Here is a 60,948-nt window from a genome sequence, read left to right as displayed (position 1 = left end):
CATAATATTTCAACATTATCAATTACAACGTTATTCATCAAAGTTTATTCTAATGTTTTCCCCTTATAGATTTTGTTTGTAATGTGATTTCTTTTCCCACAAAAAAGAGATGTTTTTGGGTTGTATTGTACGTATTTGGATTATTTTTTTTTTTTTGCAAACTGATGTTACAGCAAAAATTGTAATGTTACAAAACAGAATGATACAAGTGTTACAAGAAAAAAATATTTGTGCAAAAAAAAGTAACTATGAAATTAGATTTTGTTTCTTGGAAAAGTTATTCAAATATGTTTTTCTTTGCAAAAAAAGACTTTTTTTTTGCTCTAATAATTGTACTTTTTTCTCTGGGGAAAAAAGGCAACATTTTTCTTGTAAAATTACTTTTTTTCCTGTTAAAGTACAACTTTTTCAGACTACATCTTTTTGGGCACTAAATAATTTTATTCTAGTAACATTTCGACCCTTTTTCTGGTCAATTACCAATTTATTGTCATAACAGAGCTTTTTTGCTTGTTTTAGCGAGTGTAGCTGCTCGGAGGTCGGATGGTGGCACTTGTAGGACAGCGCTGATGCACTCGGGTCAGGTGGCCTTGACGATGTCACCAGACCACAGAGGAAAAGCCCCAGTAAATCTCACAAGATGGCAGCTCATTGCACGTCTGAAGCAGTGATTCTCAAAGCGTGTTACATTGTGAAAAAAAATGCGGATACCCCTACTGTTTTAGCGTGTTTCTTACAGTATTGCTATTTTTCTTTTTAAGTAGTGAAAAGTGTCATACGTCACATCCGGAGCGTGCCGGGCCTCCAGAACAATGAGGCGTTCCCATCCCGTTCGGAATAAAAACAAGGAGCGGCACACGGAGGTTCTGGAAGGCTGAGGAATGTCGCTCTCATTTTGGGAAAAGTGTGGCTTGAGGAGCAGGAAGCGCGGCGGCTCTTAAAGAAAACACGACCGCGCTGGTGATGCCGTTCCATGGAGACCAAACAAGATGGCAGATTATCAAGGGTGATCAAATAACCTTTAAAAAAAAAATAAAAAAATATGGAATTTTTCAACTTTTTTTGATTATTAAAATAGTCGTTAGATGCAGCGCTACATCAAATGATTTAACTTATTCGATTAATCGTTGCAGCCGTGTAAATCATCACGCGTTATTTGTTTTTGAAAACGTTTTTTATCTAAAACTATGACTGTTTCATTGTTTTCACTATTATTAACAGAAGTTAACTGAGACTTGTATTCCACCTGATGTTTCAAAAAACGAGATGTAGAAGAACTCGTCACTTTTGAGACATGTTTAATGTGCAAAGTGATTTAAAAAAAAAAAAAAAAAAAAAAAAGTAGATTGGATTTTTTTTTATTTTATTTTTTTCCCCCCTCCCCTCCACCTTCACAAGGACTTGGCGTTGAGGCGTTTGGCTATGCTGGCGGCGATGCTGTCGCCCATGCCGAGGATGTGCGTGTCCAGCTTGTGCAGAAGCTCCTTGGAGTGAAACCTCTCCTCATCCAGGAAGCTGGATTTTTTTTTATTTTATTTTTTTCCCCCCTCCCCTCCACCTTCACAAGGACTTGGCGTTGAGGCGTTTGGCTATGCTGGCGGCGATGCTGTCGCCCATGCCGAGGATGTGCGTGTCCAGCTTGTGCAGAAGCTCCTTGGAGTGAAACCTCTCCTCATCCAGGAAGCGAGACACCGTGGCGTCCACCGGAGGAGACGCCGGGCGAACATCCTGTGCAAATGCCAAAATTAAGTTAGATCCCGTCACCCGGGGAGGACATCGAAGGAGCCTCACTGCCAGTGGTGTGTAGTAACCAAGTATAAATGTATTTGATTTGAGTGTTTATTAGTGCCTACATTTGGAAACAGATATAGTGGATGCAAAACGTCTAAACACCCCTGTTCAAAAAACAAGTTTTGAGATGTTAAAAATTTTAAAATGAATAAATAAAAGAAACCAAGATAAATCATTTCCCAACGTTTTGGGGGGGTGGGAGTAAAAATGACCAATGACATGGTGGCACAAGTGTGCACACCCTCTTCTGAGGATTTGGCTGTGTTCAGAAGTAACCAATCACATTCAAACTCATGTTAAATGGGAGTCAGCACACACCTGCCACCATTTAAAAATCTCAGATTAACCCCAAATATAGTTAATCTCTTCTAGTAGGCTTTTCCTTACATGTTTTGCTTTTCTAGCAGAAGCCTGAAGGTTTCGCGCTAATACTGATCGCTATTTTGAACTGTTCATAATTTCTTCCACCTCGATTAACACGTTCACTGCCATTGACGGCTTTAGAGGTCAAATAGCCATGTTAACTAGGAAGGGTTGGCAATGAATGAGTTAATTCCCTTGCTGTTGTAGTAGGCTTTTCCTGAGATTTGTTTGTTGTTCTAGCAAAAACCTGAATTATTTTTTTTTTGCTAACACTGACTGCTATTTGGAACAGTTCATAATTCACTCCACCTGAACTAAGGCCTCAGCTGTTCTGGTAGGCTTTTCCTGACATGTTTTTTCTTTCTAACAGAAGCTTGAAGGTTATGTACAAACACTGACTGATATTTGGAACTGTTCATAATTCCCTCCACCTTGACTATGGTTCCAGCTGTTCGAGTAGACGTTTTTGCTGACATTTTTGGGGCTTTCCAGCAGAAGCTTGAAAGTTTTTAGCTAATACTGATTGGAACTGTTCATAATTCACTCCACTGTGATTAAGGCCCGAGTTCCAGCCAAAGAAAAACAGCCACAACACAAGATGCTGCCACCACCATGCTTCACTGTAGTCATGGTGTTTGCGCCAAACCTACCTTTTGGAAGTCAGGCCAAAAAGTTCAAACGTGGTTTCATCGCACTACATGAAAACTGAGGGCTGTGTGTTTGTTACGTATATTCTATTTTCTTGAGAGGGTGAATTGTGTTTACGTTTGCTGTAGGCTATAACCATCAAAATTATGCATATACAGTGGGTACGGAAAGTTTTCAGACCCCCTTCAATTTTTCACTATTTTGCAGCCATTTGTTAAAATCATTTAAGTTAATTTTTATCCTCATTAATCTACACACAGCACCCCATATTGACAGAAAAAAACAGAGTTGTTGAAATTTTTGCCGATTTATTAAAAAAGAAAAACTGACATATCACACAGCCAGAAGTATTCAGACCCTTTGCTGTGACACTCATATTTAACTCGGGCGCTGTCCATTTCTTCTGATCATCCTTGAGATGGTTCTACACCTTCATTGGAGTCCAGCTGTTTTTGATTATGCTAATTGGACTTGACTAGGAAAGCCACACCCCTGTCTATATAAGATTTTACAGATCACAGTGCATGTCAGAGCAAATGAGAATCATGAGGTCAAAGGAACTCCCTGAAGAGCTCAGAGACAGAACTGTTGCAAGGCACAGATCTGGCCAAGGTTACAAAAACATATCTGCTGCACCTAAGGTTCCTAAGAGCACAGTGGCCTCCATAATCCTGAAATGGAAGACGTTTGGGACCATCAGAACCCTTCCTCGAGCTGGCCGTCCGGCCAAACTGACCATTTGGCGGAGAAGAGCCTTGGTGAGAGAGGTGAAGAAGAACCCAAAGATCACTGTGGCTGAGCTCCAAAGATGCAGTCGGGAGATAAGAGGAAGTTCTAGAAAGTCAACCATCACTGCAGCCCTCCACCAACTTTTAATGGGGTCTGAATACTTTCTGTACCCACTGTATATTAAAAGAATCATGACATATTTCACTCTGTGTAAAGTGCATCTCTATGATCTGAGTTCCACTTTTGAATTGAACAAGCCAACTCAATTAAGTATTTGACACTATTCTAATTTGTCGAGATGTACCTGTAAGTGGGGGTTCGCTGTACTTTTGCAACTGCTCACCGGCGGCGAAGGCGAGGCGGAGCTGCATCCCTCTGGAGTGTGGTCGGCCGGCGTAGAGTTCTCGCCAGAGATTCTCCTGTTGCTGGGTGGCCTCCGAGAGCCCGACGAGCGAAGCTGAGTGAACACATTCTGGATGTCGCCCTCGTAGGAAGTCCCCTCGCCGACATCGCCGCTGAAATAGAAAGTGGCGTTAATAACCATTTACAAGTCCTTTAAAGCAGCGGTTCGCAAACTTTTTGGGTCCAGGGACCCCTTACACAGAAGACATTCTTCCAAGCCCACCCTCATTATCCGAACAATCCGACAATTAAACGTAATCATCATGCGTACTCCTCAATGCCATTGGAATTAAATAGTGCCTATTTTTAAAGAAAAAAAGTCATATTACAATAATAAAGTAATTTTTCATTAATCATTTTTAGAGCAGTGATTTTCATAGTGTGGCAGGCGGGAAAAAATAAAAAATAAATAAATACACAAAAAACAAAATCACTACACAAGTACAAATCAGTTGTTTTTTTAACTTTCACGTTCAATACATTTAATCTTTGAGAACTGTTTGTTTTTCAACAATTACTCGGGTTAAAAAAAAATAAACAAATACTTTTACATGCAATATATTTCAATTGATTCATGCATCCTATGTATTTTGTTTTCCTATATTCAAGTACAGCATTAATGCATATTTTGTCGAGATAAAAAGTTGTACTCTTACGAGCACAAGGTTGTATTTTTCAAAGACAAAGTCGTTGTAGATTGAAAGTCATATTTTAACAACTCAATAAAAATGAAGATACATATCATTGCACCTTTTATCGTGGCAAACACCCTCATGCTCTATAAGAAATTTCGTTCTTCAAAAATAGGACTTTATTCCTGCAAGAATACGCCTTTATCCATACAAGGATGTCAGATTTTACCAATCATGTCTGAGCTTTTTAGTAATTGCAGGTTTGTTTTATTGGCGCACTGATCCCAGCGATGCCAAGGTTTCAAAGTAGATGTTCTCTTAGGGAACGGCTGCTGAGCTGTCATCAGCAGGTTGCAACAGCCGAGATACAGAGAGACGAGAAGAGTCTCAGAAGGGCACAGAAGTCGACATCCTGGGAAATGTATTGGTCCATATGTGGATCAAAGACCTGTTGTGAATATTCTCTTATGTATTTATTATATATACAGTAAACTCTTGCATATTCGCAGTTCGACATTCGGGTTTTTTGGGAACCCTTCCTCTGTTATTCTGTTTTTGTGCTGAGGCCCAAGCAGTACAATGATTACTTTAGCACCATCTGGTGGAATCTTGGTGGTGGTGTTGTTAGGTTCAATTCATTGATTTTCTTTCTTTGCCTGCATTTCAGATGTCATTGTTTTGTAGGCGGTCCTTACATGCACCTTGTGCATTCAAAGTATGTTTCGGGTTCTCTCTGTCAATTATTCACATTCAGTATTGTTGTGAATTATTTTCGTTATTCACGTCAGGGCTGTGTATATACCAAATGATAATTTCTGAAGTTTATCTGTAAAAATTACAGCGCGTTGTAGGTTAATCCGGACATTTCACCTGAAAGCCCAATATCCCAAAGTTTTGGGATTGGAATACCTTTCCACAGGGGTCTTGGAATTGTCACCGCTGGCGTGTCCGTGTGGCGCCGGCCTGTCACCGCCCGCGGCCCACTGGGGAGGGCGAGGCGTCTGCGCGAGCTCTGGCCTCAGCTGCGGGTGGTCCTGCTCCGTCACGCAGCTTTCCCTGAGGGAGGCCAGCGACGCTGCAGGCGACGCATCGGCCTGCAAGAACACAGGACTTCGCGAGACTTGAGCACAGCGAGCATCTCCAGGACTAACTCCGCAAGCCTGATTTGCTTTCTCTTTGTCTTTTTGTGTGTGTGAGACGTCACCACAGAGAAGACATGTGTGATGATCACCATAGGACAGTAAATTAGACTGCCAGTGGCTACAGTTAGCGCAGACAACAACCAACCTGCCTCCTCATGACGTCCACTTCTTCACCGTGCCGCTGCTCCGCCCTCGACAGCTCCTCTCGCAGCTGAGAATGCACAGGAAATATAAACACGATCAATGTACATTAAACTCTCATTTATCGTTGGGGTTACTACCGCTGTAAATGAAATCTGTGATATCTATTTTTTAAATGATATCATGACATATATTTATAGGTTTCATATATGCATTCCGTTGTCGAAAAATCAAGCTAAACTTAGCTCCTTATTTGCGTTTCTTCCTGTTGATGATGAGTGTGTGAATTCGACGAATACACGCTAAGGTTGATATTTGTGAATTTATTTCCGAAGTTGCTCTGCCTTAATTGAAGTGTGGCATTCCTTGCGCCTGCACAATACTAGCTGCGCTACGTTCATGTCAAGCACGTGATATCCACCCGCTCGGTCTTGGGAACATTTCTGACTTCCTGCTAACGGCAAAGGAAGTCTTAAAGGACTAAATGATGAGGAACGTTAAGCATAATGTTTATGTTCTGCCTGATGTCACTTTCGGTAGGGTGTCTCACTAGTGCGTGCGCGGGGGAATGTCTCACCTTTTTGACTTCTGCTACTGAAGAATCAACGGCATCTTTTAGCACCTTGGCTTCTTGTCCCGACTTCATGTGCTGGACGCTCATCTCCTCCAGTCTGAGAAAAAAAACACGCCTTAGTGAAGAGACTTTAAAAGAACAACAACATGCAAACCAGACGGAGGTGGTTGGTCAGTTACCTCTGTTTGAGTCGCATCACTTGGCTGTTGAGGTGAGCCTCACACGTGCGAGCGCGGTCGAGCTCTGCGGACGTCCTCTCGAGATCCTCGCAAAGCTTCTCCGCGCCGGCAAAGTCGCGACACGCCACACGCTCCTCTAATGACCTGAAACACATTAATAAGGAATGAATGAATTCATTCATTAACACAAACATTAATACTCAGTGGAACACACACACATTTATGAATACACGCTGCTATACACACACTACTACATACATTAATAGACACACAGTAATACACTTTACTGCACACACACGCGCATTACTACACGCATTAATACACTCGCCCAATCACTCACACACAATAATACATGCACACACAAGTCACTCATTCGCTCACACACCAACACACGTACACTTGAATATACGCGCGCACACACACATTAAGTCACACAAGCGCTCGCACTCGCGCACACACACGTGCATAGTAAATTACCCACCGTATGACTTGCTCTTTGTCGTGCAGCACGTGTTTGAGTGTGCCAACATCATTGTGAAGCCTTGCAATCTCCTCCGCTTTGTCCTGTCAGTCACACACGTTGGCGAGGCGTCCCAAAACCTTTGTCACCAAGGTGTCGTCCTTTACCTGTTGCTCCCTGCGGTCGTTTGCCAAGCGCGGGTTCTCCAGGGCTCGCAAGCGTTCCCGTTCGAGTTCCTGCGTGTGCAGCTCATGGTGAACTTTTTCCAGCTGAGCGCGCATATGCTGAACGTCGGAGCAGCATGTGGCGTGTTGGCGCTCGGATGCACCCTGCGCCTGGACATGACAAATAGTTATATTACAAATCTCAATAATTACATATATTTTGAATCTATGAAACTTATATTGATTTCCTTTGATCTGAATGGGGTCATTACAAAAAATGAATCATTCAGAATGACTAATGAATGTGTAAAATATACAAACCACAATAGACAAATTTTGTTAAAATTATTGATAGTCCATAAAACATAAAATAGAAATATAGAATCAAATCTGAAAAAGATAAGTACTTGTATAAAAATTTCAATTGTGAGATGATTATACATGCATTGAAACTAAGTAATTATATATATTTATTATGTAAATTTAATTCCAGAGATCATCTTAACTACTACAACTTTATACATGTTATTAGTTAAAATACGTTATAATTCATGATAAATTTAAAACAATGAATTAAAACATTAAAATGACGTGAATTAATTTTAAAACATGAAAAAAGTCAAATTGAAATCAACAAATCCATGATACAGTATAAACCAATGACAAATAAGCAAATACATATTACACAATTTCTAAATATTAAAATCATTCAACTAAAAGTCTCTTTAGTTTATTATAATAATAATAATAATAATATTTACAGTGTTTACAACAAAAATATATTTTTTAAGATACAAAACAAAAACGTAAAATATGAGAAAAAATATCAAAATCATCATTTAATTACATAACTAAAGTGCTAAGGTGTGTTTACTTTGACGTGTGCGAGCTCATCATTCAGACTCTTCTTATGGGCCTCCAACTCTGCCAGCTGCTTCTGGTAGATGACCAAACTCTGACTGTACTCCTGCAGCACGACAGCACCAGGGCGGGAGTCAGTCACATCACCAGTAGGTGGCAGCAAAGGCACATACACAGAAAGTAAGTATTATATTAATAGTGCATTTCAGATACTAATAGTGCATTTCAAAATGTTGGTAAACAATGACTGGGCATACATCTGGATGGCAAAAAAGTGACTGTCTACCGCTGACCTGCTTCAAGTTCACGATGATATTAAGACGCCACATCGAATAATCCAACCGCGAGGTCGCTATGAACGCCAAGATACCGCCAACGGCCAATCAGAGCAAAGCTTTTTTCCGTATTTAAACTGAAGAGAAGGGCGATACAATCACAGCAAAGCTTATTTCCATGTCACATATTAAAGAGAAATCCGGGCCATCCAAATGCCAGGTGAAAAAGAACAACTTGAATTGCTTGACTAAAGGACATTCTGGGCATTTTCAACCAATATCTTGTGAACCTAATAAAAAGACAAAAGATTGTTTTTTGTTTTTTTTAATTGATAGAAGGGGACCTTTAAAAGCTATATCCAATTGAACTGCAAAGGTCATGTTAAATGTCTTAAGTTTGCAGCACATCTATTTTGGAATTATCTAACCTGTTGAAATGTAAATTACATTATTTGGTCAAATGACATTGAAGGGTTGCTTACTCATGGTGCCATCGGAGAACGCTTCGGCTTTTGCGGCCCTGAAGTACGTGTGACGGCGTGTTGAAAAGGTCTATAGAGTACCTCAAGCTTGTCATTGAGCATCCTGACTTCAGACTCGTCCTCCTCTTTGGATTTTGATTCCTCACTGTTGGACTTCCTCACACGTCTGCGTTCAAGCTTCTGATAACTCCGCTTTAACTTGTCCAACTGAGGGGGAAAAAATAATATACATACATAAATCATTTCAAAGTATTTTTTTTTTTTTTTTTTTTTTAAATGAAATCTTTTAGAGAGGAGAAGTAGAAATAAAAACTGAGATAATGCGGTTGCACAAGTGTATACAACCCTCTCATAATTGTGTGTGGGTTCAGAATGAACCAATCACATTAAAACTCATGTTAAACAGGAGTCAGCACACACCTGGCACCAATTAATGTGCCTCTGATTAATCCCAAATAAAGTTCAGATGTTCTATTAGGCTTTTCATGACATTTTCCTTCCTCATTGTTCAAAAGGCTCAAGTCAGGAGAAGTGTAAAATATAATTTCCAAGGCATTAAAGAGAAAATACTTTAGCTAAGAAGCAAAAAAAAAAAAACACATTTCAGGAAAAGCCTCAAAGTTATGAAATGATTAATCATGGTATCATTTTACTTAAATCACAAAAATCAGGCATTTGAACAGGGATGTATAGATTTTTTTTATATCCACTGTAATTACTGTATGTGCATGTATGCTTGCTTTCTTTTGTGTTGTTCATAAAACGATGCCGGCTCGCTGGGCGAAAGCGTGACACACAAGCGCCTTACCTCGTCGCTGACTTTCCCCAGCTGCTTCTCGTACTTGGTTGCCAGGTCCTGTCGTCCGGTCTGGGACTCCTGCAGCTGCTTGCGGAGAACCCCGATCTACAACGGGAACGCCAACAACAAAGTCAAAGTGTCAGCATCAAACTGGTACACACACTCCTACACATCAACACACATTAATACACACAGGCATATTCATACACACAGAGACATACCGATACACTCAAATGCATGAATACACAAACACACACATTAATAGATATTACTATAAACACATGCCTCAAAACACATTACTACACACAATCACTCAATCACATACGCATGCACACACATTTACAGAAAACTTGTTACAAGACGGTGTCACACGTCCCTCGAACATGTCCCCGCCCTCCTCCAAGTGTGCGCTACCTCCAGGTCCTTGCGATGGAGGAGCACCCTGGAAGCGGACATCTCCTCCTGGCTACCCTTCAGCCGCAGCTGGACGTCCCGCATCTGCGCCTCCCACTCGCTCCTCTGCTGGCTCATCATGATGTCGATCTGCCGCATCAGCTCCTGGAGCTCCGGCTCGCACACCGACAGAACAGAGCTGAAGAATACGCGGAGAACACAGAAAACAAGCAAACAAACAAGTGAAATAGCCACCATCACAAGGGTGGACGGACAACAGGTCCTCAAAAGTGCATACCTAGGACAACTGCACTTTGCAATAAATTTACAATAAATTTATCCACTTTACTTTTTTTTTTAAATAAACTTTTTTTGACAAATGTAAAAACTAGCTTTTTTTTCAAACTAAAAAACAGACCATAATAAATCTTGAAGCTTGAAATTGGTGTGATAAGCACTTTGTGAGCACATCTGACATGTGAACCTACTGGCGAAGTAGTTTTTGAGACGAGTCAGTGCACATTTACTGTTTTCACACAATTTCCTTACATTTTCCTTATTATATGCAAATTACTTGAAAATAAAACTTAACTTAAAAATGCAAGCTTTCAAATTAAAATATATGTCTTAATGATGTAAATTACAGCTTCTTTGAATCCTACCCGAATACCAGTTGACCACCCAGGGTCAGTCCAAGAGGACCAATTGTCATGCAACCCATCACAAGTCAGTAAACAAGTAGCATCACGCAAACCTGAGGTCCGAATTCAGCAACGAGCCCAAACACGCCTCCATTTGAGCTTACAAATGTCTTCCAAGGATTTAATATTCACTATATAGCCTGACTAGACCATACAGTTTGGTAAATAAAGTCCACAAGTTGCACGCATTTGGCGAAACGGTGGGTTAGCAAGCACCAAGCTAACCAACCTCTGTGGCGCCACGAAAACGTTCAAAGCGACGTGACGCCACGCTTAATAGTTTAGGTCTCCAAAAGGATAACTGCTAGCAGCTAGCTCGTGAAACGTATGTAAATGAACATATTTAAGCGATTCAACTTTTAAAATAGGTGAACAAAAACAACAACACAAAACAAAAACAAATCAAAATGTAAACGACTTCCTATTTTAACGCTAAGCCCGCCCCTTTGTAAACGTCATCGCGTGCTCCGGAAGCAGCGAGAGTGGATGCCAACTTTCATTTTATTTCTTTACTTTTGTTATTTTCTAGTGCCTGAAGCTGGATTTCTATTGTTTTATGCAGTAACATGAAATTACGCTATACGCAGGCGGCTATGCTAAAAAAAAGTAGCAGCCACAGTCCTTCGACGTTCACGTCATACGTAAAGAAGTGGATGGAAACCATGGAAACAACGAAAAGTGTCTAGTCAACATTTACACAGGGTTTATAGCTCTAAAGTCTAACTGTCGACAGCTATCAGCCAGCTCGTTGAACCTTAGTAAAATATTTACCCTGATCAACCTGATAGTACTGTAAAAAAAAAAAAAATACGACTTCTAGACTGGTCATAGATAGCCACCAGCTGATGGTCCATGTCGGCGACGTCATCACGTCGTATAGAAGCAGCAAGGACTGTTTTTTTTTTAACATTTAACACACATTAAACTTAACAATCTTTATTGAAAAATAATCAATTGACAAAAGAACAGACAAATTGACAATATAGTAATTCATACATAAATTATATATTTTAAAAAAGGAGCCCGGGGATATTCAATAAAAACAAATGACCACAATTATAATTTTGTTGTTGTTGTTTTCATATTGTACTCATGCTGTCTGTTTTCATTCTCAAAAATTAAGAGGTTTTGAATACGCCTGTAAAGAAACAGCTTGAAGCAAGCACTGTTGGCCTCTTAGTTGGAGAATTGTATGAGTGAGAGTCAAATCAATCAAACCTTTATTTATATAGCACCTTTCATACTTAAAATGGAAAAAGAAATGTCAGTAATTATGTCAAATTGTAAGTTACAGTGTCAAACTACTATTGTTGTAATCTTAAGCGTCAAACTTTGCTCTTGTGACAGTGCGTCAGCGCGTCCCTCAGAGCTGCCAGCACCATGTCCGCACCCGAAACGCTGCTGTTGCAACCCATCAGACCAACGCGTAGCACCTGCAGAGGCCAACACACGTTAAGTTGCTAGGTGACATGCTAGCTAGATAGGCAGGTGGGTACCTAGCTAGTAGCTAGATAGATGGATGGGTGATATTCTAGCTAAAGTAGTTGGTTAGTTTTCTAGATAAAAGTGGGTACCTAAGTTGGTTTCTAACCCTACATAGATCACATGCTAGTTAGATAGTTGGGTGGGTAGCATGGTTGGTTGCTAGGTACATTAGATCGATGAGTAGCTGAAATGTTAGCTAGATAGGTAAGTGACATGCTAGCTAAATAGTTAGTGTAGGTGTTTAGCTAGGTTTCTAGACAGGTAGGTGGGTAGCGGGTAGTTTGCTGGTTGTAGTTTGGTGCCACGATAGTTTGCTCGATTGATAGGTAGGTGACATGCGAGCTAGACAGGTAACTGATGTGGTAGGTAGGTGGGTACCTAGTAAGGTTGCTAGATAGATAGGTAAGTGACATGCTGGCTAGATGGGTAAATCGGTAGCAGGCCAAGTTGTTTGACAACTCAGTTAGGGACCAGTTAGCCACGTTTCTAGCTAGATAGGTAGGAAACTAGCTAGGAACTAGCCAGGTAGATGGGTAAGTTGCACTACCATGCCGGCGGAGGGTCCAAGCCCTCCGGAGATCTCCAGGTTGTGCGTCTTCATGACGTAGGCTGTGATATCCTTCCAGTCATATCCATGTGGCGCCATGATTGTCGTCACTGTCGGCAACCTCAACGCCTTGGAGAAACCAAACAAACATCATTAGAAACTATTACAAACGTTATTATTATGAGATGATTTGTCCACTCAGCAGTTTTTTTTATTTAAAACAACTGTTAATGTTTCACCTTATCCTCCACGAAGAGTTTGAGTCCCATACGTTCCAGACAGGTGTGGAAATACTCAGCCACTTTCCTGTGTCTCTCCCAGGAATGTTCTAGACCCTACCAAGCAGCAGATAGATTGTTTCCCTCACTATTAAATATTTACTGCGTACAATACAGTTCAGTCTTTTCAGCCACTAAAATGCTGACCGGTCACCTCACCTCCTCCACCAGGATGGCCAGGCTCTCCCTGAGGGAGTAGAAAGCGGAGACAGGGCCCGTGTGGTGGTACCTGTGCATTGGAGAAGAAGGATGAGTTGATTCATTCATGAAAATATTTCAGTTTTGTTATATTTTTAATGGCATTCTTACACTCGGGTGGCTTCTCCGTTGCATCCCCAGTAGTTTGACAGCCAGCTCAGGTCCAAGAGGAATGACACCGGCTTTGTGCTGCGGTTGAATATTTTACGACTGTGGGCGAAATCGGTCATAAAACAGCATTGAAAGTGACAAATGACATGTTGATCCCCAACGTTATGCACATCAAAGTTTTTGTGCACGCTCATGTTTCTTGCTGTTTTCCTGCATTTCTACATTAAAAATCCCCCCCCCCCCCCCTCCCCGAGTTGACTGACGTGGGGATCTACACGTCTAATACTCTTCATTTTCTACAATTATACTGTAAGATGCTTGAAAATGGAGGCTTGTTTTTGGGGTCTCACCATGCTCGCTCACTGAAGGAGATGGGTGCTGTTCCTGGTGGGGCGTTCAGAACCTTCTGAGAACCCGTGTACAGGATGTCGATCTCTAAACGTGGCCGATAGAGAGAAACACATTTTTACACCGACACAACAATGAACAATATATCAATATGTGTCGTATCTCTTTACAATGCAGTATCGATACGCAAGCGTCAAAAGTAGTGTTACAGTACAATGACTGTCCATTTAACCAGTGAAAAGAACAAAAATTTACAAATCTGATACTACATCTAAAGCTATCAGTTTCTTGTGCCTGAAAAATGAAGGTAACCGGACATACAGTATTAACTTTAACTAAAGTATTTTTTCATAGTCATAACGTTTTGTATGCTTGACTGTATCAGGACGATATCCTTATGTATCGTAGATTTTTTTTTTCCCGCTATATAAAAGCAATTGCTGTATAGTTGGAACAATATCGTATCAGGGTTGTTATCTAAACCATTATTGTATCATTTTACTGTGCAGTATCGATTCACAAGCATGAAACATTGCAATTTTTTTGTCTGATGTCAAAGTACCCATGAAAACTACCAACAAAAATGTGAAAAAACAAAAACCCACACACAAACAGTGATCACTGCGAACAAAAATGCTCATAGAACGTATTAGCTTTATATCAGATTAAAGCGTGTTATCATTATGTATCATAGTTACATTTGATGATTCACACAATCACTCTATCATAATATTAGTAGTATGTAAAAATATTGTATTGGGAGTTGTTACCGAGAAAAATATGTTAAGAGTATTTAAAAGCTTGACGACAACGAAGTGAAAATAAATTCTTGTTTCGGATTTAATGCCACACCTTGTTGGTCCATGTACACTGGAGCTCCACCCATGGATGCCACAGAGTCCACCAGAAACAAACAGTCGTACCTGTCAAGGCGCAAATTTAATTGTCATAATCGTATTATGCTGCTGCTTTAAATTCTTATTGTTCTTACTTGTGACAGAGTTGTCCGATGCCGTCCAGCGGGTGCAGGACGCCGGTGGATGACTCTCCGTGGGCCAGGAAAAACAGCGCAGGCCTGTGTTTGGATAACGCCTACCGCAACATGTCAGTCATTTGACCTCATTGACTTGTTAGCGTTTGTGTCGTTTTACCTGCTCGATTTCTGTGTTGGTGAAGAATCCCCCAGGGGGCGCAACAATGGTGTTTACCCGAGCGCCTGTTGAGTGGAAAACAGTAGCATTGAGTTGCTAATAGGGATGCAAAATTCTGGGACTTTGCAATGTTGTAAACTTTCTGAGAATTTATGTGAATAAACCAGGAATTTTCAAAATTGAAGGCTGGTCCTTAAAAGGGACCTACAATATGGTTGGGAGGAAATATGTATTTTTCCCAATAATTCTGACCCAAACAACTAGATGTCATGCAAGTACAGTGCAACCTTGATTTATGAGTACCCCAAATTAGGTTTTTGAGTAATGAGCTGTTGCTTGGTTGATTGATTGATTGATTGATTTATTTATTTTTGTGTGTGCTTTGTCTTGAGTGCCACCCCTTTGAAACCCTAGTTGCTAATATGCTTGTACTAGTTCTGAAATGACAGAAAATGTCCATGGTATTCCAAAGATGGGGTTGTTCTGACGAACTTGTTCCCTATTTGCCAAACGGCCGCTTATAGTTAAGTGTGTTGGCTTGACTGCCACCACACAGCGGTCGTCTCTCAAGTCTGTGCTCTCAAGTCAAAGCATAAAAATTCGGTCGAACGACGGCTCATATCTCAAAGAGATATGTTGGGTCACTCGTATCAAAAAGCACCATTGTATTTGGTATCCTTTGGAGTGGATTGCAGCATTTCCAATTTGTTTTCATGCGGACTAGCTAACATGAACAGGCGTATGTCATCATTTTGCAACGGTATCATGAGAAAAAAAATGATTAAAACATCTTGCCGAACACCAGCAGACGGGAAAAATTCACAGTCAAATTCTCAGACGGAACTGCCCTATTTGGTCTCTGTTAGACGAGGTCGTAGAAATTGTTTTAATGCTAACTAGCGAACATTAGTTTATTTCATCATTGCGCCATTAGATAATGGGTAAAACGATTAAAACGGGAGAAAAAAAAATCAAATTATAACAAACAAAACATTATTTCACCAGACACTTTTACCAATTTCACATCTTCTATATTTTGGGTGATACTCATCAAGAAAGTCTCTTACAAGCTAATGCTGTTACCTATCCTCTCTGCCATGTCCGCTACCCGCTCCCCCCAGATGCCATTGACTGCCGCCAGCACGCCATCGCCGGCCTCCACAGCGTTAAAGATTGCACACTCCATGGCGGCATGGCCCGTGCCGCTCACCGCCAAAGTCACCGGGTTCCGAGTCTGGAACATGTACTGGATTCCGCTCCGGATGTCGGCCATTATCTGCAAAACGACAACACAGGCATTCTGGCGAACAAAGTCCCAGGACTTTGGCATCTCATTTTTTAAGATGGCACCAGGACCTAGCCCTCCCATTCACCTGGAATAAGCAAGACTAACCGAGTATCTTGGCCTTGTCATCCAAGTCACACTAAAATGGCTACATGTGTATCATTGAACCTAATACCAGGACTAAGGCATTGCAGTCACCCTGTAACTTCTATCAAGGCAGCCCAATCAACCTTAAACCAGGAATTACCTATCACAATCAGCCTAGAACCTCAAGCTAGGCTAGTCATTCAACCTAATACCAAGACTTGTACACGTTATCAACCTATAGCCTGCCCCAAGGCTTCCAAATCAGGCTATACCCAAAAGTTTCAGACCAAGCTAGAACTCAGGAACTCAGGAGAAATTACTAGGCTTCCAAAAATGTTGTAAGCTCTTTCAGATCCAAGCTAGGCTTCAAAAACCTTCTAAAACCTTTCAGATGCAATTTAGTCAGACCAAGTACTAGTCTTTCCAGTCACCCTTCTACCAAACGCAGAACCAAGTACTGTACAAGACTTCAAAATCTTTTTAAAACCCGAACCTGGACCGAGGCATCCCAATCACCGTTTAACTTCAACCCAACCTAGGACTGAGTCCTATGCTTCGAAAACCGCAACCTAGGCTTTCAGACCGACTCAGAACTAGTCATTCCAGTCTATCTAGAACATGGACTTAATCATCCCATTTACCCTATACCTACTACGCAACCTAGCACCCAGTTCCAGGGTTTCCAAATCCTTCTAAGGTCTGAACCTAGAACCCAAAGTAGTCTTTCCAGTCAACCTAAATCCTGGATCTAGACCCATCACGCTAAAAGCTGAAAGTATGCATTGCATTTAATCGAGAACCCAGGACACAAGATGACATAGTCAGTGTTTAACGTAGACTAGTTTGGGATTACACAAAACAAAGTACCATGGGGTCAAAAGTCCTGATTATTTCTTTAACATATCCATGTGTTTCATTGACAATAAAAACACAATTGGGTGTTTTTCCCCCAGTTCAGTTTACCTCAAAAGTCTCTGGATGCATGTGTCCAATAACGGGATTGGCGCCGGCCTGCAAGATGCGCAGCGGAACATTGGAGGGTCCGGGTCCAAACATGTGACGGTGAGGAACCGTCAGGTGGGTCCGCAGACGTTGCGGCGGTGGAACCGTCCGGGAAGACATGTTGTTAGACGTGAGGATAGCAGTGTGAACACCATCCAGCCCGCGAAGTGCTCAGTTTCCCAATTTTTTGTTTGTCTTTGTGCTTGTCTCGACGTTAACCTTAGCTCGTCCGTCTGTGTTAATCATTCATGGATGACTGCAATTCTTTAAAAACATTTTTTTTTTTTAGCTTTAATGTATAATCCAATCAAGTTGTAACTACTAAGGTTTAGTCATACATGATGATAAATTTAGCCTTAATCTATTCTTAGTTTATGTATCACTATATTTGTTCTTTTAAGAATCTAGAAGACCAAATATATAAAAATTAATATATATGAATATAAAAATATACAAAATGTCTAATCTAAAATTTTGACTATATATTTGTGTATTGTTATGATAAATGACAAAATATGTACAATATTAATATTATTAAACTAAATACACAAAAAACTTCTTGAGGATAAGCGGTGCAGAAAATGGATGGATGGATGGAGATATAGTATACATTTGTTTTACTATAAAATTTGTATCATTTAAAAATCTTTAAAACATTCTAAGTTTAAAAGCAAAATATTTGTAATTTTAATATATATTTTTTTTATTTTAAAGTTTGAATATTGAAACATTTAAAAAAAATGTAAATAATGAAAATAATATCCATATTATAAAAAGTAGATGCAAAATATATTTGTACAATAAATATTTAAACATTCCAATTTGTATATTTAGACATTTCATTATACATTAGTTGTATAATAAATGTATAATGTAGTTTGAATATGCTACAATATTTACAATCTAATACAAGTTAAGATATATTGCACAAATGTGTTTTCATTATATAATATAAAACCTATGGTATAATTTTAAATACACTTTTACATACCTTTTAATATTTATTAAACAAATACAAGGAAGTTTGAACTTTTTCAAAGAAAAAAGATACAAAAATGTATACCATACAAAGAAGGAGCATCTTTATAGTATAGTTTTTTTTTTGGGGGGGGGGGATTTCTTTTATTATAGTTTGGATGGTAGTTTTTGATACATTTTGAAATAGTCTAGCGTTTATATATTATACAAATATACATATTTATTTACTCCATGTATGCATATAATATATACAAATATACATATGTTAGCAGCCAAAAGAGCTTCAAATATACATATTTGTATAATATGTGAAATTATTATTATAAATATATTTGTATTTAAAATTGTATTATATTAACTTCAGGCGGCACGGTGGACGACTGGTTAGAGCGTCAGCCTCACAGTTCTGAGGACCCGGGTTCAATCCCCGGCCCCGCCTGTGTGGAGTTTGCATGTTCTCCCCGTGCCTGCGAGGGTTTTCTCCGGGCACTCCGGTTTCCTCCCACATCCCAAAAACATGCATGAATTGGAGACTCTAACTTGCCCGTAGGCATGACTGTGAGTGCGAATGGTTGTTTGTTTGTATGGGCCCTGCGATTGGCTGGCAACCAGTTCAGGGTGTACCCCGCCTCCTGCCCGATGACAGCTGGGATAGGCTCCAGCACGCCCGCGACCCTAGTGAGGAGAAGCGGCTCAGAAAATGGATGGATTATATTAACTTCAGCATAGACAAATCAGAATACACTCCCCAGCCACTTTATTAGGAACACCTTAAGACCATTTTGTTACATCCATTACAAGAATGCATTTAAAAATAAAAAATAGTTCTGCGGACCGGGTTTCAAATCCCAGCCCCGCCTGTGTGGAGTTTGTATGTTCTCCCCGTGCCTGTGTGGGTTTTCTCCGGGCACTCCAGTTTCCTCCCGTGTCCCAAAAACACGCATGGTAAGTTGATTGGAGACTCTAAATTGCCCGTAGGTGTGAATGTGAGTGCGAATGGTTGTTTGTTTCTATGTGCCCTGCAATTGGCTGGCGACCGGTTCAGGGTGTACCCCTCCTCCCGCCCGATGATAGCTGGGATAGCCTCCAGCACTCCCGTGACCCTTGTGAGGATAAGCGGCTCAGAAAATGCATGGATGGATGGATTGGATAGTTTTTAATTCACTGCCAGCCTTTCCAGTTAAATGAATATTTGACATATATATCTGTCAATGACAGTGAATGAGTTAATAGTTTATTTTTATTAGTTTATTACTTTGTTTAGCCTTTTTAGAATTAAAATGTTTGTCTTTTAGAGGCTATAAGAGATTAGAAGAAGACATTAGAAACACTTAAAACGACATAAATATTTGTACTGCCTCTTTTTTGTAGCATGACTTTGACCCCTTGTCCTCGTTCTTCAGGCGTCAGCATGAGGGGTGGTCCTCGGGGGTACGAGGAGGGTCTTCCCCAGGGGTTCGGCGCTGAAGGAGCCGTCGCGGTACACCAGACGTCCCCTCACGATGGTGGACCTCACCACGCCTCGGAGCGACACTCCCATGTACGGAGTTATCTGCGCACACACACAACTCATAGTCAAAACTCATAAGAAGTTTGTAATATTGGGTGGCTATCGAGTAAAATTTCATGATGACCTTTAGGCTTGCCGCAAACCGCGCGGCTCAGGCTTACTGTTTTAGGCCTGGTACGCACATAAGAATTTGTTTTATCTGTGACAGACCCCACACATAATGAAAAGTCAGGCATTAAACAGTTTTGGTCATATTGTGTGTGGTGTGTTCCGATAATATCAACACTGAACACCAAATACATAATGATTCTGTTCCGCCGCCGATTTTCGCGGTATCACACGTGATCTCACAAAACCAATGAAGAAACACTTCCAGATCTGCGGCAAGCTTTGCTGAGTGTTTCCAAAGTTTGCCAGAGCCATGTAAAATGGCGATCCCCTAAAAAAACAAAACAACTTGCATTGGACCTAAGGATAATTTTATAGGATAATCTTATAAGGCATAAAATGATAATAAGAGACGATAGATGTCTGGGGTTTGACGTCTTTGGTCTGGAAGGGGTAGAATCGGGACAAAAATAGCCCGACTGAGAGTTGCATCTGGCCCTTTGAAGGAAACCGTTATGCTGGTGTGGCCATCGGTGAAAATAAGTTTGATACCCCCGTAGGGCTATATACAGTAGATACAGTAGTAGTAGTATGTGGATGTTATATAAATGAACAGTTACCTTGTTCTTATGATGTATGCCTTCTTCTTTAATCTGCGCCACAAGACGAAACAAAGGTGTTAGCAACCAAAAGAGCTTCATTATCTCCGTATGGCTGCTTGTAGTACAGCTCACAATTCCTTAAAAAAAATAAAAAATACTGTACAAGCAGAAGTCCTGTCTTACTAGAAAGTTGTATTGTGTGTGTGTGTGTGCGTGTCCAACCAGAATAAAGTCCTTTCTTACCATCTTTCACATAATAATAATAATAATAATAATCTGATTGATTCATATTATAATGTTTCATTGCAGTATGACTATTTACAAAGAAATCTGTTTGTTTTGTAAGAGCACAATTTTTTTTTTAAATCAACAAGCAACTTTTTCTCTTGGGAAATTACTAATGTCTTGTAATAGCGCAACTTTTTGTCTTGAAACAATATGACTTTTTATCTTGTGAATTCCTTTTTTTTTTTGGTCGCAAATGAAAATGTGCTGTTTTTCTTGAGAATCCAGACTTGTATTCGTTTAACTTTTTTTGTCTAAAAAATGAGGCTGTCTCGTAATAAATAGTACTTTTTTTTTTTCCTTTGAATGATTACATTCCTCGATGATAGTTGTTCACATACAGTGAACCGCTACTATTCCCGAGGGATAAGGACTGACACTTTTGCTAAAAGCAAAAATCAGCAAATTAACGCACTCCAAAAAGGGGGTTTGTAATTGCCTATGGAAGCTACAAGATGGTGGGAGAGCACTTATGGACGGAAGAGGGACGGCGAAAACAGAGAGGATAAGACATAAAGCACCAATGACATGCATCTAGCAAGTACGCAATCCATGTTATGTAAACAATTGTATTCAGTAGTTAAATTATTCGACACTAACAAACCACTTTCACATAAGGCGCATCAATCGTATTAGCTTGCATATTAGCCTAAATGAACTTGCTAGCACAAAACTGACGTGACATCCCACATGGACAAACAAAAATGTGCACTAACACTTTACACACAGTATTAAACGCACTCACCTTTTGGCATTCACGCACAATAATAAATGTTAGGGAATACAGGGAACTAACAAAAACACCAAGATGACCTGGGCACAAAAATAGAGAATAGACGAGATTTTCAGCAAATAATGGAGTATGTTACCCCCAAAAATGCCGAACATGCAACTTTGCGAATACCAATGACCAATATCTGAGTATTGGTCGAATTGTTCGTTAATTGAGAAAATAGACAATGTGAACGTTTGCATTTTGTTGTTGTTATTCTTTATCTTTTTCAGCCGCTCTTAATGCAAACCTCAAATTCTCTCTCAGGGTCCCAGATGACGAGGTCGGCGTCGTAACCCGGTGCCAGGCTGCCTTTCTGCTGTCCCAGGCCGCACAGCTGGGCCGTGTTCTGGCACAGGAGGCGCACGGCATCCCCCAGTTGAAAGCCCTTCCGACTGGCCGAGCTCCAGAACAGAGGCAAGCCTAACCAATAATAGAAAAAGTCAGTTTATACAGTTGTATCTTTTAACAAGCCCTTATGTGTGTGGCTCTTTTACAGTGTTGTTTTGTTTTTTACTTTATTGTAGTGGGCGTGTCAATATTTGTTACTAGTATTACCAAACTGGAGAGAAGAAATTCCTCCCCAAGCCTGAGTGAAGTCTCCAGAGTCCAGTTTCTTGAGGTCGGGCGTGCAGGGGGAGTGGTCCGACACCACCATGTCAATGTGGCCCGACTTCAGCGCTGCCCACAACTGATCCTGGGGTGGGCAAAGTAATCACTTATAAACCCAGCAGTGGAGCAAGAAGTGTGGAAAAAGAAGCGGAAGAAGGAAGGAGACAACTAAACAGAATTCTGCTGTTAACCTGGTTCTGAGCCCCTCTAATGGGTGGGCAGCACTTGAACTGCGTGGCCCCTGCTGGTATGTTCTCTGCACTCAGGCTCAGGTAGTGGTGGGTGGTCTCCACTGTCAGGGGGGCACCGCCCTTCTTGGCCTCCTGGATGAGGGGCAGCGGCTGGGCCGAAGACATGTGAACCACATGGCAGCGCACCCTAAAGCACAAAACACACACAACTACTGACACACTTCACGACTTTACAGCGAACCCCTTGCTATATCGTTGTTCTTCGTTAGCGCATCCCTGAAATATCACAGATTTTAAAGTATCTTGTTACTTTTATGGGTTGTTCCAGTATGCAGGTAAGTGCGATTTAGAGTTGTGCGTCTTTATGTAGTTCTAGTAATTGTTGTATGCTGTTTGTATGTGTTGCTGCTCCGTGTGTGTTAAAGTAGCAGTTGTTTAAATGTTTATTACTGTAACATCGCTGCTAGTCCAGTTGTGATCGATTCAATGTCCTGCGAATTAAATATATAATGTTTAATTGTCTTTTGTTGTAGGCTCTGTTTGTTTGCGTTGCTTTTCCGTGTTTTTTAAAGTAGCAGTGCCTTGAAGGGTTGTAATTACTGTAACAACAATGCTGATGATTTGCCTGTCATTTCTGGCGCTTAGGAATACTTTAAAAAGTGTGTTTTAATTAGATGAAGTGTGATTTAATGTTTAAATGTGATTGAAGCATGTGGGAGGGGGGGTAACCTTTTTTTGTCATGTTTTTCGTACGGTCTATATCGCAGGTGGGTCTGGAACATCCCACCGCGCTAAATGGGGGTTCACCGTTTCTGGTTGTTGTTATGGTTATGATCTCACTGGTATTCGGTGCAGAGTTGTACCACAATGCGGATGGCCTCCATCTCCATTACATTGGGTCTGGACTGCAGGAAGGTGGCATACTGGCGCGGGTCTGAAGAAGACACAAGTGGACACAATATGTCAGTATTGATGGATATGGCTGGCATGGGACATTGCTAGATAGGCATGTGGGGAAGGTTACCAGCTGTGTTGCTAAACTGAAAGGTGGGTGGCTAGGTGAGATAGGTGGGTGGCACGCTAGCTAAATAGGAAGCCTCATATCTATCTTGATAGCTAGTTAGCTGACATGCTAGCTAGAGAGTTACATGCTAGATTGATTGGTAGCTGACATGCAAATTAGACGGGTAGGTGGGTAGCAGGCTTGGTTGCTAGATAGCATGATTGGTGCCAATTAGCCTGTTTGCGAGATAGAAAGGTAAGTGGCATACTAGCTAGACATGTAGGTGGGTAGCAGGTTAGGTGGCTAGCTAGAGGGATAGGTAGCTAACGTGCTAGCTAGATGGGTAGGTGGTCTGGCTGTTGACTGGGATTAAAATGAGAAGTATTAAATAGAGCGTTACCGCCATTGCTCTTGCTGGTCTGTTGAACTTCTTTCTCAGCGTGAAACTAAAGAGACAAAGCACATTCAGCTGGTGGACCTCTTGTGATAAATCTCAGTGGTCGTGATAGTTGGCTAAAGCTAATGCTAACTATATATGTAAAATAGGTGTTATTAGGATTCCCACATGACACGCCCTGTTCCAATATTGCTGGCTCCAGGACACGCACCGCTGCATTATGATTGGGTGCTGTATCCCGGCAGAACATGATCTACTGCTTCCAAACGGGAAAAGAAGGTGCGCTGTGGTTGTGCTAGCTGACTAATGTTACATAGGGTAGGATAGGGCACTATATAATAGGGAGTGGTTCCCAACACACCCCGTGTCTGTGGTGTGTTCAGATACCAGTATGACACTTCCCGTTCCTCTCAACTGCTCCATGGTGGCATGCAGGTCTCCCTGGCTCACGTGAGGGAACTCCTCCACGCCACTGTGGATCAGGAAGCACTTGAAGCCGGCCACCCCGGCTTGGATCATGGGCTGAAGCTCAAGCTTTAAGCAGACAGTTTGACACAATGTCTACGGGTGGTGCAACAGAGCAGGGAGATATGTTGTGTTATAACGCCCCTTACCTGATTGCCGGGAATCACGCCCCCCCAGAAGGCAGTGTCCACGAAGCATTTGCCCGTGGCCTCGCGCAGCTTCTCCTGGAAATTAGCCAGCGTGGTTGTCGGTGGGATGCTATTTCTGAAACAAATGTGTAATATACGGTATTAGGTACGTATTCAGATAGCAATCAGGCTATCTATCTAGCAACTGGGCCTGCTACCGACCTACCGAGCTAGCAACCTAGCTAGGAACCAGGCTAACTGGCCACGCAGGCACTAAACTACCAACTTAGCTAGTAACCCACCTGACTCTTACATACTATACCACCTACCCATCTATCTCACCTACCTATCTAAATAGCAACTTTGTTAGGTACCCACCAGTGTATCTAACCTGTCAGCTACCTATCTATCAAACAGGTGAACGCTCCACCCACTAAGCTATCTAGCAACCTACCAGACTAGCTAGTCTGCCATCTATCAATCTAGCTAGCAGCCAGGGTAACTGGAGAATTACTGAGCTATCAACCAACTTAGCCAGTCACCTAACTGGCTATCTACCAAACCAGCATGTCAGCTACCTATCTAATAACCTAGCTAGGCACGACCTACCTACCTACCTTCCAACAAACCAACCAACCAACCCGGGGAACTGTCTAACAACTGGGCTGGTTTACAACCTTAGCTTGGTACCAGAGCTGCTAACCTATAACAATTCCCTTCCAGAACAATTTGTCCAAATTTGTCAAAATTTCCATATTTTCAAAATTTTGTCAAGGACATTTCCATGCGACAGTCATAATCGTTAATAAATTATGGCTGCAATAGTTGTCCTCCTACAACTCACAGCGGCATGTCCACGATGGTGGTGACGCCTCCCGCCGCCGCCGCCCTGGTAGCCGTCCAGAACCCTTCCCAGGAGGTGCGTCCCGGCTCGTTGACATGGACGTGACAATCCACGATTCCCGGCATCACTAAGCTATCTCCCGCATCCAACACCTGAAAATAGAGCAACCGGGGTAACCAGCCACCTACACGTCGAGCCAGCATGTCAGCTACCTGCTAACTTCACAGCATAGCGAGCGTCACTCCTGGCTAGAAGCTAATATTTAAATATCTTTATATTTGGTGACTTAGCTCGGTACTCCCTACCTAAAGTATCTACTAACATGCCACCTGCCAATCTAGTTAGGCATGCATACCTAACTGGTAAACTCGCAAGCAGGCAAAGTAGGCACCTGTAAAACTACAGTATTTACCTACCTTGCCATCTACCCATCTACCTGCTTCATCTAGCTAGCAGCCAAGCTAGCTACCCAGTATGTCACCTAGCTAACTAACAAGTCAGCTAGCTAGATGGCAACCAGGTTAGTTGTTCATCTACCCATCTGTCTCGTGTACCCACTAACATATCCAGATTATATGTCACTACCAACCAGATTAACTGTCCACCTACCTATCTAACTATGAAACTATCCAGCTACCCAACTACCATCCTTCTAGCTTGCATGTCCCCTACCAACTAGCTGGCAAGTGGAATTAAATTCTATATTTCACAATTTTATTTTACCTCCACGTCCTTGGTAATTTCCCAGCCGGGTAGCACCTGGTGTATTTTCCCATCCCGTATGAGGATGACGGCAGGCCCGACTTGTTGGTTACCCAGAAACACTCTGGTGCTCCTCACTGCTGCCACCCTGGATCCCAGCTCCATGTCTAGCTTCTTTTCCAGTGAGTATGAAAAACAAACAAAAAGTGTCTCATTAATCCTCCAACCGGATCATCTGGGACGCTCGTGTTCCTGCAGGTGCATCTAGCCGCACACTGTCTGAACGGTTCAAAGGGTCAGCACTGCTGACTCACCATGTGACAACTATCAAAACACTGCAAATGAGAAAAATATTTAATGGTCCACTACTAGTGGACCATTCAATCTTTTTCCCATTTAGTGACTAAAGGACAAACATTTGACATTGTTTTTTTAACACACGCCAGAGTCACATAACTACCTACTTGTCTGTCTATCTATCCATCCATCCATCCATCCATCCATCCATCCATCCATCCATCCATCCAGCCGTCTCTATCTAGCAGCCTAGCTTGGTAGCATCCTACATATCTGATGAGCTATCAAGCAACCTAGCTATGCGATACCTGTCTAGCTAGTATATGACCTACCTATCTATCTATGAACTGTGCCAGCCCACCTACCTGTCTAGATGGTATGTCACCTAGCTAGGTAGCTAGCAATTAAGGTAAGTAATCACTTACCAAGCTAGGTACTCACCTACCTATCTAGCTACTATCTTTAGCACTGTAAGTATTTAAATTATTGTTGTAAGTCATTTTGTAAGTATTTTTGTAGTGGTGTCTTTCACAAATAAGCCCAATGATCTGAATAGTGGAATGTCCTGACTTTTGGGCAAAACTCTGGTAGTCCTTACTCGAATAACAGCGGGTGACAGATGATTTATGTAAAGGACAGCTGGGGGTTTGAAAGTGGCTCATTATTGACACTAAGTCTGCTACATAGGTTAAAACTAGGAAGACCTGTCAGAATTTGATTATTTACAAGTATCAACTGTTCTATCAACCCACCGCCTAATGGCCCAAGAGCGCCTCCAAGAGGGAGATGAATGCATGCCATGACCACCTTGTCTTTAAAGACACCATTAGAAAGCAAGAAACGCTTAGGAACCAGTTGTATTGTATGTTAAATGAACACCAGATACCATTAAAATCTAAATATGTACATGATTGTATTGCATGACTTAATTGTATTAAAAAATATCAATAAGAGTGCTGAGACACGATTATAAACTAACAACTGAGGTAACACGTGACATTGGATCTGTTGTGACACAATTAGAAACTATGCCATTTTCGGGAAACTTGGTTTGAGCCAATCAAGACCAAGAGGGGGGTTTTAGAATGGGGTGGGCATGTCCCATATGGTGTATGTAAACCCATGTCTTATTGGAACTGTTCAGTACTTTCGTCGCCTTGGCGAATTGCTCAGTTTTTCTGGAGGCCTCTAATAAACATCCAGTGATCAGCTCAAGCTACTTCTCTTTGGCTTCATTTCAAGTCTTAGTCTAAGATTGTTTCTTAAACCTTAGCGAGCTAAATTCAAATTCAAGTCCATCTCTTGGCCACCATCTTCTGAGGAGAAGCAGCCTTGGGTGCAGAAGGCGAGGGGGCGGAGGCCGGGGACAAGCACCTCACCTGACAGGTGCCACCCGACAAAGAAAGTGACAATTCGAGACACCACACTATGTCATCTGCTCACCCACCTACTTCGCAAACTAGCTACCTAGCAACCGAGCAAGCCCACTTAACCAGCATGTCAGCTACCTAGCTAGGGGGCAACCAGGCTAACTGTCCACTAACTTTAAGTTAACTACTTACATAAGTATACACACACACACACACGTGTGTCTACCGAAGTGTCATTTTATTTTATTACGAGACAATCTATAAATATATTCAAACCAAGTGCATTACCGCAGTTAATTTTACATTTATGTATCATACCATAAATATTCTATTAGCAACTATATTCACCATAAATCATACCAATGTACTTATATTTATGTCGCTAGTATTTTATTTTAACTGAAGTAAAAAGATTTTAAAAAAGCAGTAAATTCACTCGTTTAAAAAAAATATATTTAATGCAAGGTTACTTGACATTGTCTCACCCTCCCCGTGACGTCATGACGCAATGCTCGGCGCGTCACGTGGATTTTTTGATTACGTAATGCACCGGATGCTGCACGACCGGGGTGGACGAGGTAGGGGAAGAGATGGATGGATGGATGGCTAGATAGAAAAAAAAGAAGAATAGCGGAATGGATGAATAAAGTGAAAGTGAGAGGTGGGTTGCTTTTGAGGATTGTCCACAATCATCGCCGTGTTCATCATACCAGCAGCAATGGCTGGCCCGGAGCAGCAGAAGCAGCATCAGCAGCAGGTGGAGGAGGAGAAGGCCGAGCACATCGATGACGCCGAGATGGCGCTGCAAGGCATCAACATGCTGCTCAACAACGGCTTCAAGGAGAGCGACGAGCTCTTTAGGAGATACAGGTAACGTGCACCCCCCGCTTGTGTTTGTGTACGCGAAAGTGCACGCAGGAGCATGTGCTAGCAAATAGATGCGGTGAGCTATGGCGAGTCCAACGTCATGACGTCACATCCGGAAAGTGTATGATCGCTTGGTGGGTAAGGCCATTTTTTTTTTGGCATGTTTATAATTAAATATGTTGTACTTAATTAAACAGAAGAAAGGAAAACCATCTTGCAAAGTAAGTGTCAGCTTCACAGATACCATATCTGCGGTAAGGATGTCAACCGCGACACATGCTCGTAGCAGGCGTAGTAAATTTCAGCCACACCTGTCTGTTGCAAAGCTGTCTACTGCGCCACATGCTAGTTGTAAACTTCAGCTTTACAAATGCCACACTTTTTAGACGTCTTCAGCCAGGCAACACATACTAGTAGGAAATGTCAGCTTTACAGATGCCACACCAGTGTGACATCTCTTGGTAAGGTGTCTACCGTAACACATGCTAGTATTAAATTTCAGGACTTCTTCCGCAACACTTGGTGGTATCAATAGTTCAGCTTTACAGATGCCAGGTCTTGAACCGCTCTGTTCTATAGCGGTATTGCTTGTTGTAAACTTCAGCTTTATAGATGCTACTGTGGTGTGTCTTCACTTGTTTGTGTTCCCTCTTGTAGGAGTCAGAGTCCGCTGATGAGCTTCGGGGCAAGTTTTGTGAGCTTCCTGGTGAGTTTGACCACCTTTAATGGAGAAACATTGTAGAAAAGTGACTATTTAAATGCTGGTATGCAAATGTTTGACTCTCTGGAATGTGAGATGTGCCCATCTTCCATGTTGTCTTATCGCTATATGTGAAAGAAGGTAGCTTGTAGTTTGTTTGTCAACTAGCTCATGAGATATTTGGTTTGTTTGCTAGTCAGTGAGGTAGCTATCAAGCTAGTTAGTGAGTTAGTAGTTGTTTTTTTAGCTCACTTGCTACTTACTATATATATATATATTTATTTTTAAATCTAGTTACTTTTGGTTTTTACTTTGCTTAAGAGTTAATTGAGTAGCTAGTTAGCTAGTATGTAGTTTGTAAGCTACTAGTTACTAAGAAAGCTACTTAGTTATCAAGCCAATTAGTTTATTCAGCTGGATTGCTAGTTATTTAATTTGTTAGTAAGGTTACTACTGAGTCAGTATTTAGTGTCTTAGTTATTTAGTTAGCGAGTTTATTTGTTTTAGCATGATAGCTAGATAGATAAGCAATAAGTTAGATAGTAGTTGTTTTTTTAGCCACCTAGTTAGCCAGTTAGTTTTTAAACTTGCTAGCTACTTAGTTATTTAGTTAGGTAGCAGTTATTGGTTAATTTGTTACTTAGTAGTTGATTGCTGGGTAGTTAGTTAGCAAGTTAGAATTTGAACTTGTTAATTTGTTAGTTTGGTATTTAATTATTTATTTTATTTTGTGATGTTGTTGCCTAACTAGTTTATTTGTGAGCGAGGTAGTTTTTGCTTGTTAGCTAGTGTTTTAATTTGTTAGTGAGATAGCTAGTTTTCTAGTAGTTAGTTTGTTAGCCAATTAATTTATAAGCTCATTAGCTAGTTAGTTTTTCAGTTATTTGGTTAGGTAGGTAGGTAACCTGTTTGTTTAGTTTTTGTTCAGTGGTAGCTACTATACTGTAGTTCTTTTTTTTTTCTCAATTAATTGCTATTTAGTTCATTAGTTAGGTGGCTAGTTAGTTCGCGAGTAAAAACTGCCGTTACCCCACCAGACGCAACCCAAAAGGTTTATTTGTTTTTTTCCTTAAAAAAACACATCAAAATTAATCTTGCAAAGCCTGTGTGTGAGAAGGATAACTCGAATGAGTGTCGTGAATAGTTCTACAGAAACAATAGCAAGACTGCCTAGTAGTGGAGTAGAAAAAGTAGTTACATGTTTTTAAGTCTTGGTTTTACCATCACGACAAATTTAGCTTGAGTGAATTTCTTGCTGAGTAGACGACAGTGCACTATCCATTTTAGCTTCAATGATCATGTTAACTATGTTTGAATTTCCACCATTATGGCCATCATTCAAGCAGTTAACCTGCGAAACTGACACTTCACACATTCAAATTATGACTTTGGAAAAAAAATGCTAAAATCCTCATTGAAGATATTTACACTTTTCTCCATAACACTGTCTTGGTCAAATGGCATTGAAGGATTTGTTTACTAGTGGAGCCATTGGAGAATGCTCCGGTTTTTGACACCCGTAAGTAATTGTGATTTCACGGTAAAAAGGTCTATTGAGGCGTGTTGTATTGTGTTCTCAGAATGCCATGATGACATTCGAGGAGGAGAAGATGCAGACGGCGTGCGACGACCTGAAGACCACCGAGAAGCTTTGTGAGAGTGACAGCGTCGGCGTGCTGGAGACCATCAGGAATAAGATCAAGAAGAGCGTCAGTGTACATACAGTGAAGCCCTCTTTAGCACGGGGATATGTTCCAGACTTACCCACCAAAGTCTGAGATAGAGACCATATAAACATCTTTTTTTAATATACCATAGTTTTTTTTCCCCTTCCGCACGCCTGAGGCACACTGGAACGTAATACTGTTTTAACACACACGGAGCAGCAACACATACTGTAGAAACAGAGCATACACCAATACTCACAGGCGTGTATTCTCTCTGCTCCGTGGGAACAACGACTGTTACTGCATCTTAGTAGGGAAACTCTAAATTCTTATTTGCCTGTATACCGTAAAAACCCATTAAAAAATTATTGACCAAAAATCTGCGATATAGCGGGGTCTTAAACAATTTACTGCAATATCGCGGGGGGTTCATTTTATTCTGTATTAAAGAAGACGACAGTAAGTTCTAGAATGTTCTGTGTGTTTGCAGATGGACTCCCAGAGGTCTGGTGTGGTGGTGGTGGACCGCCTGCAGAGACAGATCATTGTGGCTGACTGTCAGGTTTACTTGGCTGTGCTCTCCTTTGTCAAGCAGGAACTCTCAGGTCAGTTTCCATGTGGACTAGTTGCTAGTTAGGGAATTAGTTGGAGAGTTAGTTAGAAGAGCAAGAAACATCTTTGTTATAGTTTGCTAGCCAGCTAGTTTGTAATTTATTTGACCTTGGTAGCAAGTAGTTAGTTCATTCATTAGTAAGGAAGTAGCTAGTTGTTTGCTAGCTAGTTAGTTAATAAGTGTGTTAGTTAGCTAGTCATTTCTTAGTCAATGAGTTAGTAGTTAATGAGTTAGTTTTTTTAGCTAGTTCACATGTAGTTAATTATTTAGCCATCTAGTTAGTAATTTTGTTTGTCATCTAGGTAGCTATTAGTTAGCTAGCTAGTCAGTCAGTTTGTTTGCTACCTAGCTAGCTTGTTGTTGTTTGTTAGTTTTGCTCCATAAATGCAATGTATGCTGTATATTGTGGCGTGACAGCGTACATCAAAGGTGGCTGGATCCTCCGCAAGGCGTGGAAGATGTATAACAAATGTCACAGTGACATCAGCCAGCTGCAGGCCGCCTGCCAGCAGACCACCACAGAGACCACCACCCCCGACAACGCCAACCACAATGAAGCGGAGAGCGGCGTAACGTCCGAGGCCTTGGACCGCCTGAAGGGCTCGGTGAGCTTCGGTTATGGCCTGTTCCACCTGTGCATCTCCATGGTGCCCCCGCACCTCCTCAAAATTATCAACCTCCTGGGCTTCCCCGGAGACCGCCTCCAAGGCCTTGCTGCCCTCGCCTATGCCAGCGAGAGCAAGGACATGAAGGCACCCCTAGCTACGTGAGTACACCACGTAGCTACTGTACATTGCTGTTAATTGTCTAGATCAGTTAAACGTCTTAAACGTTCTACAACCAGTATCACTTCAAAAATACTGAGCCATACAAGTACCACAATTATGACCAACATTAACTGTTGTTTGTTTGCTTCCTCAATGTAGCTCACAGTATGTTAGAGCTATAGTTTTTATGTTAGTTTGTTAACTAGTGCAGTGGACCCCCGCTATTTGCGGAGGATAGGGACTGACTGCCAATTGCAAAGAATTTCGAATACTTGACGCTCCCTTATAATTGCCGTGAAAGAAAAAAAACACACAGAAATAAGTGCGGAATCAGGTGAAAATAAAATAAAATCCCCAAATAGGTGAATTTGAAAATGCCGAACTGCAAATATATGGGGATCCACTGTAGTTACATTTGTTAGCTGGATAGTTTTTTAGCCAGCTAGTTCGTTAGTTGGCTAGTTAGTAGTTAGTTTTTTAGCTCACTCAATGTAGCTTGCAGTTTGTTAGGGAGCTAGATTTAGCATATTATGAGTAGTTAAGTTAGTTGGCAGCTAGCCAGCTAGTTAGTCAGTTATTTCGCTAACTAGTAAATTTGTTGGTCAGTTAATCAATTAGCACACTGGTTATTCATTCAGCTAGTTAGTTAGCAATCTAGCTTTTAGTTGATTATTTAACCAGTTAGTTAGTTAGGTAGTAGTTTGATTGATTGCTCACTAACGAGCTAGTCAGGTATTTATCTTGTTAGCTAGGTAGCTAAGTAGCTAGTTTGTGAGTTTTTTTTTTGTGTGAGTGTCTAGAATGATGCGGTTATGTGTCATCTTGCAGGTTGGCTCTCCTGTGGTACCACACAGTCGTGCTGCCATTCTTCGCGCTAGACGGGTGTGATTCTCACGCCGGCCTGACGGAGGCCAAAGAGATCCTGCACAGGAAGTCACTGGTCTACCCAAACTCCTCCCTCTTCATCTTCTTCAAGGGGCGCATCCACAGGCTGGAGGTAGGGCTGCCTAGACACGTTGTAGATACGCATGTCAGAAGTTAAGTTGTTCTGTAGGTACTGTAGATTGGTAAGGTGGAGAGATGTTGGAACAGGGGTGGGAAAACTACAGCCCGCGGGCCACATCGGGCCACATTGACTTGGCTTTGGCCATTCTATTTTTACTCTGCTACTGCTCTCAACCCTTCTTCAACCATGAGTGGGCCAAGGAAAAGAAAAGTCGACAGTGAGTGCCGAGTGTTTAGTAGAAAATGGACTACTAAATACTTTTTCACTGTGAGTCCGGTCAAAGGCTGTATGTCTTATTTGCCAAGAAAACATTGCGGTTTTAAAGAAATACAACATCAGCCGGCACTTTTCTACAAAGCATGCTAATTATGCTAACAACCAATCAACGCAGGAACGGACGGAACATGCAGGCTCAGCAAAACACCTTTATCTGACAAATTGCCATCCAAGATTCAGTCACGAAGTTTAGTTTTTTGCTGACATTCACACTAGCGAAGACCAGCAAGCCTCTTTCCCAAGGGGAGTTGCTGAAAGAATGCATGGTAGGGACAACAAGTATCTTGTGTCCTGAGAGCAAGAGTAAATTTGCAAACATTAGCTTATCACGCAGGACAGTGACTCGACGGATTGAGCTAATTAATGAAGACTTAGCTAAACAAAAAAGCAGAGTCATTTACATTGCATTCCTTGGCACTGAACGAAAGTAATGACATAAAGGATGCCGCTCAGCTTTTAATTTTTATCAGCGGGATTAAGGACAATTTCGAGATAACGGAGGAGTTTTTGGCCATGGAATCACTGAAGGGAAAAAACGCATGGAGAGGATTTTTATAACAGTGTGTCGGGTTTCATCAAGAGGAACAAGCTACCTTGGAGTATGCTCGCCAACATTACCACAGATGGATCGCCAAATCCGACTGGAAAAAACAACGGGCTGCTAAAAAGAATGCAAGAAAGGGTGAAAGAGGACAACCCTGAGCAGGAGGTAACTTTTCTACACTGCATAATCCACCAAGAAGCGCTGTGTAAATTTGTACTGCACCTTGACCATGTAGTAAAGTCAGTTGTAAAACCTGTTAACTTCATTCATGCGAGGGGACTTGGCATCGTCAGTTTATTAAGTTTCTTGAAGAAACTGATGCTGATCACCAGGATGTGCTTTACCACACAAATGTAAGATGGTTAAGTTTGGGGCAAGTGGGCCATCGAGTGTAGGAGCTCAAACAGGCGATTATTTCATTTTGGCGCTACTTGAGAAAACGGATGATTTTCCTGTGCTGAGTGACACATATTGGCTTTGTGATTTAGCTTTTGCTGTGGACATACTGACACACATGAATGAGCTGAATGTGAAGCTACAAGGGGAAGACCAGTTTGTGCATGAAATGTATACAAACATTAGACCCTTAAAAACTAAGATAGATTTATTCTCAAAGCAAACAATGGCGGCTGTGGATCAGTTGGTAGAGCGGGACGTCCAGTGGCCAAAGGGTCGAATCCTGGCTCCAGCTGTCCGCATGTCGAAGTGTCCTTGAGCAAGACACTGAATTCTTAATTGCTCCCAGTGGGCCTGGCAGTGCCTTGCGTGGCAGCAGCCGCCCATTGGTGTATGAATGTGTGTGTGAATGGGTGAATGTGAGGCTTTGTAAAGGGCTAGTGTCATGTCCCCTACACAAGACCCTGAAACAGCGCCACAGGAGCTGCAGTTGGAACTGATTGCTCTCCAGTGTGATACTGTCTTCAAAGAGAAGTTCAACTTTCTTAAACTGGATGAAGCGCAGACAAATAAAATAAAAAAAAGCAGAGGATGCTGCTGTTGTTTGGCTCTACATATGTGTGTGAACAGACTTTTAGTGTGATGAACACCAACAAAGCATCCTACAGATCCCAGCTGAGTGATGAACACCTCAGATATGTTCTGAGAATTGCCACAACAAAACTCACACCAGACTTTGATGCACTGGCAAAAAAAAAAAAGGTGATCAACAACACTGTTCCCATTAAAAGTAAATGTAAGTATTAAGACTACAACGCCTTTCTTTGTTTATGTTTGATATGTAAGCATCTAGTCCGAGCTTGGCCCGCCTGTCAAATTTTAAAAGCCAATGCGGCTCCTAAGCCAAAATGTTTGCCCACCCCTGTGTTAGAGGTTGATAGGTGGGTAGTTGCCAAGGATACTGGATAGGTAGGTGGGTAGCTAATTTGGTGGCTAGACACGCATGTCAGAATTTAAGATGGACGGATAGCTGCCAGAGTTACTAGATGGGTAGGTGGGTAGAAAGTTGGGTTGAGATGGGCATATGGGTGGGGGAAGGTGGGGGAGTAAGATGAATAGATGGGTAGCCAGCAAGATTACTAGATAGGTAGTTAGTGGCTAGACACATAAGGTTGCTAGGTGGATTTCTGGTAGGTAGCTGGCAAGTTTGCCGGGGAGAATGGTGACTGTGTAACTAGCTAGTTTGGTAAATCGGCATGCTGGAGGGTAACTAGCTAGGAAGCTAGATAGGCAGTTGGGTAGCTCGATAGTTTACGAGATTAATATACAGTCGGTGGACGAGTAACTGGCTAGATTGCTAGATAGGCATGTTGGAGAGTAGCTAACTTGGTATTCAGATAGGTTGTTTGCTACATACGGCCTGTGGGCCGCCAGGTTCCCATCCCTGAGCGAGATCATCCAACAAACTAGGCTAGTAGAATAGATGGGTATTTGCAGCTAGTTGGATAGTTGGGTCCTTAGCTGGTTTGCTAGATAGACAGGTCTGTAGGTAGCTAGCTACAAACACCTATCTATATCCTGACAATCTAGTTTGTTGGAGAGATTGGTATGTGTAGCTAGTTGGAGGGTAGTAAGATGGTAGTTAGTTAAAAAGATAGTTCTGTAGTTAGCGAGCAAGGCTGCTAGATAGGCATGTTGGGGTAGCTAGGTAGCGAAGTAAATTATTAAGATGGGTAGTTTGGCCAAGCTAGTTTGCGAGATGATGATGCGATAGCTAGCCAGCAGATAGCTACTGTAGTTAGTTTGCTTGCTGGATGCAATTACTAGAAAGGCTGCAGTGATGCATTCAGGATCCTAGGTTTTTGTGGCTGTTTTGTCTGTCCAAAGTGTCACATCAACAGCGCTCTGGCCTGCTTCAACGATGCACTGGAACTGGCTTCCGACCAAAGAGAGATCCAGCATGTGTGTCTGTACGAGATCGGTACGTTTGCGACTCATCGGGTCTAGCGCAACTCGTCAGGCCTTTGCAGTGATGGCTTGCTTCTCTGTCTGTCCTGTTAGGCTGGTGCAGCATGATCGAGATGAACTTCGAAGACGCTCACCAGTCCTTCGAGAGGCTGAAGAACGAATCAAGATGGTCTCAGTGCTATTACGCGTACTTGACCGGAGGTGGGATGCTGCCTCTTAGTGTTAGCATTAGCATCCTAGCACCGTCAGCTTGTTTTCAGCTCAGTGTTCTTCTTTAGTGTGTCAGGGAGCCTCGGGCGACCTGGACGGCGCCAGCGGTGTCTTCAAAGATGTGCAGAAGCTGTTCAAAAGGAAGAACAACCAGATCGAGCAGTTTGCTGTCAAACGGGTATGAGTTCTAAAAAAGACACAATTTCTCTTTGAGATGTTGTGTCGATGATGTATGTCTTGGATGAGTTTCTTTGGAGTTTCTTTGACGTTTATGCGATGTGCATCTTTGCTAGATGTCTAGATGCATGTCTTTGATGTGTCTTAGATGTGCATATGTTATGTGTATCTTTGATGTGTTATGTGTGTCTGTGATATCTTTACAGTGTGTGTCTTAGATGTGCCTCTGTGAAGTGTGTCTTTAGATGTGGGTCTGTGATGTATGTGTGGTGTGTCTTCGATGTGCATCTGATGTATATCTTGGATGTGGATAATATGTGATGTGTGTATGAGACGTGCCCACAGTATCATTGATGTCTTCTATGACTGTCCTTGATGTTTGTCTGTGATAAGTGTAATTTTTGTGTCTTTATAAGAGCCTTTGATTTACATCAGTCGTGTGTCTCTGATGTTAATTTTGGTTTTTAATGTGGGTATGCAGGCTGAGCGTTTGAGGAAGATCTCTCCCAGCAGAGAGCTCTGCATTTTGGGTGTCATTGAGGTGCTGTACCTGTGGAAAGCACTTCCCAACTGCTCCTCATCCAAGCTGCAGGTCATGAACCAAGGTACAAAAGTGATGGCACTGCGACGGATATAACATGACCATGTGTTAGTGTTCGTGTCAACAAAGCTGTGCAGTCAGATGTTCAGAAATTCGACAGAAATTCTGTAGTTCATGATTGATTTTCCCGATCTATGGCGCTGTTTCAGTGTTGCAGCGTCTCGACGAGGCTTCTTGCCGCGGCCTGAAACATCTCCTGCTGGGCGCCGTCCACAAGTGTCACGGCAACACCAGAGATGCCGTCCAGGTAACTTAACAGCCTCTAGCGATGACTTCACATGGTGTTCATCACAAGGCATTTTTGTGCAGTCCTTCCAGATGGCGGCCAGAGACGAGTACGGGCGTCACACAAATTCGTATGTTCAGCCATACGCCGTCTACGAGCTGGGCTGCACGCTGCTCGCCAAACCCGAGGTACGTCCATTCCTCTTTATTAAGGACAAAATCTAATGACATTCAATCCAAGAGTTGGAGCCAATATGAGGATAATAATAGGATTATTGTAATATAAGGCTGACTTTGTGGATGTATTTATTCATAACTACGTTTAGGATTACATGTTTTTTGTTTGTTTGTTGAAACACACACCAAAACGTAGTTATTTGGAAAATAACAAACAAAAAATATTTTGAGAATTTTAATTGGATGGCGATGATATGTTTTTCTTTTGGCTGTACAATTACATCTTTATTTGCCTAAAAATTACAAACGTATTCGCATAATGTTACAACTTTATTCTCATAAGATGACTTTACTTCTTTAAGAAAAGAAGTCACTAGCGAAGATCTCCGCCTACCTCTCCGCTCCCGAGCCAACATAACAAACACGTGTGCTCTCACAAGTGGGTCTTCTACACGGAGGCAAACAATCAGAGAAAAGGGGGTGGTCTTAGCCAAATATGGACAAAGCGGCAACAAAACTGGCTCAAACAGAGGGAGCTGTCAGAGGGGCCTTTTCTGGACACTCCTATGACAAAACCAAGTTGTTGTTTTTTTATTTATTATTATTATTTTTTTTTAATGAAATTGACACTTTTATACTAAGTCTATGTTAGAAAATCACTCTATGAAGGTCTAAATAGCGAAAATATGGGACATTTGGAAAAAAATCAGTCTTGTACCATATATTTAATATTATTTTCAAAAGATTACAAACTTTAATCTTGTAACATTATAACTGTATTCTCAAAACATTCTGATTTTATTTTTGTAGCGTTACAACTTGACTCTCAAAACATTAGGACACTTTCCCTTGAATAAAAATCCGCGCTTCATTCTGGTTTTACACTTATATAATTGCGACCATTTATGTAACGTTATGACTTTATTTGGACTATTTCCCCTTGAAAAATTAATACTTTACTTGGTGAGATTATGACTTTTTTTTGGGAAAAAATAACACTATTATATTCTTGTTACATTCCAGATTTACTCGCCGAAGATTATGACTTTATTCTAAAATAATAATAATAACTAAGCTTGAGTTATACTTTATTCTTGTAGAATTACAACTTATTTCTTGAAATGTAAAAACCGTGCTCTTGAAGGCTTCAACTTTCTTTATTTTTTTTTAACATTATGGCTAATCTCCTGACATTACAACTGGAAAAAAATGGTTTTGTTATTGCGTCAGTTTATTATTTTCGAGAGATTACGACATTTTTCTTGAAAAAAATATTCTTGTAACATAACACATTTGTTATTGTATATTCTCCTAAAAAAATATTTTTGTAAACTTTTCTTGAAAATATGTTATTCAGAAAAATAAAATGTTAATCTCGTAAAGTTCTGACTTATTTTCTCGCAAAAGAATACAGCATTAGATTGTGTGGAGGTATTTTCTTTTCCATTTTTATCTGAAACACCAAAACATTTCAGATAAAAAATATAAATAATAATGTGAAGCGACTTGCTTTTGAATGTGTGCTCTGTTCTAACATTACTTTTGTTTTTGCACCAATCAGACAGTGGGTAAGGGCAGATCGTTCCTTCTTCAAGCAAAGGTAAAAGTGATCATCAAAATCGGTTCAGCGAATGTGTAACATTTTATTGCACCTAGTCAGCATGCGCTCTTATCATTACTGGCTAACATGATCGTTATTTAATATCTCCATTTATGTTTCCAGGAGGATTTCACGGGCTACGACTTTGAGAACAGGCTTCACGTGCGCATCCATTCGGCGTTAGCCTCTCTGAAGGAACTAGTGCCTCAGTGACTCCGGAGGGGAAACCTTTTTACACCATCTTGTAACCCGCTGACCGGGACTCTTAAGGAGAACCTCCAGACCCGATGTAAACGATTCTGGGGGAAAAAATACACTCGTTTACGTAGTGTACGATTTTAAGATGTCGGGTGCCGGATGCAGGAAAATTAAGTCTGCGCGGATATTTGTCCCACTTGCCACAAATGGTGCCACGTTTTGACAGGATTTTTCTCTGTGTAAAAATACGTTCACCCGCAGTATGATTTAGCAAATCACAAGATATTTGTCACAGATATTTGTCCCATCAAATAGGATTTTAACTGAATTTTTGTCACACACAACAGTTTTTTTAAAATAGTTTTAACAACATTTTTGTCTGTGTAAACACGCATTCGCCGACTGTAAAATTTGCTTTCGCTAATCACTAGCACCGACAGTGTACAACAATAAGACATAAGGTGCCTAATGCAGGAAATTTAAGTCACCGCATACACAGATTTGTCCCATTCGCAACAAATGTCTACATGCAGCGTCTTTTAAAAACAGTTTTAACAAAATCTTTGTCAGTGTAAAATTTTTAAGTATGAGTCAGCCTATCTGGTGCTGCCTTTATTTCTGTTTACTACATGCCATTGTCCAGTAAAAAACAGATACTGTATCTCCAGTTTCTTTGTGTTTTTTTCCTTTCATTTGGTGCATGAAGAATTGTTTTTATTTGTATTATTTTGTTTTTTGGCTAAAAAAAATTTCTACTTGTGAAATTTGGAGTTTGTTTGTCGGACAGCGACGATATGCTAGTATATTTAAAATAATCACGTTTGTCATTGAGAGATGTGGAATATGTCTGTTTAATTACAATCATTCATGTATCATAAGGGTAGGTTTGATTTACGACGCACAATCGTAACCTTATTAAATAACAAATGCCACCGTTGAAGAAAATGCGTGGGCGAAGGCCAAAATGTATTGAAAATTATTATTATTATTTTTTAAAATCCCTGTTTGTGGCGAGCCAAGACTGCCTTCATAAAAAAAATTATTAAACCCTAAGATGTCATAATTTCAACACAAACGAAGCCAAAGTGTTTTTGTTGCCAGAAGCTAACAAGCTAGCTAGCTGAGTCCGCAATGTTTCGCGGTCAGCTCGCTAATTTGATTCAGCTAACTGATTCAATTAACTCAAACTGAATCACTCGAGGGCACGGTGTTTCCGATGAGTCTGCTTACTTGAGTCAGTGAATCAATACGACCGAATCACCCGAGTCCGCTGACTGGAGTCAGTCAACCAATACAACTGAATAAATGGAGTCCGATACAACCAACAGAGGACTCATTGGATCCGGTTTAATGGAGACCTCAGACTGGAGATTTTTGATACAGTCCTAAGTTTTTGACTCATGAACACTGTATTTTATTTGATCGTGCTCTATGCATGACACAGCAGGTACATGAAAGTGACTCTTCCGTCCTAAACGTACCGCGTGTCCAAATAAAGCAAATCTGAATTGAAAGGTGCTGGTAAATAATCTTTAATTTGCATAGTCTCTTGATGGCGATCATTGCCACTGACTTAAACCAAGTGTCATCCTGAACTCTTGCGCATCTACTTTAATTAAACTCAAATTTAAAAAAAATAAAAAATTAAAAAAAAAAGCCATTTTAGTGAGGCTAATGTAAGAAATTGTGTTATTTATTGTGTTTGTTTTTCCTCCCCTCTTTGTCGTGTGATGAACGTGGAGGTGTGCGAGTGTTCCGTGTGTCCAGTAACGTTTACATCTACATTTGAGTCCAAATGTCACAAAAATCCTACAATAAACTCTTTTCCCTCAATCCGGACAACTGCTTCTCTGTTTTTTTTTCTTCTGCAGCTGTGCAATCTGCCAAGCAAGCCGCCTAACTAGCTACCCGACGTTTCTTCGAGCTGGAATCCTCTTCCAACCTAGTTGGTTCCCAATCTACCTACTAACTATGCTATCTAAGAACATGCTATACATCCCTGTTTCCCTCCCTCCATTCCCTCTGCTTCCATCCTTCCTTTCACACAATCCTTGTTACCTTCCTATCCACTCATCTATCCTCCCTCCCTTGCGTTGTCCTTTTTTCTTCCTTCCCTTCCTCCCTTGCTTTCACACCCTTGTTCCCTTCTATAATCAATACATCCATCCTCCCTCCTCCTTCCCTTCCACCCTTCTTTATATACCATCCTTGTATCCTTCCATGCATCCACCCTTCCTTGCTACCTTCAATCCGTCCTCCCTTCGTTCCCCAATTCCTTTCAAACTTCCTTGTTTCCTTCTTTGACCCCTTTCCTTGCTTGCTCCTTCCCTTATTCCCTCCTTTCTACGAACCTTTCTTTCATTCGTTCTTGTTTCCTTCCTTCTATCATCCTCCTCCCCTCCACTTATCCATCTTTCCTTGCTTCCATCCCTTCTTTCATACATCCTTGTATCCCTTGTTCCATTCACTCTTCCTTGCTACCTTCCACCCTTCATCATTCCTCCCTACCCGTACTTTCTCCCTACATTCCTTTCATAATCCTTGTTTCCTTTCTTCTTTCTGTCCGTCTTTTCATTCCACCCACCCTCCCTTCCCTTCTCCGTCCCTCCCCCCATGGCTCCTTCCCCCCCCCCTCACTTCTTCCCTCCATCCTTCCTTCTTTCCTCCCCTATTCCGTCCTCCCTTCCTTAAATAAGTACATTTGAAAAGTGTCTACCTCCTTTTTGTCCCACCCTGTTGTAGTGACACAATGACATCCAAACCAAAACAAAAGCTGACTGTCACACTTGACTGGAGGGCAACAGCTGAGTAAATAATTCAAGCTGGTAGCGCCACTGCATTTAGACATGGCAGAAAGGAGATAGACGCACCTGCAGGAGGCGCTCTTAACCAGACCCTTTGATAAATTCCCTGCGAGCCTAATCGGGGACAATGCTTCACCGGAGTGACGTCATAGCAGTGATGCACGCAGCAGAAAATGATGTCAGCGTTACACCTGCGCGTCAGAAAACACAATGAAGTCGCCAGAAACACAAGCAGGCAAATTTCCACAATACACCTCATGGAACAATGATTCTCAACTGCTGGGTTGGGAGCCTAAAGTGGGTCGTGGGAAAAAAAATCATAATCATAATAATCATAATAATTCAGACGGTTACATTTGTTGCAATTGATTTGGTCTGCACCCTTCATTGCCCTAAAAGGAAGACAAACTGTTGATTTTGCACATTCCTGAAAATAAGATTTTTCTACATGCAGTAATGATCATCCTCAAATTCTTAATACGGTGCTCTGAAAGTCACTTCAAACATGTATACATTAGTAGTTATGTTTAAAAATATGTATGTTTTCAAAGGCTATTTTGAACAATACACGTTCTTTACTGTGCCTAACCGAAAATTTACACAGTTGGTCAAATGAATGATGATCAGAGAAATATGTATCCCTAAAGATGGACATTTATGACCAAGTTGCCCAAGTGGATCAAAAATGATTTGCCATGATAATAACTTCACTTATGAGTGTGAGCAGTATCAGCAAAGATCTCTATTGATGACTGCTTTGACTTACAAACTAAACAGTTCACTTTTTCAGTAAACGAAATAAAAATGTAAAAAAGAGCTTTGATTTTCAAATTAGTCTTTCTCCTGTTGTGCTCAAACATTGATTTTTATTTCAAATGACTTTATCTTACTTATTACCAGTAGGCCTACTTATTTTCTCAAAATTCCTCTAAAAAAAATGAGGATTTAGCATTTTTTTTTAAACTACTATTGAGTGAAACGAGTTGATATTCTACTATCATCATCTCGGTAAATTATAAATAAAAAAATAAAAAAACACGTCACTTTTGTATGACGTCAGACGTCCGACAAGGTGCACTTCCTGCTCCCTCCTCGCTCTTCCCTTGATCTCCCTCCCTCCCTCCCTTCCTCCTATCACCGCATTGATGCTGTTACCTCCCTCGGCGGTGACGTCACCGCCCGCTGCTTCGGTACAGCATCCGCCTCCGACACAACCATTTTGGACCACCACCATCCAGACCCAGCCAAACCCGCCTGTCAGCGGCCCCCACGGCCACCACCTACCCCGAGAAGGCACCGCCTTACCCGGGTCGATAGAGGACACCGAGTCCTTCTGTCTTGATGGAGGCTGCTAGTAGGCGGGAAGGCTCTGATTAAAAACACGACGGAGCTACACACAACACAGTGCTAACATCACGTATGTACTAATTTATGAATATTCTGCTTTTATTCCACATTTTTGTACGTTTTGCTGTTTTGTGTGTGTGTGTTTTAAATCCCACCGGAGGACGTGGGCTCAGGGTGCGGCCATTGAAGAGGCTGCCACTGTCTCCCCCGTAATACTTGTCATATTCGAATCCACATCATTGTAAAATATGAATATATGTTATGTTAACACAATTTAGATGGCTTTTAATTGAATTTTGCGAGCGTCTTCAGAATTAACATTGTTTGACATCTGCATTTTCTCTACAAAATGACATTTCATCCTGATGACTGGTTATTAAAAAAAAAAAAAATGGTGATTATTTGTGTTTAAAATGGCTCAAATGTGACGTTTTGGGAGTGACATGAGGTGTAGCCTTTTGTCACCAGCAATACGGTGACCGCCCTGACTGTCCTGCATTGTCATTCCTGGCGCAAAATGTACACAGATATCCCATTTAATGTCATTTTTGTGTCTAGAAAATACACTAAATCATTGTCTACGTGCGTGTGTGTGTGTTTGTGTGTGTACGTGCACGTGTGTGTATGCTAAATGCTACGGGACTGACATAAACAGCATGCCACACTTAAGAGCCATTATGCGTGGCACATGATGTCCATTTAGGTGGCACTTAGCAGAGGCGGCGACGGTGATGACTCAGCAAAGAAATGCCAGCGTGACTTCACAGTATACATCAGTAGACTTCATTTCAGCCAGCATCAAGGGAGTAACCTTGGGCGTGTGCCCTTTGGGCGACACTTTTTTTCAAAAAAATAAAACACAAATGGGATATAGAGCGACGTAAGTGGACACCTTCTTAGCAGAAAACACCCAGGCGGTGTCCAATTACTTTTGTTGCGCCAGCGTTTCAGCATCCAACCGACTTAGCATCATATCTATAAAAATGACTACTAACCTAGTAGAACAGTTGCACTTCAATTGGGCCTAATCAGAGGCACTTTAAATGGTGCTGACTCCCATTTAACAGGAGTTTAAATGTGACTAGGTAGTTCTGAACACAGCCACATCCCCAGTTATGTGAGGGTGTGCACACTTGTGCACCCATATTATTTCAATTTTTTATTTTTGCTTTCTCTCTAAAACTTTCTTTTTTGTGTGTGTGAGTTGCACACGGGTGTCATTAATGGTGAGAAAAAGTTTTGAAATGATTTATCTTGGTCTTATTTTTGTATATCACAATAAAATGGCATTTGAACAGGGGTGTGTAGACCTTTCTGTATCAGTGTTGCCAGCGCATTACTTACCCAGCCACTTCGTAACTCACCTGGCAGCGACTTGTCTATATATATTGTCTAGATGTTGCCTATCTACCTACTTAGCAACCTAGCTCGTAGCTTTCACCTAGTTGTGTCGCTAGCAAGTGACCTACTTGGCAACTTTCCTTTTAGTAACCGAGGTGAAGAAATAAAATCCTTATCGATCTACTTTTGCATTTTTCGTACTCATGTTTCTATCTAGCTCAGGAATGGGCTACTCAAAGGATGGAGGGGGCCACAATTTTTCATCAGTGCTACCAGGGGGCAACATAGGACTGGGCGTTCCTAACCAGATGAAAAATGCCATTCTAAATATGGACAAAATATGTGCATATGTCTATTTTTTTTTTATTGTACCCATGTACACAACAGTACCTTAATATACGGTACTTCATGCGCAAATGCATGTATACAATATCCACTCTCCAACAAGTTTGACGCAAACAAAAAAAAACTTTTTTTTCCCTCCCGGTGCTATTCTCTTACATGAAAATTACAATTCAAAGAGAGCAGCAAAGTGCTCACAAAAATCAACTCACTCAGTAAGATTTTATACGACTGAATGTTTTTTTTCCCTGCATGTTCTTAAAAATTCCCAAATTATTAGCCCGCCTCCTTTTGCTGTACAGGGCAGTTCACTCTGCTTTGTTGAAGGAGCGCAGGTGCGTCTCTCCTCTCCTGCTGCTTGTCCAAGCCGCCATACGCGTTTGCGACACTATTAACTGCATTAAATATGTCCATGTTTTTGGAGGACACACATTTTAGTAACTCCTTATGCACTGACAACTGTCAGCGGTTTTTGTGACGAAAAATAATCGCTGTTGTTTGTGCACTTTTGATTTGAGAGCTCGGCATTCTCGCATTCATTTTGGTTCCCGGCATGCATTGCACCAGTCAATGCTGATTATTTATTTATTATTTATTTTTTTTGCCGTAATAAGAACGTTGATTATTATCATTCAAGTATGTTTATGTTACCCACCGTAACTCGTTGAATGTTTATCTAAATTATCGGTTTATGTTCGGTTTATTTATGTTGCACTCTTGTTTTCCAAAACCCTTTTTTCCAATCTGCGATTGGCTGGCGGCCAGTTCAGGGTGTACCCAGCCACTCGCCCGAAGATGGCTGGGATGGGCTCCAGCACGCCCGCAACCTGAGTGAGCATAAGCGGTACGGAAAATGGATGGACAAATTTTTTTCCCAATGTACATTTTTTTTTCAAAAATTAATCGAATGGCAACTCCGAGTGTGGGCCCGTGGGCCCCCAGTTGCCCATCCCTGATGTAGCTATATGCATAACATACAACTGCTAGGATGTTAGCATTTTGTCAATTCTCATTGTTTTATTCTGTAGTACTCAAATACAGGAAAAGAGGTAAGATCCTTATCAATCAGCCTTTGGGTTTTCTCTACTCAAGGTTCTGTATATCTTGCTATTTGTTAGGATACAAACTGGTAGCTTATTAGCATTTATCAATTCTCTATCTGCCTTAATGCTTCCTGTACTTCCACTGTAGTTGCGTCATCCCACACGCCCTCTGTCTGTTATTGATGAGGATCGCCATTAATTCGATTGGCATAAATGAGTCATGCTTTTTCCCAACACACAGAGTGACGGCATTGTGGCTTTCAAGTTCCGCGCGATCCGGGAATGTGGCGCTCTAATCCCGGGAAGCATGTTTTAGCTGCGCCTGCTCTTCTTTTGTCGCCGCTCACTTTATCGCGGGTCGCCACAGCGGCAGCTGACAATGCGCACGCCGCCATTGTCCCAAACGTCCGCCCAAGGGTTATATTCTATCTGTAACACCAGGACGGCTTCAGTTGTGCTGCTAAACTCCGATTCGCTTACTAATGACATCCAGTTCACTCGAGTCACTTGAGTTAGTGTTGTTTTTCTAGTGGGTCTGCTGACTGGAGTCAGTGAACCAAATCATCCGAGTCTGCGGTGTTTACAGCAAGTGCTCAAAATCAAGTCAGTGAACTGATACAATGGACACATTAGAGTGACTCATCTGAGTCTGCTGTGTTTCCAAAGAGTCTGCTGACTTGAGTCAATGAACTGTCCATCCATCCATCCATTTTCTGAGCCGCTTCTCCTCACTAGGGTCGCGGGCGTGCTGGATCCTATCCCAGCTATCATCGGGCAGGAGGCGGGGTACACCCTGAACTGGTTGCCAGCCAATCGCAGGGCACATACATACGAAGAAACAAACAAACAACCAGTCGAACTCAAATTCACACCTATGGGTAATTAAGAGTCGTCAATTAACCTACCATGCATGTTTTTGGGATGTGGGAGGAAACCGGAGTGCCCGGAGAAAACCCACGCATGCACGGGGAGAACATGCAAACTCCACACAGGCGGGGCCGGGGATTAAACCCCGGTCCCCAGAACTGTGAGGCAGACGCTCGTCCACCGTGCCACCGTCAGTGAACTGATACAACCGAATGATCTGAGTCTGTGGTGTTTCCAGTGAGTCCGCTAATTGGAGTCAGTGAATGGCATCATTCAAGTTCGTGGTGTTTACAGCGAGTCCACTAACCCAAGTCAGTGAATTGAAAAAACGGACTCATCTGAGTCTGCTGTGTTTTCACTAAATCCGCTAACTCGAGTCAGTGAATTGTATCCTCCGAGTTTGTGGCGTTTACGGCGATTCCACTTACCTGAGTCAGTGAAACAATTCAACTGACTTATGTGAGTCTGTCGTGATTTTACTAAATCCTCGTACTTGTGTCACTGGACTGATCCAATCGAATTGTCAGAGTCCGCAGTGTTTCCAGTGAGTCAGTTCCGAGTCACGGAACCGAATCAGTCTGTGGGGTTTCTTGGGAGAATTAATGAAGTTTGTAAAACAAATCATCATATTTCTGAGTCAGTACAAAGAGTCGAAACATAAACGCAGGTGATTCAGTAAGTGTCCAACTCCCAACGACAGGAGGTTGTCCTTCTTTTTTCTTTTTAGTGACATCAAACTAACCTGGAGTTCCTCTTCGATTCCCTCCACAGAGCTGCGGTGGTCCAGTCAAGCCGGCAAGCAACGAGCGGGCACCCTGAGGTGCTAAGCAAGGCAGCGCACCATGGCGGGGGCTTCCGTGAAGGTGGCGGTCCGAGTCCGCCCTTTCAACTCCAGGGAGATGAACAAAGAGAGCAAATGCATCATCCAGATGTCAGGAAACACCACGAGTGAGTTGAAACCACAGCCATACTTCAACTTCGGGGGTGGACACAACAGCATGTGTGTATTAGGATATACGTATTCCGTAAAAGGATGTACAACCACGCATTACTACTATGTTGTTGTGTTGTGAAATTTCACCTTCGGAACTTCCCTAATGTCTTTTGTCATCCTACATAAACAAGGAAGTACAACTAAGTGGCCTTGGCAGAGGTCAAGCGTTCTACTTGAGAGCTGTTTTATAGTTATGTCAATGGTCTTTAAACGGTGGTAAATCACAGCAGCGGTTACTGGATGTCAAGGCTCAGTGGGAAGTCACCTTTAGCTGCACCACCCTTGGTTTCTTTTTTTTATTTTTATTTTGTTTACCTCTGCCAAGAAATGTATGTAATAATGCATTAATGGATAAACAAATTAATGAGTAAAAAGAAAAACATTCATATTAAAATGAAATAATTTACTTACTGAATTAAATTACTAACATTTTAAATAAATTATTATCATTAATAATAATAATAATAATAATCATTGTAATACAGTAGATCATGTAAAATTATTAAATCACTATATTCAATTAATACAATAAGTACATAACCAATGGTAGTGTAATAACATAACAATATAATACGTAAGCAAAGCAAATATAAAACAATTCACTTAGTAAATTCAGTTAATAAATATAAAGTAAAAATAAAACGTCCTCCTTTTGCTGTTTTTTTTTTTGCAAATAGTAATATTAATAGGTAAATGTAATTCAAAATATAATTAGAAATAATGCTAAAAACAACAAGATATAAAACATATTCCATTTACTAAATTCAATTCATAAAAATAAAGTCATAAATAATATTTGTCCTTGAACCATTTTTAATAATATGTGATATAATTCAAAATCAAATTTCAAATAATGCAAAAAAAAATAAAAAATAAGAATACATACTTAAAATACTAAATTCAATTAATACAAAAAAATTAACACAGAAATAATGATAATACAAATAAATAATAATATGTGTGGGTTTTCTCCCGGTACTCCGGTTTCCTCCCACATCCCAAGAATATGCGTGGTAGGTTGACTGAAGACTCTAAATTGCCCGTAGGTGTGAATGTAAGTGCGGATGGTTGTTTGTTTCTATGTGCCCTGCGATTGGTTGGCGACCAGTTCAGGGTGTACCCCGCCTCTTGCCCATAGATGGCTGGGATAGGCTCTAGCATGCCCGCGACCTAAGTGTGGAGAAGCGGTCTGGAAAATGGATGGATGGATGTTCATACATTACATAAAGCAAGATATAAAACAATTCAATGACTAGATTCAATTATTCAAAATAAAGTAAGAAGTAATAATGTAATTCAAAATAAAATAAGACATTTTGAAAATCATATTAAACTTACTTAAAGTATGAAATTAAATGAGTAAACATATATATATAAAGAAACCGTAAAGCAATTAATGCATAATAATATAATAAAACTATTGTTGGCATGTTCTCCCTTTGCTTATGTGAGTTTTCGCCGGTTAGTGTTCCTCGCGCTTGTTCGCGAGTAGCTGCTTGCGAATTTACCAGTTTGCCGAATTTTTGTTCAACGTATTCCTGTCTGCTACAAAACTTGCCTATTCGCTGTTTTTGTGCGCTTTCTGAAACACCTTAAGATGCTGCCAAAGCTCAGGATAATAGAAAAGTAGTGTTTTGGTGCCATCTTAATGGCAAGGAATTATATTGAGGGTAGGAGACTGGGTATTGGCCTGTTTAATAGAAAAGTAGTGCTTTGACAACATTTTAGAGCATCTCGATTTCTAAAAGCCTTTAGATTCGAACCCTGAAGCTCACAAATGTGATGCAGATGCGTTAACCACTCGAACACCACGAGTGTAACGATTCATCAAACTAATGTGTCGCTCATATTATTGAAAGCCCTTTAGCGTCACGCGCCTCAGGTGACATAATCTGCTCCCAGATTAAGCCATCATTTGACAAGTAACGTGTGTTGTCAATGCAAAAATGCGAGCGTGTCTTTTTATCTTGGCCTTCGGACGAGACACTGGATATGTGGTCTGTTTGCCGAGTTAAAGCCACGCGTCAATAATAGATGAAGCCTCGTGAAATATTTAACGTTTGGCCTAATTTAAACCTCCGCCCTCCCCTGTGTCATGTCACGACTGACTAGACGACAACATGGCTTCTCAGCTGTGTGACTTTTTTTATTTTTATTTTTTGCCGGGTTGATGTTGATTTTAAAAACACAACTGTGATGTGGAGTCCCTCCACAATGTTGTGTGCCTCCATGTTTATGTTGCGCGGAGCTACACGGTTTATAAGTGCCACTCAGTCTGCCTCGTTTGCTGTCGTTTCCCGACCTTTCCCCCATGATACTTCTCTTTTCCCAGTGGAGTCTGCCATGTGGTCACTCCACAATGTTGTGTCCGTCTATATTGACATTCTAGGAAGATACACGGTTTAATTATTCTTCCCAGTCTGCCTAATTTTTCCTGACATTGCTCTATATTATTAGTCCTTTTTTTTCCCCAGCAGAGTTTGACGTGTTGTCACTCCACAATCTTGTGTGCAACCATTTTTATGTTCCAGTAAGCTACATCTCTCATTTGCTCTGCCTAGTCTGCATCATTTCTTGTAATTTCTCTGTATTTCTCCATAATGGTCCCTTTTTTCCAACTTCACTTCAACATGTGGTCACTCCACAATGTTGTGTGCATCCATGTTGATATTTTGGGGAGCTACGCGACTTATTAAATCCACCTAGACTGTCTCTTTCTGTTTCTCAGAATTTCTCCATCATAATGCCTGGTTTTCCTGTAAACACTAACATGCAGTTGCACCACAATGTTGTGTGTGTCTGCTTCGGTGCAAATGTGTCCCTTCTGTTGCGTTTTAAAGCCCAGTTTCACTTAATAAGTGCATTGTAATGCAGCTTGGTGTCCACGCAAAGACTCGCCCATAGACGGTCTTGAGCGGTAAGTGTCTTGAGAGAGAGTGTGTGCGTGTGTGTTTGTGTGTGTGTGCGTGTGTGTGGTGTGAGGATGTGAGCGAGTTCATTGCTTCTGCAGTGTGGATGAGTGACAGCGGCGGCAAATAAACGTCTCCTTGACTTCGTTTCCCTGCTGGTTGATAGGCCGCTTCCGACATGGCAGGAGAATGGCAGACATCTTTTTTGGTTTTATTTATGTATTTATTTATTTTTTGTTAAAGGTAGTGCTGTATGTGCGCGTGTGTGTGTGTGTGTGTGTGTTGGGGGGTGACTTCCTTTCTTCACTTTCTCCCACGCTGCGGTTAATTAAGATGCAAGGCACTGAGCAGAAGCAATAATGGGCCTCTTGTTGGAGAGCCCTCAGATTTGCTAAGACTTAGCTGAAGGCAGAGATTCCCAAATAGGAGAACCAGGAGAACTGAAAGCAAAATGACAGACCTACTGTTTCTAGAGAATTTTTTTGGGGCGTCTACTTATGGTAGACATGTCTACCAAATTTCATGTTGCTAAGTGAAACTGGCTTGGGGAGCTGAATTTCCCAAATTATGGAGTTATCGGAGTTTTGTGCTTGGGAAGATTCTCATTCAATTGGAGTTTCCTGGCGAACCATCAAACATTGCCTCACACGATGACCAAGCGCAAATGTTTCGCAGTTTAGCAGCGGCTATCTATCAACTTTACGTAGTTCAAGTTTGGTAGCTATTGAACAAAATCTGCAGGACAAGAATGTTTATGAAGGACCCTTGGAAATGGCTAAAATGGCCACTTCACACCAAAATGGCAGACTTCCTGTGTCATTTTGGGCATGGGCTCTTTTGAGACTTTTTTTGTGGGTCTACACATAATCGAGATGTCTACAAGATTTCATGTTGCAAACGGAAACTGGCTTTGGGGGAAACATTTTCAAAATCGTGGATTGATTGGAGTTTCCTGTTTTATGGGGAATCATCAAACTTTGCCGTCAAGCTCCGCCCATATGCAATGATGACAACTGAAACACTTTGTTATTTAGCATTACCAATCTGTCTAGTTTACATAGTTCAGTTTTGGTGCCTAATGGACAAAACCGGTAGGACAAGTACGTTTTTGAAGGACCCCTGGAAATAGCCGCAAAATGGTCATTTGGAACCAAAATGGCAGACTTCCTGTGTCATTTTCGGGCATGGTCTCTTGAGACCTTTTTGTGAGTCTACTCATGATGGAGATGTTGATGAAATTTCATATTGAAAGTGGCTTCAAGGGTTGAATTTAAAAAATTGAGTGTCATTATGTTTATCAATGCAGACCCTTTACATCTAGCTCTTGCATTGAATGTCCATGAGGTTATGTACCTAATGATGCGGTCGGTGAGCGAGGCTCACACAGCTGCTGCCACGTCCGCGCTGCCTTCATGAAAAGAAGCGCGCGTGGTACACGGAAGGACGTGCTCAGCGTGCTAATAGCGCCGCTTAGAGTGGCGTCACCGGCGGAGCACAGCGAGGGGTGCTGACGTCGGCCCACGAACTCATTAGAACATCCGCTGCGCCAGGTCACGTCCTGAATGGCTGGCGAGGTGCTTCTCTTTCTGGCCAATGAACGAGACGTTCATCATCTAAATTGACAGGCTAGTAATCAGTTTTACTGGATGGTTTCCAACTGTCCTTTTTCAAGACCCATTCATACAATGCTCAACAAATAATATATAACAATTAAATCCAAAATATAATTGCTAATGTTATTGACAAAAAGGGTTTGTGATTTTTATTTCAATTTTTTTTCTGTTTCTATTACATTATTAATTTATTTATTACTGTATTTTTTATTTGCTATTGTAATATTTATATATTTTTATTGAATATAAAAATGTATTATTTAACTAATTATATTCATTTATTTATAATATTTAAGAAATAGTTTATTTGTGTATTTATTTTTGAATTAAAATGTATAATAGTAAATATTGTAATAATAATAGATAGTACATTATATTTATTGTTTTCTTATCTATGTAATTATTGTTTTAGAAAAGCATTACTGTTGTCTGTTTCCATGTGATTATTTTTTTAACAACTGTTTTATTTAAATAAAATTATATAACAATAATAATAATAATAATAAGTATTATTATTACTATGTATTTATGTGTTTAATGTAGTTTATTTTGGTTTTATTTGAGCAGTGTTTTATTTTGTATTTAATTAAATTTTTAATTAGATTTGTAACAAATATGATAATAATAAAAAAAAATCATGTATTATATATAGCATGTATTTTTCTTTGTTTACTGTTTTAGAAAACATTTGTTGTTATTTTTCATGCCCCCAGTTAATTTTGTCTGTTGTAAAACCCCCCGAAAATTGTAAGTAATATTTAAAAAATACATTTTTAAAAATGTAATTAATAATCTCTCTCTCTCTCTCTCTTTCTATATATATATATATATATATATATATATATATATACACACACACACACACACACATACACACACAACAAATCGATAGCTGATAGCTAGGCTACAGCATGCCCGCGACCCTAGTGAGGATAAGTGGCTCAGAAAATGGATGGATGGATGGATATTTATTATGCACTTTTATTCATTTAATTTTCTGCCTGATAAAATATTTTATAATTATCTAATACATTAGTTTTTAATGTAATTTGTAGTTGTTTTATATTGTATTTTTTTTTTTATGAAATACACTTATTTTCATTTTTTTCATTCATTAATTTTTTAAAATTTTGTATTAAAACAATCATTTTACAATGGATGTGTTTTTGCTTTTCGTAAATAGTTAATCATAATAAGGAAAATCTGTATAGAAAATTGATGGATGGTTTTATTTTTCCAAAATGCTCTCCTTGTCCTTCTGCCTTCCAGCCATCATCAACCCCAAGCAGGCTAAAGACAACAAGAGTTTCAACTTTGATTACTCCTACTGGTCGCACACCTCGGTAACCCCCCACGCACACATGCACACGCCTAGATGCCGCACATTGTTCATATTAACACGTACGCTTTTATTGCCGCCATCAGCCGGCGGATGTGAACTACGCGTCTCAGATGCTCGTCTACAAAGACATCGGCGAGGAAATGCTGCTGCACGCCTTTGAGGGTTACAACGTCTGCATCTTTGCATATGGACAGACGGGCGCCGGAAAGTCCTACACCATGATGGGCAAGCAGGATGTCAAAGATCAACAGGGCATCATCCCGCTGGTGCGTACGTATAGCGATGACGCATCCATAGAACCTTTCACCATGACGTCACAAACGCCGAACAAACCCTTCCATGTCGTTGAACCAAGGCGGAGCGATTGAGAAAACGGGGTAAATGGCTTGAATGATGATTTTTAGCCTTCTTCTCTACGACTGTAATTTGAATTTGTGACGTGTCCGTCGAAAAGATGAGGTTCCGTGGTGTAAACTGCTAAGGGAGAGGGTAAGTTAAATCAAAAACATATGTGAGGAAAATTCTGAATTACTGTAGTTAAAGACCCTGTAAAGTAAATTCAGAGATCTGTTTTTCAATTCCTTATACATTTGAAGATAATTGCTGAAAACGTGCCAAGACTGAGAACTACATGTATGTAGTACTGAATGTTTGAGGAATAGCATTAAACTGTTTTTCACTCTTTCAGTTTTCCAGATTCTATTGGGCATGGCTAAACGTAGCCCAGTACTGATGATAATAGAGCTGATGTTAGCTTGTAGGCTAGTTATTATGTTTTGTTAAATTACTCAAAAGACAACCCACTCCAACATTTTATGCATGTCTGTGAGAAAATAACTACCGATGGAGGTTTGGATCTTCTCTGTACAACTTTTGACAACAACCATTCGATTTCTACTCCTCACTCACAGGTTGCGCTGGAGTACTGAGATGTTTTTTTCAAGGAAATAGAAAAAATACCAAAACTATTTGGTGCGGCCAACCGCAAACACAAGAAATTTCTGTCTTTTCGGTTAAAGTCAGCAGTAATCAATCACCTTCTGCCACCTGGAAGAACCCCGTAACTCATGAAGACGATTGTGAATAAATCCTAATCGATGTCCTTTTCGTCCTTGCAGCTATGTGAAGATCTCTTTACCAAAATCAATGACAACACAGACAATAGCATGTCTTACTCTGTGGAGGTAAGACCGCACATTTTGTCCTCTTTTTTCCCCCAACCAACTCGGCTTAGCAATACATTGTGCGCTTCACCCTCGCATTTCTAATTGTCCTCTGAAAGTGCAGTTGTCTATCTACTGGTGTACTCGTTGTATCATTAGTGACTTGCTGCCTCTTGGTAGGTGAGCTACATGGAGATCTACTGTGAGCGCGTGCGCGACCTCCTCAACCCCAAGAACAAAGGCAACCTGCGGGTGCGCGAACATCCTTTGATGGGTCCCTACGTGGAGGACCTGTCCAAGTTGGCTGTCACTTCCTACAACGACATACAGGACCTGATGGACTCTGGCAACAAAGCCAGGTGACGCAGCCCCCCCCCCCCCCCCGCCCCCCACCTCAACGACTGTGGTACCTTGACTTAAGAGTGCTCCACCTGACGAGTTTTTCAAGTTACGAGGCGTTGCTTGGTCGATTTCTTTTTTTCGTTTGCTTTGTGTTACAAGCAAAATGAAAACACTGGCGAAACTCTAGGCCATAAGATGCCAAGAAGACTGATCGGGCATTTCCTGATTTCACTTTTCACGCCGCTTTACCCGATGGCCCTCACTAGGTCACGCCCCTTAAGGCACACACACAACACTCGCGTTGTTGTCGTTGTGACTCAGCTTTTTATAAACCAGTGTATTTATTTACATTTTCTGATATTGCATTTTATTGTGTTTTTATGGAATACATTCCCATTATTCTTTCCATGTCACTAAAAAATGTAGGTGCATTTCAGTTCATTTCAATGAGGAATATTGATTTGAAATACATGTAAATTGAGTTCCAAGCTTGGTCAGGGAAGAGATTAAACCTGTAGTTGTCAAGGTATCGCTGTACAGTGACACATTTTGCCAACAAACTCAAGCGAACTGTCTTTCTCCCGGCAGGACGGTGGCTGCTACCAACATGAACGAGACCAGCAGTCGCTCGCACGCCGTTTTTAACATCATCTTCACTCAGAAACGCCACGACGCTGACGCTGACAATACCTCTGAAAAGGTAACACACACACACAACATTGTGGAGTTCAATCAAAAATATAATTGCTTATTGAGCTATATCCCCTCTCTGGCGCGTGTTGCGCATTCTACTGATATAGCGCCCACAATTTCCACTTATCATCAAGAAAGGTGGCAGACTGCACGGAACAAATACAGCAAGTAGTTCCCTGGAACATAAACATAGACGCACAATACTGTGGAGCGATCACATGTTAGAGTCAATGTAATAATATGAAGAAGCCGTTTCCATATTTTATTGACTGGAGTCTACTCGTCTGTGCTTTCAGGTGAGTAAAATCAGTTTGGTGGATTTGGCTGGCAGCGAGAGAGCTGATTCTACCGGAGCCAAAGGGACCAGGCTGAAGGTAGGACAGTTTTTTTCCCCCAGTTTCGCATCTCAGAGGCAAACACTTCAAATCGTCATTGCCAACCTTCTTTGTGTTGGGCCACAGGAAGGAGCCAACATCAACAAATCTCTAACCACGCTGGGAAAGGTCATCTCCGCTTTGGCAGAAGTGGTGAGATTGATACCAAAAGCCTTCTCAATGTACAAATAGCACCAGAACCGGAACGAGTACAAAAGCCATAGCAATAACCAGTGAAACAGCCAGAAGTATACCAAGAAACAGAACTAGATCAAGGACCACAACTAGAACACAAACAAGGACAAGAAGCAGAACTTCAATAAGAAATAGGACATGTACGAGAACTAGTACTAGAACAAGAACCAGGACTAGAATTAGATCCAAAAATAGCTTCTGAACCAAATCTAGGATTAGAACCAGGACATGAACCAGTACAAGCAGCAGAACTAGAAAAATAATTTTAATCACAACTCAAATCAAAACTGGAACCATAACCAGAATTAGAGCTTGAAGCAGGACTAGAGCCTGAACCAAAAGAAAACTTGACCTAGAACATGAATAATAACTAGAACAAGTACCTGGACAAGAAGAAGTAGGACCAGTCCCACTCTAGGAACACAACAAGAGCAACAGCTTGAACTATAACCAGAAGCAGAGCTAAACCAGAACAAGAACCAGGAACAAGACACAGAATGAGAACAAGAACAGGAAACAGAACTGGAACAATTCTATAACAAGAAACACAACTATTACCAGAGCCAAATTAGGAACTAGATTCAGAACCAGGATTATAACAAAACCAGAACTAGAACTAGAACCAGAACTATAACAAGAATTGAAACCAAAAAAGTACTCAAACCAGTACTAGTATAACTACCAGGAATATACTAATCATAACCGGGTGCAGCCTAGTAACAGAGCTAGAATAAGAACCACTGCTAGAACTAGTACCAAAAGTAGAATTACAATCAGAACAAGAACCATTACAAGAAACCAGAACAAGAAACAGGACCAGCACTAGAACCACAACAAGAAATGGAGCTAGAACAACACTTCAACAAGAACCAGATCTATTACCCAAAACCCCGAAAAGAACTAGAACAAGTACTAGCATTATAACAAAACTGGAACAAGAAGTCGGACAAGAACAAGGCCTATGACCAAAACTAGCCCCAGAGCTAAAACTTGGACTAGATGAGAACCAGAAGCGGAACTACAACAATTACCTTTTATTCATGTGTGTTAAACATGCCAATGTTTACACTGTGCTTCATTTCAGGACTCTGGACCAAACAAGGTATGTCAATGATATGATTTTCTGTGAATTACCTAAATATAAGCTACATGGTGGAGGTAATAACAGAGCCGTGACCAACATGCAGAACAAAAAGAAGAAGAAAGCAGAAAGTTTCATTCCTTATCGCGATTCAGTGCTGACTTGGCTGCTCCGAGAAAATCTTGGTAGGAATCGGCTTACCTCTCATAAGCACCTCATCTCATTAAATGTGTGCTAATGCCGTGTTTCCACTTTTCATCAGGTGGTAACTCTCGCACTGCCATGGTGGCTGCGCTGAGCCCGGCGGACATCAACTATGACGAGACGCTCAGCACGCTCAGGTAAAAACAGCACGCCAACATATTTACTTTTTCCCCGTCCAGTCTAATCCACATGTTTTCATAGAGCACATTTAAAAACAACAGCGTACAAAGTGCTGTACAATGAAGTCAAAACACACAGGATATAAAACTAAGCAACATTACAGAGGATAAAAACAATAAAACATAACAAAGCCAATGAAATGCTGAATACCATAGTAACTGGAGCCCGAGCCCATACAAAGAAAAGAAAATAGGCCCTAGAATGTAACCCTGGGGGACGCCATGTATAAAGGGGAGCAGATGATAAATGAAATTCACCAAGAGAGACATAATAATTCCATCCTCGCATAAACAGCTTGTGTTAACGTGTGTTAATGATGGCAGGTATGCCGACCGTGCCAAGCAGATCCGCTGCAACGCCGTCATCAACGAGGATCCCAACAACCGGCTGGTGCGCGAGCTGAAGGAGGAGGTTTCACGTCTCAAAGACCTGCTCTTCGCCCAGGGCCTGGGGGACATTATCGAGAGTAAGCACACACTTTGAAGTTGTGTTGATACTATTAAGACACCATCATTGCAGAAATGTTAACATTAACAACAAGCATCGCTAACGATGGGAATTTGCTGGCAGTAAGGAAGTATTTTTGTAAAAGAATCAGAACAAGAAGAAGATCCAGAGCAGGAACCACAAGTAGGCAACTTTTATCACATAGTATGATGCTGGACAATGTTAATTAAGACGGCATAAGACTTAAAGAGATGAAACGACACAGGTTGATGCCTTCAGGAAAGTGGCTCTGCCTCAGGACCTGGCCCAATCGGTCGAGGAAGAATCCTCCACAGCAAAGTCCCAGGGGAAGTGGTCCACCTCCGATTATGTCCCAGTTGGTCAATGCAGAATCCATACAGCAACAGCCTCAGATTCGGTCATAGCCACATAGTCCACTCTCCAAGCAGGAAAGGAGGGGGGGAGGAGAGAGGAGCAGCGGCAGTAAAACAGGCCTACGTGTACTTTGACTAAATGCCAAAGTGTGAAAATAAGTCTACAGTTGCGATTTAAACATTTCTACTGACATAGCAGCTCTGATATCAGCGGGAAGGGCATTCCAGAGTATTGCAGTCCAAATAGAAAATAATTGTTGATGATGCACCGCCATCTAGTGGTGGTTCACTGTACTGCAGAGTGATGCTAGTGGGAGTAAGTAATTGTGTTGTTGATTTAATTGGAGAGCACTTTAATGGAGGCAAAGCCTGTGTCTTGTGTCTTTTGTCTTATTCTGTCTCTCTTTGTGTCTCTTCAAGCATTTCGAGGGTCTGCTGCTGAGATTGAGGGTTTGAAACGTGTGTTGTTTTTGGTTACCTCGCGCTTCTGGCAGCTTTGCATCACATCCGAATGTCAGCTTTATTTGTGCTTTCCACAACATCTGTCATTTAATGACACACACACACACACACTTTACGTATGGCGTCATAGTGCAGCGGAGGACAATGCGCATGGTCTTGCAGCTGTGAGACCTTGCTGTGCTCCAGACAAAAGAAAGTACAGTGAGTTGTGCCTTGAGGTACGTGTGACCCAATTTACGGGTTTTTCGAGATACGAGCCATCGTTTGGCCGATTTTTTTGCTATGATGTTTTAAGCCCCCAAATTCAAGGTTCCTTTAAAATATTGAATAGGTAGTTTTTATTATACAGTATTATAATAAACACATTTCTAAAGTATCCACCACCAACAGCACAGCTAAAAATGTTGACTGATGGAGACGAAAAAATTGGAAAATCTATTTAAATAAAAAATTTAAATGCTCAAATAACAAAATGTAGCAATTAAAGCCCACAGTAACAATTACAGCAAAAACTGCAGCTCGTCAGCATTGAAATGAGATGTTTACGAGTCATGAGTTCACTGCACTGTGAATTAGTCTTGGAAATGGCCTTGCTGCTATATTTCATTTGTGCTGAATGTAATCTTCGCTGATCTGAAACGGCATAGACCTATGCGCAAAGCACATTCTCCAGCTTGTTTATTTTGAGCTTGATGGCCGCACTTTTCCATCTTTTTTGTTGTTGTTGCTTATTGGCTTGCTTGTCGCACGACGAGAGCAATAACAACAGTAAAGGCGCCAGTTGTCAATCAAAGGTGTGCTCTTTTTCTCTCCGCCTCTCACTCTCCACAGTGACCAACGCCATGACGGGCATGAGTCCCTCTCCGTCGCTGTCGGCCCTGTCCAGCCGCGCCGGCTCCATCGCCAGCCTGCATGACCGCATCATGTTCAGCCCGGCCAATGAGCAGGCCATCGAGCGCCTGAAGGTGAGTGTGATGGTGAAATTAAAAACACCAAACTCTAAATTTTCTACAGTTTTGAAAATTCAGCCCTCGAAGCCAGTTTCCCTTAGAATCCTGAAATACACACAAAATAGTGTCAAGAAACCATGCCTGAAAAGACGTATGAAGGCTTCCATTTTGATATGAAGTGGCTACTTTAGCGTCATTTCCAGAGGTTCTCAAAGACAAACTTGTCATCGAGGTTTTGTCTGATTGGCAAATTTGATACACATCTCCTAGACAGATGGATGACACTAAATCGTGAATAATTTGAGTGTTCATTATTGAGTGTCAGTTTCCCTTAGCAACATGAAATTTGGTAGGTTAGTCTATCACAAGTAGATCCATAAAAAGACATCAGCCATTT

At 41.2% G+C, this 60,948-nt stretch overlaps 5 protein-coding genes and 1 long non-coding RNA gene across 28 annotated transcripts in view; 3 read left to right on the top strand and 3 right to left on the bottom strand.

The window, feature by feature from the left end:
- The first annotated feature begins 611 nt into the window (after positions 1-611).
- LOC133481169 (uncharacterized) lies at positions 612-1,538 on the top strand. The gene is made up of 3 exons (XR_009789468.1): positions 612-626; positions 762-1,006; positions 1,399-1,538. It is a non-coding gene; the product is annotated as an uncharacterized LOC133481169 (long non-coding RNA).
- cep63 (centrosomal protein 63) lies at positions 1,517-11,208 on the bottom strand. Of its 2 annotated transcripts, none has more exons than XM_061780193.1 (13): positions 10,790-11,208; positions 10,057-10,234; positions 9,652-9,747; positions 8,925-9,050; positions 8,100-8,192; positions 7,229-7,396; positions 7,083-7,165; positions 6,602-6,745; positions 6,426-6,519; positions 5,853-5,918; positions 5,475-5,659; positions 3,836-4,046; positions 1,517-1,728 (listed from the first exon to the last, which is right to left on the bottom strand). In XM_061780193.1, the coding sequence occupies exons 1-13, from the start codon at positions 10,828-10,830 to the stop codon at positions 1,561-1,563; spliced, it is 1,653 nt and encodes a 550-aa protein (XP_061636177.1). In that variant the 5' UTR covers positions 10,831-11,208; the 3' UTR covers positions 1,517-1,560. The 2 variants fall into 2 exon arrangements, with proteins under 2 accessions (XP_061636177.1, XP_061636178.1); XM_061780194.1 differs by having other exon boundaries at positions 3,875-4,046.
- Positions 11,209-11,656: 448 nt separating this feature from the next.
- agxta (alanine--glyoxylate and serine--pyruvate aminotransferase a) lies at positions 11,657-17,635 on the bottom strand. Its single transcript, XM_061780205.1, has 11 exons — positions 17,190-17,635; positions 15,938-16,130; positions 14,855-14,919; positions 14,695-14,795; positions 14,556-14,626; positions 13,706-13,790; positions 13,356-13,454; positions 13,206-13,275; positions 13,008-13,103; positions 12,769-12,897; positions 11,657-12,169 (listed from the first exon to the last, which is right to left on the bottom strand). The coding sequence occupies exons 1-11, from the start codon at positions 17,346-17,348 to the stop codon at positions 12,062-12,064; spliced, it is 1,176 nt and encodes a 391-aa protein (XP_061636189.1). The 5' UTR covers positions 17,349-17,635; the 3' UTR covers positions 11,657-12,061.
- Positions 17,636-18,940: 1,305 nt separating this feature from the next.
- Positions 18,941-26,268, bottom strand: zgc:103559 (Allantoinase, mitochondrial). Of its 3 annotated transcripts, XR_009789466.1 has the most exons (12): positions 25,847-26,268; positions 25,124-25,275; positions 24,301-24,415; positions 24,074-24,220; positions 23,690-23,735; positions 23,127-23,220; positions 22,287-22,473; positions 22,042-22,180; positions 21,734-21,906; positions 21,457-21,524; positions 20,445-20,477; positions 19,654-19,758 (listed from the first exon to the last, which is right to left on the bottom strand). XR_009789466.1 is itself a non-coding variant. In XM_061780195.1 (11 exons), the coding sequence occupies exons 1-11, from the start codon at positions 25,988-25,990 to the stop codon at positions 19,606-19,608; spliced, it is 1,383 nt and encodes a 460-aa protein (XP_061636179.1). In that variant the 5' UTR covers positions 25,991-26,245; the 3' UTR covers positions 18,941-19,605. The 3 variants fall into 3 exon arrangements, 2 of the variants coding, with proteins under 2 accessions (XP_061636179.1, XP_061636180.1); XM_061780195.1 differs by lacking the exon at positions 21,457-21,524 and having other exon boundaries at positions 18,941-19,758; positions 25,847-26,245; XM_061780196.1 differs by lacking the exons at positions 21,457-21,524; positions 25,124-25,275 and having other exon boundaries at positions 18,941-19,758; positions 25,847-26,245.
- A 1,721-nt stretch (positions 26,269-27,989) lies between these two features.
- Positions 27,990-41,326, top strand: LOC133481143 (tetratricopeptide repeat protein 39C-like). 4 transcript variants are annotated; one of them, XM_061780174.1, is made up of 15 exons: positions 27,990-28,070; positions 28,206-28,362; positions 29,017-29,065; positions 30,640-30,768; positions 31,217-31,331; positions 31,757-32,105; positions 32,935-33,103; positions 36,216-36,309; positions 36,390-36,497; positions 36,575-36,684; positions 37,165-37,288; positions 37,434-37,531; positions 37,594-37,698; positions 39,248-39,286; positions 39,410-41,326. In XM_061780174.1, the coding sequence occupies exons 1-15, from the start codon at positions 28,001-28,003 to the stop codon at positions 39,497-39,499; spliced, it is 1,806 nt and encodes a 601-aa protein (XP_061636158.1). In that variant the 5' UTR covers positions 27,990-28,000; the 3' UTR covers positions 39,500-41,326. The 4 variants fall into 4 exon arrangements, with proteins under 4 accessions (XP_061636158.1, XP_061636156.1, XP_061636157.1 ...); XM_061780172.1 differs by having other exon boundaries at positions 30,640-30,774; XM_061780173.1 differs by having other exon boundaries at positions 27,995-28,070; positions 28,209-28,362; positions 30,640-30,774.
- Positions 41,327-43,437: 2,111 nt separating this feature from the next.
- Positions 43,438-60,948, top strand: part of kif1aa (kinesin family member 1Aa) — a 50,999-nt gene continuing 33,488 nt past the window's right edge. For 5 of the 17 annotated variants that reach the window (XM_061780106.1, XM_061780111.1, XM_061780109.1 and 2 more), the window contains exons 1-15: positions 43,439-43,705; positions 48,000-48,176; positions 54,014-54,087; positions 54,170-54,352; positions 55,205-55,270; positions 55,430-55,608; positions 56,180-56,291; positions 56,581-56,658; positions 56,746-56,811; positions 57,938-57,955; positions 58,041-58,119; positions 58,197-58,275; positions 58,642-58,784; positions 59,560-59,598; positions 60,433-60,566. In XM_061780106.1, the coding sequence (XP_061636090.1) occupies positions 48,071-48,176; positions 54,014-54,087; positions 54,170-54,352; positions 55,205-55,270; positions 55,430-55,608; positions 56,180-56,291; positions 56,581-56,658; positions 56,746-56,811; positions 57,938-57,955; positions 58,041-58,119; positions 58,197-58,275; positions 58,642-58,784; positions 59,560-59,598; positions 60,433-60,566 (1,356 nt within the window). In that variant the 5' untranslated portion in view covers positions 43,439-43,705; positions 48,000-48,070. Of the gene's footprint in view, positions 43,706-47,999; positions 48,177-54,013; positions 54,088-54,169; positions 54,353-55,204; positions 55,271-55,429; positions 55,609-56,179; positions 56,292-56,580; positions 56,659-56,745; positions 56,812-57,937; positions 57,956-58,040; positions 58,120-58,196; positions 58,276-58,641; positions 58,785-59,559; positions 59,599-60,432; positions 60,567-60,948 lie in introns of all 17 variants that reach the window. The other 12 variants (XM_061780105.1, XM_061780103.1, XM_061780102.1 and 9 more) reach the window with 6 other exon arrangements.

The sequence above is a fragment of the Phyllopteryx taeniolatus genome, chromosome 7 (assembly GCF_024500385.1).
Source record: "Phyllopteryx taeniolatus isolate TA_2022b chromosome 7, UOR_Ptae_1.2, whole genome shotgun sequence".
Lineage (NCBI taxonomy): Eukaryota > Metazoa > Chordata > Actinopteri > Syngnathiformes > Syngnathidae > Phyllopteryx > Phyllopteryx taeniolatus.
Note: the sequence above shows the minus strand (reverse complement) of the source record. Positions and strands in the feature narration are given on the sequence as shown.

Excerpts from the sequence above, each read along its gene's own strand:
- cep63 (XM_061780193.1), bottom strand. The coding sequence starts at position 10,830 with ATGGAGGCGTGTTTGGGCTCGTTGCTGAATTCGGACCTCAG. Across the intron at positions 7,166-7,228 it reads ACGACCGCAGGGAGCAACAG|GACAAAGCGGAGGAGATTGC; the intron begins GTAAAGGACGAC and ends TGTGACTGACAG. Across the intron at positions 4,047-5,474 it reads TCCAAGACCCCTGTGGAAAG|CGGCGATGTCGGCGAGGGGA; the intron begins GTATTCCAATCC and ends TTTCTATTTCAG.
- agxta (XM_061780205.1), bottom strand. The coding sequence starts at position 17,348 with ATGTCTTCCCGGACGGTTCCACCGCCGCAACGTCTGCGGACCCACCTG. Across the intron at positions 14,627-14,694 it reads ATCGGACAACTCTGTCACAA|GTACGACTGTTTGTTTCTGG; the intron begins GTAAGAACAATA and ends GCGCCTTGACAG. Across the intron at positions 12,898-13,007 it reads AACTCTTCGTGGAGGATAAG|GCGTTGAGGTTGCCGACAGT; the intron begins GTGAAACATTAA and ends GGTTTCTCCAAG.
- zgc:103559 (XM_061780195.1), bottom strand. The coding sequence starts at position 25,990 with ATGGAGCTGGGATCCAGGGTGGCAGCAGTGAGGAGCACCAGAGTGTTT. Across the intron at positions 23,736-24,073 it reads GAACGGGAAGTGTCATACTG|TTTCACGCTGAGAAAGAAGT; the intron begins GTATCTGAACAC and ends TTGTCTCTTTAG. Across the intron at positions 22,181-22,286 it reads TTAGAGGGGCTCAGAACCAG|GATCAGTTGTGGGCAGCGCT; the intron begins GTTAACAGCAGA and ends TGCCCACCCCAG.
- LOC133481143 (XM_061780172.1), top strand. The coding sequence starts at position 28,001 with ATGCTCGGCGCGTCACGTGGATTTTTTGATTACGTAATGCACCGGATG. Across the intron at positions 29,066-30,639 it reads CAAGTTTTGTGAGCTTCCTG|AATGCCATGATGACATTCGA; the intron begins GTGAGTTTGACC and ends TTGTGTTCTCAG. Across the intron at positions 32,106-32,934 it reads ATGAAGGCACCCCTAGCTAC|GTTGGCTCTCCTGTGGTACC; the intron begins GTGAGTACACCA and ends GTCATCTTGCAG.